The 72,089-nt window shown below is 43.9% G+C and overlaps 1 long non-coding RNA gene across 1 annotated transcript; it reads left to right on the plus strand.

The window, feature by feature from the left end:
• Positions 1–19,778: 19,778 nt before the first annotated feature.
• On the plus strand, positions 19,779–45,291 carry LOC311522890. The gene is made up of 3 exons (XR_014712205.1): positions 19,779–19,882; positions 43,869–44,034; positions 44,688–45,291. It is a non-coding gene; the product is annotated as an uncharacterized lncRNA (long non-coding RNA).
• Positions 45,292–72,089: the final 26,798 nt, after the last annotated feature.

Genomic DNA, 72,089 nt, shown 5'->3' on the forward strand with positions numbered 1-72,089 from the left:
AGTTAGTGGAGGGCTGAATTTAGCCCATGTAGAGCTGGACAAAAAGTCTCATTTTTTGTGAAAATTTCATCTTTTTGGGGCAGGGTGTGTGTGTGGTAAATCACCATTTAGAATTTTGAAATTGTCCGATCAGATCTATAACTGGTTGTAAAATAGGATTAATTTTTCATGGCAATTCATCCTTTTTTTTTTAATTAAAAAAAAATCAAAATTCAGACATTTGTTCCAGCAGTATGTGCAAAGAATGCAAAGAAGACATTTACAAAAAGAAGGTGAATTCTAGACTATGTTGGATACAACACAATCTGTGAAGTCACGAGTTCTCTGCACTGTGTGCATATACTTTTATTGTTCGCAATCAAAGTTTAAAGCCTTTTGGGGCAGAAACTGTCAATTACTATATGTACAGCGCCTAGCACAATGGGACCCAATCTGATTGACCTCTAGGCTCTGCTACAGTATAAAATGTTAATAAACCAGTGTCATGGGGAAGTAAATCCTGATTATCCTAAACAATTATATAGATCTCACAATGGGCACAAAACATGAAATATTTGATAAAGCTAAAGCTAATGTCTTTCTCAAAATATCTTAGTTCATTTAACAATTATAATTTGTTTACCCAAAGGCCATCCTATAAATATTGTCTTGTTGAAAATTATTAGAAGTATTACATAAACAAAAGTGCTTGACTGAGTAGCTAAACACAGATTATGTCGTTTCTTAAGGCTGTTTGGAGCCCTTTGAATTTAACTGATAGAAGTTTGTCCAATGGAAAATTTGCTGTTTTGCTGTGAGAATAACATTAGCCTTCTGATCACATTGTAGCATAGCACCTCTTAAAATGTTACTTACCATTAGCGACAACAAGAAGTTGTTTTGGAGGCTAATTGTCATTAGGATCACAGTGCACATACTAGCCAGCAGGCTTTATGGTTAGGAGGATGAGGTTTAAACCAGGAAAGGAAAGTAACCTCCTGGATTGGATAGCAAAACCTCAAGTGCTCTAATTCACTGAGATAAAGGAGATCTCTCCAGAGTCAGCCATGGTTGCAAAAGATAAATATTATATCTTGAAAAGCATGCTCTGTTTTCAAGCACCAATCTACCTTGCTTGAGCCAAACTCTTCTTTTCCACAGTGAGACTGTTTTGCAATATTCTGAAGGATTATGGGGCTATAAAATATGCTAAATAGAGATCCTAGTTTGCTTGATCTTGGATATAAAATGTAACTTTCTCTTAGCGTTCTCATTTATTTTTAAGAGTTCCTTTAGAAAAATTGAAATAACAATTTGAATGAAACAAAAATTAGGGGAGTTAGTTGTGTGCCCTGCCTCAGTTTCCCCTTTCAGAGTCTGTGACAGAATGTACCCCTGTAGTCATAGAATCATAGAATCATATCATAGAATATCAGGGTTGGAAGGGACCTCAGGAGGTCATCTAGTTCAACCCCCTGCTCAAAGCAGGACCAATCCCCAATTAAATCATCCCAGCCAGGGCTTTGTCAAGCCTGACCTTAAAAACTTCTAAGGAAGGAGATTCTACCACCTCCCTAGGTAACGCATTCCAGTGTTTCACCACCCTCCTAGTGAAAAAGTTTTTCCTAATATCCAACCTAAACCTCCCCCACTGCAACTTGAGACCATTACTCCTTGTCTTGTCCTCTTTTACCACTGAGAATAGTCTAGAACCATCCTCTCTGGAACCACCTTTCAGGTAGTTGAAAACAGCTATCAGATCCCCCCTCATTCTTCTCTTCTGCAGACTAAACAATCCCAGTTCCCCCAGCCTCTCCTCATAAGTCATGTGTTCCAGACCCCTAGTCATTTTTGTTGCCCTTCGCTGGACTCTCTCCAATTTATCCACATCCTTCCTGTAGTGTGGGGCCCAAAATTGGACACAGTACTCCAGATGAGGCCTCACCAATGTCGAATAGAGGGGGACGATCACATCCCTCGATCTGCTCGCTATGCCCCTACTTATACATCCCAAAATGCCATTGGCCTTCTTGGCAACAAGGGCACACTGCTGACTCATATCCAGCTTCTCGTCCACTGTCACCCCTAAGTCCTTTTCCGCAGAACTGCTGCCTAGCCATTCGGTCCCTAGTCTGTAGCTGTGCATTGGGTTCTTCCATCCTAAGTGCAGGACCCTGCACTTATCCTTATTGAACCTCATCAGATTTCTTTTGGCCCAATCCTCCAATTTGTCTAGGTCCCTCTGTATCCTATCCCTGCCCTCCAGCGTATCTACCACTTCTCCCAGTTTAATATCATCCGCAAATTTGCTGAGAGTGCAATCCACACCATCCTCCAGATCATTTATGAAGATATTGAACAAAACCGGCCCCAGGACTGACCCCTGGGGCACCCCACTTGATACCGGCTGCCAACTAGACATGGAGCCATTGATCACTACCCGTTGAGCCCGACAATCTAGCCAACTTTCTACCCACCTTATAGTGCATTCATCCAGTCCATGCTTCTTTAACTTGCTGACAAGAATACTGTGGGAGACCGTGTCAAAAGCTTTGCTAAAGTCAAGAAACAATACATCCACTGCTTTCCCTTCATCCACAGAACCAGTAATCTCATCACAGAAAGCGATTAAATTAGTCAGGCATGACCTTCCCTTGGTGAATCCATGCTGACTGTTCCTGATCACTTTCCTCTCATGTAAGTGCTTCAGGATTGATTCTTTGAGGACCTGCTCCATGATTTTTCCGGGGACTGAGGTGAGGCTGAGTGGCCTGTAGTTCCCAGGATCCTCCTTCTTCCCTTTTTTAAAGATTAGCACTACATTAGCCTTTTTCCAGTCATCCAGGACTTCCCCCGTTCGCCACGAGTTTTCAAAGATAATGGCCAATGGCTCTGCAATCACAGCCGCCAATTCCTTTAGCACTCTCGGATGCAACTCGTCCGGCCCCATGGACTTGTGCGCGTCCAGCTTTTCTAAATAGTCCCTAACCACCTCTTTCTCCACAGAGGGCTGGCCATCTATTCCCCATGTTGTGATGCCCAGCGCAGCAGTCTGGGAGCTGACCTTGTTTGTGAAGACCGAGGCAAAAAAAGCATTGAGTACATTAGCTTTCTCCACATCCTCTGTCACTAGGTTGCCTCCCTCATTCATTAAGGGGCCCACACTTTCCTTGGCTTTCTTCTTGTTGCCAACATACCTGAAGAAACCCTTCTTGTTACTCTTAACATCTCTCGCTAGCTGCAGCTCCAGGTGAGATTTGGCCCTCCTGATTTCATTCCTACATGCCCGAGCAATATTTTTATACTCTTCCCTGGTCATATGTCCAACCTTCCACTTCTTGTAAGCTTCTTTTTTATGTTTAAGATCCGCTAGGATTTCACCGTTAAGCCAAGCTGGTCGCCTGCCATATTTACTATTCTTTCGACACATCGGGATGGTTTGTCCCTGTAACCTCAACAGGGATTCCTTGAAATACAGCCAGCTCTCCTGGACTCCTTTCCCCTTCATGTTAGTCCCCCAGGGGATCCTACCCATCTGTTCCCTGAGGGAGTCGAAGTCTGCTTTCCTGAAGTCCAGGGTCCGTATCCTGCTGCTTACCTTTCTTCCCTGTGTCAGGATCCTGAACTCAACCAACTCATGGTCACTGCCTCCCAGATTCCCATCCACTTTTGCTTCCCCCACTAATTCTTCCCGGTTTGTGAGCAGCAGGTCAAGAAAAGCTCCCCCCCCCCAGTTGGCTCCTCTAGCACTTGCACCAGGAAATTGTCCCCTACGCTTTCCAAAAACTTCCTGGATTGTCTATGCACCGCTGTATTGCTCTCCCAGCAGATATCAGGAAAATTAAAGTCACCCATGAGAACCAGGGCGTGCAATCTAGTAGCTTCTGCGAGCTGGCAGAAGAAAGCCTCATCCACCTCATCCCCCTGGTCCGGTGGTCTATAGCAGACTCCCACCACTACATCACTCTTGTTGCTCACACTTCTAAACTTAATCCAGAGACACTCAGGTTTTTCTGCAGTTTCGTACCGGAGCTCTGAGCAGTCATACTGCTCCCTTACATACAGTGCTACTCCCTCACCTTTTCTGCCCTGCCTGTCCTTTCTGAACAGTTTATAATCATCCATGTCAGTACTCCAGTCATGTGAGTTATCCCACCAAGTCTCTGTTATTCCAATCACGTCATAATTCCTTGACATCACCAGGACCTCCAGTTCTCCCTGCTTGTTTCCAAGGCTTTGTGCATTCGTATATAAGCACTTGAGATAACCTGCTGATTGCCCCTCATTCTCAGTATGAGGCAGGAGCCCTCCCCTCACAGAGATTCCTGCCTGTGCTTCCTCCCAGTATCCCGCTTTCCCACTTACCTCAGGGCTTTGGTCTCCTTCCCCCGGTGAACCTAGTTTAAAGCCCTCCTCACTAGGTTAGCCAGCCTGCTCGCAAAGATGCTCTTCCCTCTCTTCGTAAGGTGGAGCCCGTCTCTGCCCAGCACTCCTCCTTCATGGAACACCATCCCATGGTCAAAGAATCCAAAGCCTTCTCTCCGACACCACCTGCATAGCCATTCATTGACTTCCACGATTCGACGGTCCCTACCCAGGCCTTTTCCTTCCACAGGGAGGATGGACGAGAACACCACTTGTGCCTCAAACTCCTTTATCCTTCTTCCCAGAGCCACGTAGTCCACAGTGATCCGCTCAAGGTCATTCTTGGCAGTATCACTGGTGCCCACGTGGAGAAGCAGGATGGGGTAGTGATTCGAGGGCTTGATGAGTCTTGGCAGTCTCTCCGTCACATCGCGAATCTTAGCCCATGGCAAGCAGCAGACTTCTCGGTTTTCCCTGTCAGGGCGGCAGATAGATGACTCAGTCCCCCGGAGGAGAGAGTCCCCAACCACCACCACCTGCCTCCTTCTCTTGGGAGTGGTGGTCATGGAACCCCCCATCTCAGGACAGTGCATCTCATGCCTTCCAACCAGCGGAGTCTCCTTCTGCTTTCTCCTCCCAGACATATCATCTGGTCCACTCTCCGCAATGGTACCTGTGGAGAGAACATGAAAGCGGTTAGTTACCTGTGTCCGCATTGCTGGAACCCGGACATTCCCCCTCCTTCTTCTGGAGGTCACATGTTGCCAAGCTTCTTCACTGGCCTCTTGGCTCCGCTGTGCAACCTGCTCTAAATCTTTAGAGCTTTGTGCCCGTAGAAGCATATCCTGACTTTTGTCCAGAAAATCCTCCATTTCTCGTATGCAACGCAGGGTCGTTATCTGTTGCTCCAGACCTTCAATCTTCTCTTCCAATATGGAGACCAGCTTGCACTTTGTACAGACAAAGTTGCTTCTGTCCTGTGGAAGAAAGACAAACATGGCACATCCAGTGCAGGTCACAACAGCTGAACCCCCCGCTTCCATACCACCTTCTTACTATGAGCTTCCTCAGAGAAGTTGGCAAGATGTAAGCCTCACTGGGCTCACTCCAGGCGAATTCCCAGGCAAACTCTTGCTGTGTGCTGCTCAGCTGGTTCCCCGCTGCTCAGCTGGTTCGCCGTTGCTCAGCTGGTTCGCGAAGCTCTGGCTATTTTTAAACAGCCAGGCTTCCCTGAAACAAACAAACAGACAGCCCCAGTGCCTGCCCCCTCTACACTGTTGTAATAATCTTTGTACAAAGTATGTCCTGTGAGGTGTCGCCTGACAACTCACAATTTGCTGGTCATTATTGTCCTCGTCAAATATGCATGGCAACATTGCATGTGAAGTTATAAGATTCCACTACATGGTGTTATTAAGGCATGTTCCAAATTGAGCATGGCAAACAGGTCTGTCTTAAACAAAGGAATATGTGCTTGGCTTAATTCGCATTTAAGCAGAGAACAGAGTCATCAAGCAGGAAGGGAAACAAAAGAAGTTCACACAGGTGAGAGAAAATAGCAGGAAACATCCTTCCCCATAAACTTTTTGTCTCTTGGTAGGGGACTGAAACTATAAGGAGGGACAAACACCCCAAGGAACCCCCCCCCCCTTTCCCTGCCCATTGCTCAGGAAGTGACAAAGGAAGCATTCATTGGATTCTGGGAGAAGGGGTCCTGACCTAAGACGTTTGGTCAGTAAGACTGCTGAAAGCATGTGGTGAGAACTTTGCTCTGAATTTAACATAGTTTAAGTTAGGTGCCAGTTGTGTTTTCTCTTTGTTTTCTTGTAACCATTTCTGACCTTTATGCCTCATTACTTGTACTCATTTAAAATCAATCTCTTTGTACTTAATAAACTTGTTTTATTGTTTCATCTAATCCAGTGTGTTTAAGTTGAAGTGTCTGGGAAACTCCATTTGGACTGGCAAGTTGTGTGCATATTATCTCTATTAAAGAAATAATGGACTTTTTATATACTTTGTATTTTCCAGGAGAAGGCTGGGTAGTACAGGACATACATTTCTGGGGGGAAATCTAAGACTGGCAGTGCATTGGGATCACCCTGCAGTATAACCAAGGCTGGTGAGAGCCAGAATGTAACTCAAGTGTGGCTGGCAGGCTCCAGTTACATACAAACACTCAGGGTGTGACTAGGATGCTGGAAGGCTGCTTGTGAGCAGCCTGAGTGGGAACTCCTTCAGCAAGGCATTGTAAGGCACGCACAGTTACAGGGCAGGGGTGACACAGCTGCTCATTAGTCTGGATTGATTCTGTGACATACCAGAGTACCCCAGTAAATCCACTTCAGGCTCTCTTGACACAATACTACTCTGCTTGGGGCTGTTTATTACAAAAACCTTGTGAAAATAGTACAAAACATAAGTCCCCCAACATATAGTACATTTCTCACCCCAGTGAAACCAGTCATTAGGCTCAACACTTCTCACACCTCGGTATCCCAAATACCATACCCTGATGCCTTTGACCATCTCCAGGCTCCCTGTCAGTCCTCTTTGGTCCTTCTGGCCCTGAACAGCCACCCCAATGCTTCCAACTGGAGTGCAACCCTACTCTTCCCAGCGGGAACCCTTAGTGGCTCTCTACTCTTGGACCCAGCTCTCCAGTTTAAAGCCACCAGGCAACTGCCTCTGCTACTGCTGCTCCTTCTGCCTTGAGTCCTCGCCAACTCTCTGGCTCTGGCTCCTGACTTGGGGACATTAGCCAGCAAACCTTTCTTGGGGCTGTCTCCCATGTCCCAAACATATGGTCTCTGACAGATCTTCCTTCTACTGATTGACTTCTGCTGCCTCTGACTCACTAGATATCTCCTCCCCTCAGATTCTCTCCTGTCTTTGACAGCTCTCAGGTGCTGCTCCACCCTCTTAATTGGCCAAATGGGAGCCTCAGTTCTGGCACCGGGGAGCTGGACCTACTTTAGTTACTGGGGCTAGGCAGCCTAAGACGGAGCCATTACCAGCTGGCAGAGTTTAGAACAGTCCCCAGGATCAGAGAGTTGTAACCAGCTACCAGTACAGACTGGGAACAGTAGAGTATCTGGACATTCTGCACGCCCACACCCACCACGGTTTTCCTTGTCTGTGTTCCCAATATTACCTAAGAGTATTCAAACGGAAAGAATTTTCGCAATGCATTTTCACCCTTTGTTGTTTATCTATAGTAGCTCCTGCATTTCATTCTCCCTGAACAACCAAAATAGCTACTTGTGTTCACTCTCTGTTTCAAATATGCCAGCACTGTGCGGAACTCTTTCAGTTGCAAACACTCCAGGGGAACATTTTTAAATTCAAACACAGAGCTGTTCTCATTTTAACTTAAAATCATTTCCATTCAAATTAAACTTGGTAAAACATTGTCTTTGTCATGCAGTTTAGGTCTGAAATTTAATGTCCCTTAAAGGTGTAATCATTTCAACTGAATAGATGCATTTCAGGGGTGTCACTAAAGAGTGGTTTGTAGTAGCTTTAAAAATTTCTTGACAGCTTTGTTGGACTGAAATTGCCTAAATCATTCCTGTTCCCTGTTTGTGTTCCTCGGGCAGCTTGTTAACATCTATTTACTTTGCATTCATTTTATGTTTTGTGATTTTATTCTTTTACTGCTTCTGTTGAGATGTTCTTTCTCATCATCACGTTGTTCCAAAATTTCTACAAGGTCTACAGTTCTTTTCCCCCACCCCTTCCTATCTTCAAAAATAGATATTCTATTGTTGTGCTATATCCTTTTGAGGGTCATTGTGGTTTACCATGTGTATGTGGTTGCTGCAGTCCTTCCCCAGGTCCTCACTTCTTGAGCAACAGTCTCTCCAGAGTCTGACATTCTTTTCTATTGGAGTTCACCTTTCTTGGCTTAGGAATGTAAGCAGGGTCTGAATGAGCTCTCCCCTAACATCTAGTGATGAGTTGGGGGGAAAAGACTTCAGGAACAGACTGTGTTTGCGTACATGCCTTCTCTGCCTAGGTGTGCAGCATGATGGAGCTGCTTTGCCAAAATGATCACTTTTGGCTGCTGTTGGGTGTACAAATCGCTTTAATATTGAGTGTAGGGGTAATGAGGTGGTGTTATCCTTATCGTAAGAGTAAAGGGCAGCAAAACTGTACTTAACCTGCCCTGCTTGAGGGGGTCACCTTAAAGTGACCCTCCCTTGCTAAACAAGGAGTAGGGATGCCAAATCCCAGCGTAGGGGAGAGAGCGTGGGCTCTGCCTAAGGAATCTAGTTAGACCTCCCCTCCAGTGTTTAAAGACAGAGCCGATCAGATTCAGTTGAGAATCCTTGTTTTTTTCAGTGAACACGAGAGCTGAAATTGCTGATAACCAGGTGCTGTGCTTTAGACCTGCCGTGTTGCAGTGACAGAGACCGTACAGCCTGCACGAGCAGTGAAGTTCCCCACTATCTGCTGAAATCACTGAGAGCTGTGTCGAGTGGTGGAACCTCAGAACGTGCCGTCACAGCAGATGGTGGCGGCGGCGGCCCAATGGTGGCAGGGTGAACAGTGGCGTATATGAACCAGGCGCCGTGGTGGTGCAGCAGCTGTGGTGTTACCCGATGCTTCCCTCTCCCCAGGGTGGGAGGGGAACTCATGTGAATCCACCTCAGATCGCCGGACGTTTGCTGACCAAGGACAGCAGCTGTGAGTGGGGGGCAGTGGAGGGAGAGGGGAGTGTCGCATTAAAGGGACATTTGTTTGTTTGGACTTCCTCACCTCACCGCAAGGTGAGAAACTGAGACAAAGGCCTTTGCCTAATGCCCACTGGGGTGTGTGTGTTTGCTCATTGTCATGTGCTTTTGAATCTTGGTTGTTTCCCCAGATTAATGCTGGGTTCTTTCCATCTTTTTATTAAAGGTTTTCTTTGCTATACACAGTGCTTGAGGGCAGAGAAGTATTGCCTCTGAGAGGTGCCCAGGGATGGTGTTTAATTTTTCCAGATCACTGGGTGGGGGCTTGAGCTGGTTTTATTTTGCATTGTAAAGAGGAGCGCCTAGATATTGACCCCAGCCCTTGTTACTGCTAACTTCACCTGGCAGCAGGGTTACAGTAGTACAATCACACCACCTCCAGCTGGCTCCTAAAAGACATAGGGGAGCTCACCCGCTCCCTCTATATTGAACAGTCATCCGTAGGCTCTAGATAATAAAGCCTATGGCTACTCCAACCTCATCACAGCCCGTCATTACTTTCCCTCTCAATTTTGGCCCTTTTCAGGGTATTCCAGGAAATCCTCCTGTTGTCAGATTCCCAGACTCCCAGGTCCCCTTTATCCCTCACAGGCCTCCTCTCCACCTCTTTTTTGTTTTTGTTTTTCCAGATTTCCTCCTAAACCCCTATTCTACACCTCTGACGCTCCTTTTATACACTTCCTCCTAGAGCCTTTTTGTCTTGAAGAGATTTAGCATTCCTTCTCTTTCCCCATCTTCCTTCTCAATACAGAGATCCACAGGCTAGTCCTTCCCAGGAGCTCTCCCTTGGCTTAGCCCTTTCCAGGTTTTGCAGGCAGGGAGAACCATCACAGATCTTATTCACTTCCAAGTCTATCTCACACTGAACAACAGGACCAGCCTTTAGACAGTTCCAATATACTCTGGGAATGCCTCTGGTCATAGCAGTCCTACGCTGTTGCTATACAGAACGCTGCTAGCAGGCAGGGGAGAATAGCCGGGAAACAAGTCCCATCTCAGCAGCCAGGAGACTGGGGAAGGGTAAAGGGGACCCCACTCACCCTTCCAGCTAAGAAGTTATGGACGGGGAAGGGGAAGAGAAATGGAAATACTCTTCTGTTCCAGCAGCCTGAGAGGGATGGAAGAGGTATCTTCAAGTTTATCAGACACCTGCAAGACAGAGAGTGATATAGAAGATGGAGCTTTTGAGCAAGGGTTCAGGGACGAAGGCTGTGATTTTTGTATTTATTCATATTTAAAAGAAAAGCCAGACTGCAGGGAAGAAGCAAGTGTGTGCATTCTGGGTTATGAACAGGGTGAGTTTGCCACCTGCTTACAGAGAGAAATCTCTGTACACAAATATATATGCATAGATAAGCAAAATATCATAACATTGTTTCCATTCTGTCCTTCAAGAAAGCTGTCCTATTCTAATGTATTTCAATGGAGTTCTGTTTTCTCCTGCTAGGCATTTATAACTTACTCACCTCTGAGGTGTTTTCCCTATTTTTCTTCTTGAATGTCCTTGTTTATGGCTTATAAATACTGTACTGGCAGGTCTGAGGAAACAGTTTTAGTGCTAATTACCCCGTTTTGATATTTATAGAGACTAGTGCTTCATGAATGTTGGATGTGTTTCAGACAGTATTGTCTCTGTGCAGAAATTCATTACAGTGCTGTTTTTTCTATAAATATTTTAAAATTTGGTATCTAGCAATAGATTGTTTTTCTCTAAAAACAAAGTTGGATAAAATAACACATGAATGTCAGTGTCTGGACAGTTTGGTCAAACATACTGTCATAAATATAAAGGGAAGGGTAAACCCCTTTGAAATCCCTCCTGGCCAGGGGAAAGCTCCTCTCACCTGTAAAGGGTTAAGAAGCTAAAGGTAACCTCGCTGGCACCTGACCAAAATGACCAATGAGGAGACAAGATACTTTCAAAAGCTGGGAGGAGGGAGAGAAACAAAGGGTCTGTGTCTGTCTGTAGTCGTCTTGGCCAGGGACAGAACAGGAATGGAGTCTTAGAACTTTTAGTAAGTAATCTAGCTAGGTATGTGTTAGATTATGATTTCTTTAAATGGCTGAGAAAAGAATTGTGCTGAATAGAATAACTATTTCTGTCTGTGTATCTTTTTTGTAACTTAAGGTTTTGCCTAGAGGGGTTCTCTATGTTTTTGAATCTAATTACCCTGTAAGATATCTACCATCCTGATTTTACAGGGGGGATTTCTTTATTTCTATTTACTTCTATTTTTTATTAAAAGTCTTCTTGTAAAACACTGAATGCTTTTTCATTATTTTCAGATCCAAGGGTTTGGGTCTGTGGTCACCTATGCAAATTGGTGAGGCTTTTTATCCAACATTTCCCAGGAAAGGGGGAGTGCAAGTGTTGGGAGGATTGTTCATTGTTCTTAAGATCCAAGGGTCTGGGTCTGTAGTCACCTAGGCAAATTGGTGAGGCTTTTTACCAAACCTTGTCCAGGAAGTGGGGTGCAAGGTTTTGGGAAGTATTTTGGGGGGAAGGACGCGTCCAAACAGCTCTTCCCCAGTAACCAGTATTAGTTTGGTGGTGGTAGCAGCCAGTCCAAGGATAACGGGGGTAATATTTTGTACCTTGGGGAAGTTTTGACCTAAGCTGGTAAAGATAAGCTTAGGAGGTTTTTCATGCAGGTCCCCACATCTGTACCCTAGAGTTCAGAGTGGGGGAGGAACCTTGACACATACGCTGTGCCACATCATGGGTGTTAGATTTAGAAAGGTTTGTTAGATCACTCCGATTAGGGCATTGGCCTAGAGCAGGGGTCGGCAACCTATGGTACACGTGCCAAAAACAGCACGCGAGCCAATTTTTAATGGCACGCTGCTGCCTGCTGTGTCCCAGCCGCCGGCCCCGCTCAGCCCGCTGCCGAACCCAGGCCGGGACCCTGGCAGGAAGCAGCGTGCCATTAAAAATCCTGCCAACCCCAGCCCGCTTTTCCCCGCCCCGCAGGGGCAGGGTGAAGAAGCTTGGTCCTGCTGGCTGCTGCTGCAGGGCAGGCAAGTTCCCCCCTCCCCTGCCTCTTCCCCCAGCGCACTGGGTTCCTGCCCCTCCTCCTTTCCCTCCCTGCCACCAATCAGCTGATGGCCCTTATGGGGTCGGGGGGGGGGAGTAGAAGCGGAGCCGCAGCACGCTTGCTGCTCCGGGCAGGAGGCGGAGAGTGCGGGGGACGGGGCTGTGGGGATGTGGGGTGGAATCAGGACATATCCCCTCCAGCCCCCTGCCATGAGCTGCTCTGGGCAGAGGGCTGGGAGCACCCCCACGACCCCAGCCCAAACCCTCAGCCCCCTGCCCTGACCCCTACACCCTCCCACATACACCCCAGCCCCCTGCCCTGACCCCCCCCACGACCCCAGCCCTGACTCCTGCACCCTCCTCACACACCCCCAGTCCCCCCACACCCCATGCCCTGACTTTCACCCCCCACATTCCCACCCCCACCCTGAGCACCAAATGGGAGCTCCTGCACCCACCCACCCACATTCCTATCTGAACCCCTTGCACCAAATGGGAGCTGCCCAGGTAAGCACTCCACACCCAAACCTCCTGCCCCAACCCTGAGCCCCGTCCCTCATTCTAGTTCCTGGCCAGACCCTGCACCCCAACCCCCAGCCTGCTCCTTCACTCCCAGCTCTGTACTCAGCTCACTCCCACCCTCATTTCAGTGCAGAGAGAGGAAGAGAATGGCTAGAACCAGGGAGAAGGTAGGTACGTACCCACTCTGTGTGGGCAGGGCTGGGATCCCAGACCGGCAGTGGGCTAAGCGGGGCCGGCAACCGGGACCCTGGCTGGCAGGAGCCGGCGCATGGAACCCCAGACCGGCAGCAGGCTGAGCCGCTCAGCGCGCTGCCGGTCTGGGGTCCCCACCGCCGGCCCTGCTCAGCCCGCTGCAGGTCTGGAGTTCTGGCTGCCGGCCCCTTGCCAGCCGGGGTTCCGGCTGCAGGCCCCGCTCAGCCCGCTGCCAGGCCTAGATGAACGAAACCCCAGGCTGGCAGTGGGCTGAGCGGGCTGGCAGCGTAAGATCAGCATTTTAATTTAATTTTAAATGAAGCTTCTTAAACATTTTTAAAACCTTGTTTACTTTACATATGACAATAGTTTAGTTATATAATATATAGACTTATAGAGAAAGACCTTCTAAAAACATTAAAATGCATTACTGGCATGCAAAACCTTAAATTAAAGTGAATAAATAAAGACTCGGCACACCACTTCTGAAAGGTTCCCGATCCCTGGCCTATTGCTTGGGAGTCCCAGATTCAAATCCCTGCTCTGTCACAGATTTTCTATCTGACCTTGGGCAGGTCATTTAGCCTTTCTGTGCCTTAGACCCCAACACTGCAAAATGAGGATAACAGCACTTCCAGAGGAAACACCTCACCAGGTTTAGTGAGGATAAATACATTAGTTATTATGACACATTCAGATGCTTACAATAATGGAGGCCATATAAGTACCTACCGATGCAGGACTGCCTGTCTTTACTTTAATACACATCAACAACTTGCTCTGTCTCTCTTAAGCCACTCCGCATGAGCCAGATTTGGGTGAGGATTAATATAAATACTGAAGAACTTTAAACTAAACTTTTGCCTGGCCTCTCAGATGGTGAAGGGCAACCAGGAGCATCCCCCAGCTCTTATCTGTGAACTCTGGGCTTAAATTCTGCTCCCTTTTTCTTGCAAGACTGGCACATTTAGCACAACCAGACCGAAGTCATTAAGCAGCATGAACTAGAAAATGGAAATCCTATTGTGACATTCTATACTTTGGGGGAGCATCCTGTAACCCCCATATTCCTCATTTTTATATAATTGTGATCTTGCATATAAAGCATGCCTTGTAAGGTATCAGGGGAAAGGTTATGATCTGCTGAAAGACACAGTTCTATCTAAATATGTGTATCACCAATGCATATGAAATTATAAGAATTGTGTTAAACGGTTTTCACGAAAATATGCTGTGGGTTTGGGAGGCGCCCAGATACTAGCTATACAGAGCCAATGACAAGGGAGGTAACCAACACAGCACCTGGAGGGGTTTGCTGCTGGTCACTAGCCAGGCATTGTGAAAGACAGCCCAGGTTGGAGAGAGTTCAGGGGGCACAGTGGTCCCAGAGTCCCAGGCTGCGCCACAGGGATCCCATCACAGTGGCACAGCAAGCAGAGTGATATGCACAGCTTGTTGTACTGAGCAAGGTTTGCACTTCATACACTGGTGTAAAGATTTTAAGGGAGACTTTAAGTGTGGTGGCTAAGGACAGTCAGGAGGAGGCTACCGGTTTGTTATTTTCTGTTTGCTTATTTTGGGAGAGGGAACTAGGGACAGAAAAGCAGGAAAATGAGTGAAAGCAGTGAAGCTATTGCAAAGTTGGAGCTTTTGTGGCTGCAGGTTACAGAAAAGGAGAGAGAGCACCAGAGAATATGGGAACAGAAAGAACAGGAGATAAAGGAGAAGTAGGAGGAAAGAGAAAGAGAGCGAAAACACCAACTGGACCTGCTAGAGAGGCAGAACCAGAACCCACCGACCCCAGCGATTCCTATCACTCCAAAAATCCACAACTGGGACCATCTATGTCCTGCATACAGTGAGGCAGATGATATTGCTGAATATCTGACCACTTTTGAAAGGCTGCGTGCAATGCATGAAATCCCTGATGCCAAGAGAGTTCCTACCCTGATTGCAAAATTAACTGGTAAAGCTCTAAGTGTATTCAATTAAACGCCCAATGAGGATGCGTTAGACTATTGTAAATTCAAAACCATTGTTTTGCAAAGGTTTCAGATTACCCCTGAAACATACAGAGTTAAATTTAGGAATCTTAAGAAGGATATTGATATGAGTAATGGGGAATATGTGAACAGAATGAAAAATTTGAGGGGGAAATGGGTGAAGGGCAAAGGTGTTACAAGCTTTAACGGAATGTTTGATCTTGTTGCTCAAGAGCATTTCCTAGGCATTCGTAAGGCAGAGCTAAAGCAGTGTTTATATGGGACAAAAATGTAAAGTCTGTGGACGAGACAGCGTCTGTAGCTGATGCCTTTGAACAAAGTCCTAGGCTGTGCCCCGGGGATCCCGTCACACCTATCACATGGACTGCCTTACTCTGTTAAAGGTTGAACCACCGGAGATGTCTGTACTCTCCACAGATCCACACTTAAACAGGAACAGTATACATCAACATTCTTTACCCCTCAATTGGGAGGGATCCCACAAGGGGAGGGGTGCAACATACTCCTCTTTAATATCCATACCACTCTCGGGCTGAGCCTTCAGGCACTTCAATCACTGAAATCCTATTGACATTGCACAATCAGCCCTATTTACTATTTTTTCTAAATTAGTAATTCCCTCCCCATTCTGATATCTGAAATAAACAACTACATTTCTGAGTTGTTTTTCTTTCCTTGCTTATTGATTTAATTTGTCTCTATATTTAAAAGAAAAGGAGTACTTGTGGTACCTTAGAGACTAACCAATTCATTTGAGCAAAGCTTCCGTGAGCTACAGCTCACTTCAAGTGAGCTGTAGCTCATGAAAGCTTTGTTCAAATAAATTGGTTAGTCTCTAAGGTGCCACAAGTACTCCTTTTCTTTTTGCAAATACAGACTAACACGGCTGTTACTCTGAAACTTATATTTAAAAGACCATCATTAAATTCAACATGTTGGAACTAGAATCTATTTCAAAGATTTTTGTGGGGAGGTAGGGTATTTTTTTTTTTTTTTTTACACAAATAAACATCCATTGACCAGGCTTTGCCTAAATATCTATGGTCCAGAGCTTCAAGAATGGGGTAATAAGATTGAGCTATGAATGGGTACATAGATTTGTGTGCTGTTATTTACTATTATCTCAGCTACAGCAGGTGCTGGCTAGGTGTGGTACTCACACAAAGCAAGAGAAACAGTCTCTGCCTTGAAGGGTTTTCACTCTACAGCCACAATCTTGCAAACACCTAAGTCCATGCATATTTTATTCCCATGAGGCTAGTCACATGAATAAAGTTACTCAGGTGCTTAGGTGGAAGTATGTATGATCAGGTCCTAGTAGTACAATGCTTTCCAAACAGCTAATTCCTGTTCAGACTCAGTCCCGCTTTCAAAATATCCATGACCTCAGGTGGAGCACCATAACAAGGGACTTTTGTCTGCCTGACACTGTTTGCTGTTCCCAAGGCAAGATGAAGCTTTTTTTTTTTTTTTTTTTTTTTTTAAGGTTTTCTCCTTTATTTAAAGAGGTTTTATTGATTCTTGTGTTGTAAAGCTCTATGGAGAATGTTAGTCTATAAATTATCATGATGGGGGCCAGATTGTGACTGACTTGGACTACATAGAATCATAGAATATCAGGGTTGGAAGGGACCCCTGAAGGTCATCTAGTCCAACCCCCTGCTCGAAGCAGGACCAATTCCCAGTTAAATCATCCCAGCCAGGGCTTTGTCAAGCCTGACCTTAAAAACCTTTAAGGAAGGAGATTCTACCACCTCCCTAGGTAACGCATTCCAGTGTTTCACCACCCTCTTAGTGAAAAAGTTTTTCCTAATATCCAATCTAAACCTCCCCCACTGCAACTTGAGACCATTACTCCTCGTTCTGTCATCTGCTACCATTGAGAACAGTCTAGAGCCATCCTCTTTGGAACCCCCTTTCAGGTAGTTGAAAGCAGCTATCAAATCCCCCCTCATTCTTCTCTTCTGCAGGCTAAACAATCCCAGCTCCCTCAGCCTCTCCTCATAAATCATGTGTTCTAGACCCCTAATCATTTTTGTTGCCCTTCGCTGGACTCTCTCCAATTTATCCACATCCTTCTTGTAGTGTGGGGCCCAAAACTGGACACAGTACTCCAGATGAGGCCTCACCAATGTCGAATAGAGGGGAACGATCACGTCCCTCGATCTGCTCGCTATGCCCCTACTTATACATCCCAAAATGCCATTGGCCTTCTTGGCAACAAGGGCACACTGCTGACTCATATCCAGCTTCTCGTCCACTGTCACCCCTGAGTCCTTTTCCGCAGAACTGCTGCCTAGCCATTCGGTCCCTAGTCTGTAGCTGTGCATTGGGTTCTTCCGTCCTAAGTGCAGGACCCTGCACTTATCCTTATTGAACCTCATCAGATTTCTTTTGGCCCAATCCTCCAATTTGTCTAGGTCCTTCTGTATCCTATCCCTCCCCTCCAGCGTATCTACCACTCCTCCCAGTTTAGTATCATCCGCAAATTTGCTGAGAGTGCAATCCACACCATCCTCCAGATCATTTATGAAGATATTGAACAAAACCGGCCCCAGGACCGACCCTTGGGGCACTCCACTTGATACCGGCTGCCAACTAGACATGGAGCCATTGATCACTACCCATTGAGCCCGACAATCTAGCCAGCTTTCTACCCACCTTATAGTGCATTCATCCAGCCCATACTTCCTTAACTTGCTGACAAGAATACTGTGGGAGACCGTGTCAAAAGCTTTGCTAAAGTCAAGAAACAATACATCCACTGCTTTCCCTTCATCCACAGAACCAGTACATCCACTACATGCCTATGTAGGGGAGCAGGAAACCTCTGTACACCCTGTCTGTGCAAGCTGCTCAGACACTGAGCCCAGGAATGTGGGCTACTACCCCTGTCTTGGAGCAAGAGATTAGGGAAGGGTAGGAAATGGGTAGAGCCTTGACACTCTTCCCACCCTCCGCCCCCTCCAGCACCAGCCAATATAGGTGAGCTAGCAGGGGGAGTGTTCTAATATGCTAGGATATCAGCAACTTACGACTTCTGCTCATCAGCTTGGGGCAAGGGAAATAAGGCAGGTAATTGTGCCTGAGAGGGGTGTGTTTAAGGCACAATGAGCCTGGGGGTCCTGCAGCATAGGCGCCACCCATTGTTCTAAGCTGTGCCTAAAGACACAACCTAGTCCTTAAAAATGAAACTGGTCCATGACAATACCTTGAATACACTTGAATTACTTGAAATGGCACTTCCAGTTATTACTGCTACTTATTTGTTTAGTGCTAAGAGTGTTCTCAACAGAATCACTCTTTGTGGGCATTGCAGAAGTGGGGTTTTATGTGAGATTTGAATAAAGAGATTTTGGTAGCTTGGCAAGTAGGGGATGGTGGATAATTCCACCCCCGGGGTAGCATGAACAGGTCATAGAGATGGTAAAGGAAACAAATGGGGCATCAAGACTGGCATTGCAGATAGTAGAGGGAGGCTGGGGAGAATGTGATGAAAGACAAGGGTCAAAGCAAGGTTGTTAGAGCTTTAAAGGCCAAGATGGGCAGTTTAAGCTTTTTAAGACTCCATCGCTACACTGGGTTCGAGTCTGCTGCCCTTACTCACACAGAATAGTACAGCACTCTGCAAGTAGGCACTGCTCATTTCAGTGGGACTGTTTGTGGAGTAAAGTACTACTCAATGTAAGTAAGGGGACAGTATCTGGCCCTTGCAATGTAGGCTTTTCATTAACGATTTCTCCATTTGATCTTTTATAGTAGAGTCCTTGTTCCATTTCTTACATAAATGTGTTCTTGTGGTATCATTTCTGCTTTTGAATATCGAAAACATTAATTTTGTAAAAAGAGTAATGTGATCTGCCCAGTGCCTAGTCTCAGATCCAATACCATCACTTTGTGTGCTTCTTTCAGAGATTGTTTGAGGTGGTGGTGTAGCCATGTTGGTCCCAGGATACTCACAGAGCGGTGTAGCTTGAAAGGTTGTCTCTTTCACCAGCAGAAATTGGTCTAATAAAAGCTGTTACCTCGCCCACCTTGTCTCTTTCACCAGCAGAAATTGGTCTAATAAAAGCTGTTACCTCGCCCACCTTGTCTCTTTCACAGAGAGACATTTTCATATCTGAGCATCTTTCTTAGTTGCAAAGCACAAAAAGGTCTTGGCAGTGTGAAAACTAATCTTAAACTTAATCTCACTGTTTAAGATCAAATGGTGGAGAAATGCATTTCTTAAAGATGACCCTACTTGGCATTTTCCAGAGCGTGATTGAGAATAGTAAGGTAATTTCTGTGTAATGTCAGTAGAATTGCCCTGTACGTATTGTACCAGCAGCCGGCCAACGAAATCCTCCCCGACTTTAGCATTTAAGACACAGGAAGGTATACACACAAGTCACGCTTGACACGTATTCAAAAGTACAGCTGCTCCACTAGCTTGCCCGTCAAGCGCGGCGAATTGCATTTCTCATCACTGACTACTCAATCGAGCTTTCCTGTGCGGCTGAAGGCACCGCCAACTATTTTCTGACATGATGTCAAATCTACTAAACGTTTTTGGCAGATAGATTGTGTTAAATAATTGTATTTTTAGGCAGCCAGTCAATGGAGATAATTTATCAATATAGTTATTTCCAGATATATTCCACCACACCCAAACGTGCTGAAAGCTGTGTCTAATATGTGTAAAAAAAAACACAGGAGGACTTGTGGCACCTTAGAGACGAACCAATTTATTTGGGCATAAGCGCGCTACAAAGCTTATGCTCAAATAAATTGGTTAGTCTCTAAGGTGCCACAAGTACTCCTGTCTTTTTGAGGATACAGACTAACACGGCTGCTACTCTGAAATCTAATGTGTGTGTGTGTGTGTGTGTGTGTGTGTGTGTGTTAGTTATATAATATATGTTTGTACACATTTTCTCCCACTAGGATGGTTTGCATCTTAAGAACATAAGAATGGCCATACTAGGTCAGACCAAAGGTCCATCCAGCCCAGTATCCTGTCTTTCTACAGTTGCCAATGCTAGGTGCTTCAGAGGGAATGAACAGAACAGGTAATCATCAAGTAGTCCGTTCCGTGTCACCCATTCCCCACTTCTGGCAAACAGGCTAGGGACACCATCCCTGCCCATCCTGGCTAATAGCCATTAATGGACCTATCCTCCATGAACTTATCTAGTTCTTTTCTGATTCAACATTCAGAAACAAATAACTTAAAACAGGAATGATGAGGAGGGATTTATTTAGCAGATCATCCTCACAAACCTTTAAAATCCACAAACGGAGCTGTTCTGTAAATGCCTCTATAACTGTAAACAACTTTTTTGATATTACAGTAGAACATTGCCAGTAGCTACTCTGCTCATCTGCACACACAAAGCAGTGGTGCCTGCCCGTTTCTCAGTAAAGATTGCGTTAGCATTATTTATTTAGACAATGTCATTATTTATTTATATAATGACAGTAGCATATTAATGATGACTCCAAACGAGTAGAGCACTGTAATGATGTTCCATGTTACTAGTACTTTGTTACTCGGACGAAATTTACTCCAGAACAATTAATATAGCAAGGAAGTATAAACAAAACAAAACAAACTACCGGAGCTGAATGCCAAAGATCTGGGCTGTATCCCAGCTTCTTCAAAACTTGGAGTATACAAATCTAGGTGATTGTTTCTGATCCACCTCTCTTTTATTTCAAAGGTAAATAATTATAGAGAAAAATAAAATAATTGGCATAAATAATGCACATAACATTTGCGCTTTACATCTAGCGTATAGGTTTGGGCCCAGGACTGGGAACTATAGCTGTGAAATGAATAAACAAATTCTCTGGTGAATTTATCCTGGCCTTATATTATGAATTAGTGATTAAATAGATAAATTTTAGTGGTTGTCTAGTCATTAGTGCAAATTAGTGAGGTCCTACTGTAAAACAAAGCTGATCAATTGCAAGTTTAATGGAGTTGGTTAGAATTGGTAATGTGGGTCTATGTACAAAAGGGTAGAGTGCCCTCTGTTGGCCATCTCTGCAATTGCATATGATAAGCAGGACTAAAATATCAGCATATGCAAATTACATATAGTGGTCATTCAAATAGTAAAGAGAGGCTTTAATTAATTTTTGGGACTAAATAGGGAGAAATGTCTGAATGCAGGAGCAGGAGCTAGGGACTCCTGAGTTAAAATCCCCGTTCCTCTTCTTCCCTATCCTTGGAAGATGCTTAACCTCTGTGCCTCAACATTCCATCTATAAAGTAGGACTAATCATACCAATTATACCTCCCAGGGACGTTGTGTAATTAATTAGTTAATAGGGTGTATATAAAGTTCTTTCCAGATTCAAAGTGCTTTAGCTCCGTGTTATTCTGAGCTGTCTTGTGTCCTGCATTACAGTTGTGTTTTGCCGTGTAATTGACACGTTGGTGAAATACTGCTGCTCCGGTAAGATATTTATCATTATTTCAATGAGATTGGAGTTCGCTGGAAGCTGCAGAGCCAAGGCATTCTGCCTGCACATCTATCTGCTTGCTTTATTAATGCTCACAAGAGACATTTATGTTCATAATGTGACCTGAAGGTTATCTAACTTATCAGTTCAGACACTACATTATGGTAATATACTAATGGAAGAGTATATTCTGATAATATAAATAATGGTTTCACTATATGCTAGATAAATGATCCCTGGGAGAGTATTTAATGTATGAATAAAAATGGGTTAGTTAAGCAAAAGGAGCAATCTATCAGCCTTTTATCAGTCAGATACTGTGATACTGTGGAGCCCAAGATGCAGCCCAGGAGACAGGATGAACAGAAAGTTCTTATCACACTAATAAATGGAGGGATGCTACAGAGGAACTTAATGCTATTATAGACCTGACATTTTAAAATAAATAAATAAAACCACACACCTTTCTCTGAAGAATATGAGCCAGCTCCTCAGCTGGTGAAAATCAGCATTAGCGCAATTGCCTTTAATGGATCTATGCTGATTTATACCAGTTGAGTAGCTGTCCTATATTTTTCTGATTTGCTTCAGCTGCAAATTTCCCAGGGGGCAAACAGACAATGATGGGCTTCAGGGCAGGAAAATTGAGATGTGAATTGCATTCTGCTTCTATTCAGTTATCTGTTTTGGGAGAGAGGATGAGCCTATACTTGAGTGGCTACCACTTGGAACTGGGCATTTGAATGTGAGTTCTGTTCCCAGCTCTGACACTGACTTGTTCTGTGACTTTGAAGAAGTCATTTAACCTGTCAAGGTTCCTCCCCCACTCTGAACTCTAGGGTACAGATGTGGGGACCTGCATGAAAAACCTCCTAAGCTTATCTTTACCAGCTTAGGTCAAAACTTCCCCAAGGTACAAAATATTCCACCCTTTGTCCTTGGATTGGCCGCTACCACCACCAAACTAATACTGGTTACTGGGGAAGAGTGTTTGGACACGTCTTTCCCCCCAAAATACTTCCCAAAACCTTGCACTCCACTTCCTGGACAAGGTTTGGTAAAAAGCCTCACCAATTTGCCTAGGTGACTACAGACCCAGACCCTTGGATCTTAAGAACAATGAAAAAGCATTCAGTTTTCTTACAAGACGACTTTTAATAAAAATAGAAGTAAATAGAAATAAAGAAATCCCCCCTGTAAAATCAGGATGGTAGAGACCTTACAGGGTAATTAGATTCAAAACATAGAGAACCTCTCTAGGCAAAACCTTAAGTTACAAAAAAGATACACAGACAGAAATAGTTATTCTATCCAGCACAATTCTTTTCTCAGCCATTTAAAGAAATCATAATCAACACATACCTAGCTAGATTACTTACTAAAAGTTCTAAGACTCCATTCCTGGTCTATCCCCGGCAGAAACCAGCATAAGACAGACACACAGACCCCTTGTTTCTCTCCCTCCTACCAGCTTTTGAAAGTATCTTGTCTCCTCATTGGTCATTTTGGTCAGGTGCCAGCGAGGTTACCTTTAGCTTCTTAACCCTTTACAGGTGAGAGGAGCTTTCCCCTGGCCAGGAGGGATTTCAAAGGGGTTTACCCTTCCCTTTATATTTATGACATAACCCTTCTGTTTTAGTTAATCCATCTATCATGTAGGATTAATAATAACTCTCTGGGGTGTTTTGTATCTCAGTGTACAATTAACATTTTGTAAAGCACTGAGAAATGCTCAGAGGAAAGACACTATTTATATGCCTGTTCATATTACCATTTATTGTTGCTGAGAAAATGTATCCAGTTATTATTACTGGGGAACCTAGTCGCATCATAGAGGTGATGATTGAATTTTAGTGGGAATTGCCCCACATCAGATCATACGGAATGGGCAAAATTCATTGCAGTGCTCAGAATCAGCATTAGGCCTCGGCACCATCTGAGTCCCACTTGAGCCCTACTTAAGTTTGTACATGGGCCTTGTGATGAATTTTTAAATTTCACCCAGTTGGAGTAATAGGACAGGCTCTGAAGAAGTTGCAAATCTCACAATTGCTATTGTATGGATTGCTGAAACATACGTGTTGGGGCAGAGGTTGGGAGAAAGAGGTCCAGCAAGCTATATGAGTAAGGGAGGAAGGTAAAAGGCCACAGTGGTAAAAGGCAAACCCATTCCTGAGATATCTGGAAAGACAGAGGGAGTGTGATCAACAGGACATCAAAATCAATTGTAATGTTTAACTTTTAATGTTAGCTTGACTCTGAAGCCCTTAACATCCTTTCTGGATTATGCTTATCAGATCTTTTTTAAACTCAGTTCACGTTCCCATTAATTAAAATCAGAGCACATTTAATATTGAAATGCAAAATACTCATATCGGTTATTTTCATTCTTCTACTTGAGTTGTCAAGTCAAAACAGCCGTACTTGAAACGGGGCTGAAATGTGTTTTAGCAGTATATTTACAACAGTTGTTGATCAGATGAATGTTTCCTGAGACGCATGAAAAGAAGCTATTCATAATAGCCGTAGTGCCCATGACAGATTGCCATCTACCCAGCCAGCTCTCCTAGGTGTCATTTAGTACATAGTTGTTTTCTCTTATTAACAAAGGGAAACGGTATAAAATTGTTGTAAGATTTTTTTGTTATTAACAAAAAACAGTGCTTTATTACAGTGACGTGCACTTTATGCTTAAGATTTGACTAACGTTACGGATTCATGCTTTCAAGCCATGTTGGATTCACACAACTCAAGGCTATATATTATTAGTATGATTATATACTTTACTTATACAGCATCCAAAGTATGCCAGGCATTTTTACATACAAATAAAAGACATTGGTGGGGAGGCGGGGGGCTGATTCTCCATTGCCATGCACCGTGGCTAGTCATTTATGCCAGTGCAAAGCGAAGTGTAAACCTATGTAGGCCAGATCTCAGCTGGTGTAAATTGGTATGGCTTCATTAAAGTCAGAGAATCTGGTCTATACAAATATAGTAGCATTCTACACCCACTTTGCACTCATTGCTGTCAATGAGCCCAGTAGGTCAGGCACTGGGGAATCAGGCACAAGGTCTCTGTCCCAAAGAGTTGACTTTCTAAATAGATATAACATGATAAATGTAGGCAAAAAGAAAGGGGTTAGTAGAGGGGAAATAACTGAAAGTAAAAGGCATTAAGATACTAAGCTGATGAGGACCATATAAGTACCTAGATAGAATGTGCATTATTTACATAGATAAAATGGCAGTTGAAACAGACAGATTTCACCTGGTTTTGCTTGGACACCATGGAAAATCATGCATTTGGTAGGATTTCAAACCACACCCAGGTTTGCACAGAAGATTTCTGATCCTTTCCAGAAAACCTGAATTTGGAATGAAACTCACAATTTAGGTGAATATTAGAGGGCTATGGGATGCATTGCAAACACTAGTAAAAATATCAGGATTGAACACTATTTTATCACTCAGTCAGCACCTGTAGAACAGTGTGCAAGTGTATTTAAATGGAATAGATTTTGTGTGTGATTTACAGTTGAATCACTTGCTAATTAAGAGAGCTAATATTTGTGTAGATAATTTGCTATTCTAGAAGTAAAACTTTATTAACTGAAAGAAAATGTAACCAATTATTTTTGAACATTGGAGTCCAAAAAATACCAAGGTTGAGTTACAGTGTTACTAAATGATCGAGGATGTTTCCTTTTGAGTAATTATGTTCAATGAGACACCTGTCAGTGTGGTTTGCTCTCATCACTCATCATTATCCTCAGTCATTGCTTTACTGTGTATTTAAAATAGGTTCCAGTGAACACTTCAAGATTCTAAAGCTAACATTTGGGGGGAGTGGAGAGAGCGGGAATAAAAATATGAATGGCATCTGTTTATTTACTTATTGCCATAAATTATTTAATTTCAGGCTGTAATGTCTGATATAGTTCAATAGTGCTGTGTTAAGAATGAATTTTAAATGGATCAAACTTCTAGAAGGATGATAATGTAATAGACAGGTGTGTGTCTATCTGAACCACTGCTCTCTACTGGCTAGGATGAGAACTGCTAATCCATTTCTAATAGGTCCCATACCATGAATAGAGATTCTGAGTTCTGATCATAAATGGCAGGAGTGTGGGATCTATTCCTGCTGCCACTGTGAAGTTCAAAGTGGTTGTGGATGCAGGAAACTGGCAGCAAGGAAGTCCTGGGTAGTTGTTGGAATAGGAGCTACTGGCAAAAGACAGTGATGATAAAACTGTGTTCAGAAGAACCCTGTCACATTGGTGCAGTGCTGATAATAAATATAAATAATACCTATATTTTTGCCTCATAACTCATAACATCAATAACAAATATGTTCATTTTTAATCTTTGTACTTGACCTGTTTCTTCCAATATCCTTTTTTATTTTTATTTATTTACTTGTAATTAACAACTTTAGTCCTCACTGATATCAGCAGAGTTAGGAACAAAAGCATCACATGTCCATAAATTTTATAATAATGCTTTCCACTTCTCTAGCATCTTCCATCTGAGGCTCTCAGTGCGTTATAAACATTGATGAATTCTAGGCTTGCAGCATCCCTGTGACTCACAGTAGATGATACAAGAGCCCTGCAGCAGCCGTGGGGTCCCACAGCACCCACTGCCATAATAGCGGGAGCGGGTAAAATATACTTTGTTGCGTGCAGGATTAGGTGGGCAAAATAACCAGACTGAGGTAATTTGGGGGAAAACACTAAATCGCTTGTCAGTTTGTCATAAATAGAATTTCAGCAATGTAAAGCAAGTTTTTCTTTTTTTAAAATGAAGGTTTTAATACTTAAATTTAAGCGAGGGATAGAAATAGATTTGATGTCTATTGTAACAGAAGTTAAACTATGTTTTACATGGTTTAAGCAAGATTTGTTTTATTCTTTTAGTGGTAAAAATTGTCTGAATTTTGTATATAATACATTAACCAACTTTTTTTGAGGGATTTGCAGGATCTAAGGTTTTTGCAGGTGGGAGCAAGATAAAAATGCAAGAAACAATGCGGGAGCAGGTGGGAATGGATTGCAGGGCAGGACTAGAGTGAGATTGAAAAAATAGTTCCATGCAGGGCTCTAGATCATAGAATCATAGACTATCAGGGTTGGAAGGGACCTCAGGAGGTCATCTAGTCTAACCCCCTGCTCAAAGCAGGACACATCCCCAACTAAATCATCCCAGCCAGGGCTTTGTCAAGCATATCTACCATTCCTCCCAGTTTAATGTCATCTGCAAACTTGCTGAGGGTGCAGTCCACGCCATCCTCCAGATCATCAATGAAGATATTGAACAAAACCAGTCCCAGGACTGACCCTTGGGGCACTCCGCTTGATACTGGCTGCCAACTAGACATGGAGCCATTAATCACTACCCATTGAGCCCGACAATCTAGCCAGCTTTCTATCCACCTTATCATCCATTCATCCAGCCCATACATCATCCACATCATAGATGATACTATTATCCCATTTTATAGGTGAGCAAACTGAGGGATCACAATTGTGACTTTCACGACCATTCTTTGGGCTCAAGCAGGGTCGCTGGAACCTTTGTAAAGTTGGGGGCCACCGATGCTGGGACCAGCGAGCCATGTGTCCCACTTTTTAATATGGGTGTCGTTTGGTGGCTTGGGGTGTGGTGTTGCCCCCCAAAACTGCAAGTCTCAGGCAGGTGTGGAGCATAGCCAGCAGGGGCTGCGCTTCATGGCTGATAACACTGTGAAGCGCAGGCCTGCCGGTGTCACTGCACCCCTGCTCGAGGCTTGCAGTTTGGAGGGGCAACACTCCCCCCTGCCCTCCGATCTACACCCATGTTAAAAGAAGAGGGCCTGGCCCTCTGCCCCTGACCCTCGGTTCTGGCACCATTGCGATCAAGTACATTGCAGATGGAAATTCTTTTGTGTATTGTATTATATGTTTGGTCAAACATTAGATTGGCAGCTATGGTATCACTGTCTCCCTTATTAGTGTCTTTCTTTTGCATTATAGTACAGGTAGAATTTTAAACAATGGTGACACTTCAGTGCCATTTGTTTTGCAATGTAAAGTGAACCAGTTATTAGTGTGAGCTTTTCCTTGTGAACACATGCTATTTATTCAGCTGTTAGAACTAGGGTGACAAGATGAAACATGAACTCCCAGGGTGATGCTAAAAGAAAAGGAGTACTTGTGGCACCTTAGAGACTAACCAATTTGTTTGAGCATGAGCTTTCGTGAGCTACAGCTCACTTCATCGGATGCATAAAGTGGAAAATGCAGTGAGGATGTTTTATATACACAGACCATGAAAAAATGGGTGTTTATCACTTCAAAAGGTTTTCTCTCCCCCCACCCCACTCTCCTGCTGGTAATAGCTTATCTAAAGTGATCACTCTCCTTACAATGTGTATGATAATCAAGGTGGGACATTTCCAGCACAAATCCAGGGTTTAACAAGAACGTCTGAGGAATGGGGGTGGGGGTGAGGGGATGGGGGTAGGAAAAAACAAGGGGAAATAGGTTACCTTGCATAATGACTTAACCATTCCCAGTCTCTATTCAAGCCTAAGTTAATTGTATCCAATTTGCAAATGAATTCCAATTCAGCAGTCTCTCGCTGGAGTCTGGTTTTGAAGTTTTTCTGTTGTAATATCGCAACTTTCATGTCTGTAATCGTGTGACCAGAGAGATTGAAGTGTTCTCCGACTGGTTTATGAATGTTATAATTCTTGACATCTGATTTGTGTCCATTTATTCTTTTACGTAGAGACAGTCCAGTTTGACCAATGTACATGGCAGAGGGGTATTGCTTGCACACGATGGCATATATCACATTGGTGGATGTGCAGGTGAACGAGCCTCTGATAGTGTGGCTGATGTTATTAGGCCCTGTGATGGTGTCCCCTGAATAGATATTTGGGCACAGTTGGCAACGGACGTTTGTTGCAAGGATAGGTTCCTGGGTTAGTGGTTCTGTTGTGTGGTATGTAGTGGCCCAAAGAGTTAATGCAGCCCTGGGATGCATAAAGAGGGGAATCTCGAGCAGGAGTAGAGAGGTTATTTTACCTCTGTATTTGGCACTCGTGCAACTGCTGCTGGAATACAGTGTCCAGTTCTGGGTGCTCACAATACAAAAAGGTTGTTGATAAATTGGAGAGGGTTCAGAGAAGAGCCATGAGAATGATTCAAGGATTAGAAAACCTGAGCTCCTTGAGTCTATCACTAAAAGGCAATCTATTTAGCTTAACAAAGGGAAAGTTCAGGGGTGACTTGATTATAGTCTGTAAGTACCTACAAGGGAAACAAATATTTAGTAATGGTCTCTTCAATCTGGCAGTTATAAGGTATAACACAATTCTGTGGAACAATTTACCAAGGGTCAGGGTGGATTCTCTATCACTAATAATTTTTACATCAAGATTGCATGTTTTTCTAAAAGATATGCAAGTTCTACGGTCTGTGTCATACAAGAGGTCAGCCTAGAACAGTGGCTCTCAACCTTTCCAGACTACTGTACTCCTTTCAGGAGTCTGATTTGTTTTATGTACCCTTAAGTTACACCTCACTTAAAAACTACTTGTTTACAAAATCAGACATAAAAATACAAAAGTGTCACAGCACATTATTACTGAAAATTGCTTACTGTCTCATTTTTGGAATATAAATACTGTTCTTACATTTCAGTGTATAATATACAGAGCAGTATAAACAAGTCATTGTTTCTCTATGAAATATTATTTTGTAGTGACTGCACTAGTGCTTTTTATGTAGCCTGTTGTAAAACTAGACATATATCTAGATGAGTTGATGTACTCCTGGAAGACTTCTGCATACCCCCAAGGGTATGGGTACCCCTGGTTGAGAACCACTGGCCTAGATGCTCACAATGGTCATGTCTGGCCTTAGAATCTATGAATCTGCTAAATCTCAGAGTAAACTGCAGGTGATGTCCTGACAGCTATAGGTGAAAAGTCCGCTTTGTGTCATCCACATTCCCTTTGGCCATTTAGTCACTCAGGTTTAGAGTGTGGGTTTTTATTTTCAATCCCGAAACTGATGAGTGCTTGATGGGGAAACATAGATTTCCTTCTGTTTATCTGGTTTGCAGATTTACATTGTGTCAGGAGAGAGAAGCTGTTCCGAGTGAGAACTACAAGGGCTTTTGACTACTGAGATGGTGTCTGTTTGTCTGTTGACACACTGGATGATTTTAGATTATTGATGTGGATATTTCAGCCTTGTGAATTATACATAGAATAACTGATGACCCTGGAGTGAACACAAAGGATGTAATTTACTCAAGGGGCTCTGGGCTGACACACTAAAGAGAGAGCCCTGAGAGTGAATTCAGCTGTGCGTTCATGACAGGGCCGTCAATTGTTATTTATTATATATAGTCTCACAAAAAAACTTTTAATGTTTTAAAGGCCTTGTCTCACACATTACTGAAGGCCCAGCTAAACACTCTCATGACATCCGGGATCTTGTCAAGATCTTGAACACACTGTTCAAAGACAGATTTGAGATCCCAAGAAGGGGAGATGGATTGACTAGAGCGGTAGTTTTATGATACTGACTAAAAAACACTGAGTATCAGAATTAGCTTTATTGAAAATTTTAGGGAGGAAGGATGGTCTTGTGGTTAAGGCACTGGGCTGGGAAACAACAGACTAACATTCAGTTCCTGGCTGTGCCACAAATTTCATGTGTAACATTGGTCAAGTCACTTAATCTCTCTGTTCCGTTTGTGAAATAGGAATAATAATTCCTTTTTTCTACCCGTTGGTGGAAAACAGGGGCTGACAGTTGGGCTCTGATATCAGTTAGGGCCTCTGCATGCCACTGGAATACAAATTAATAGTAAGGAGGAGGAGGAAATATTACTAAACAGTGTGCAAACTGTTCCTGTTCATGTGGGCCTCATGTGACTTGAAATTCATTCTGAGTTTGAATGAACATTAAATTTGAAGCAAATCACTTCCACCATGGTCCAGCCTGTTTGAGGACAGAAATTTACAAAGTTTCACATTGTCTCCATCTCAAACTATGAACCTGTCCAGGTTCTCAAAAAGGGTTCTGAAACACAGCAGCATTTTGCACAAACAGGGCCAGAGCTTTAGGGCTTGTGTACATGGGGAGTTCTTCTGGAATAGCTATTTCCAATTGACTCCCTTTGTAGATGCTTTATTCCAGAACAAGAGTGCCCCTTATTCCAAATTAGTTTAATTCACTTCCAGAGTGGATTAAAGAATAAGGTTCTCACATTCCGGAATAAGAGCATCTACACAGGGAATTAATCAGGCATAGTTATTCCACTTAAATTCACACTCAACCCTACCTTAATCTGAATGAACTTTTGTGTGTGGACAAGCCCTTAGGTTTGCAGCAAGTTTTACCTCGTTTTGTTTTGTGGGGGGGTTAAATAAGTGTTCCAGGTCTCTAGCAAAGGGGTAAATTGTGTATTTGCATATGGCCTGAAGGGAAGGAGGTTGTGTGCAGGGAAACAAATGTGGTTTATTTCCCTGCCCCTGCTCCTGAAAGCCACAGAAGCTGGTGAAGGTTTTGACAACTGGGGAATAAATAGATGCCTGTTCAAGTGTAAATGTCTGTGTGTGTAATAATTCATTTTATGAGACTCCTGCTCTGCCGAGGGACCTTACAGTGACGCAGAACAGAGAAACAGTGGCAGGGAAGGCTTTTCCCTTCAGAAGCTGACAGGGGCTGTTGCTTAAGCCTCTCAGCCATAACGGGTTTGAACACAGGAAAAAAATGTTCGCTCAGTAGATCTTGTAGTGAAACCTGTGATATGGGGCGTGCGTTGTCATCCTACTGACGTACACAGCCAGTGCTGACCCACATTCTGCAAGAGGGGAAGGATACTGTGGGAGACCCACACCTCCAGTTGCAGAGCTTGTTTAAGACCAGCCTTTGATTGGATTGTTTAGTTCCATGGGCCACATTTTCATTTAAACTCAATCCAGCTGTTGGTTTTGCACATACATGTTTGCACGAATGATGCCTGTTGTGGTGGTGGGGCACACGAAATGGGGAGGGAATTGGAGTTTCTGGGTGAAAATGTAGGACTTCAGGCAACATTTAAATGGATTACATCAAGGATGAATTTGGCACAATTTTTTTTTTTTATCAGATCCCATCATCATTCCTCCCTCATTCAGATCCCTGCTTTTTGTTATCCACCTTCATTGGGTCAGTCTAAAATGCAGGCCCTTCTTTGGCTCTATTTGACATGCTGTGACATTTAAAATAAAGTGCTTAGTGGTAAAATATATAAGTGCTGACATTTAAATGGTTGATGTTAGATTCCGGAGCTAACCTGGTGTTGAGGTGAACGGAGACAGCTCAGGGCCATTGCTTGCACCTGTCTGCAGACTTGGGGAGGACACTGTTGTATCCGCGTATGCTTGATTCATCTTCATGAACATAAGGGATAGAAACTCTTGCTTGCCCCCCAAATAGAAGTTTAGGTTTTCAAGCCAAATTCTGTGGCAAAGGGCAAATCCCATCACTGCAGAATCTGGGAAAACATTGGGCCCTGATAGTTATTCACAGTTTAATTACTTTCACATGTCCCGTACCATACTTAAGCTTGTGAGCAGGAGCTGATGGCAATCCTCAAGCATGATCTATGTATGTATCTATTTATTCACTATTTACACCACACCCATTACTGTAATCTGAGGCCTTAGAGGGCTAGCATCTTGATAACATTTATGGCATGGAAACTAGAGAACAGTCACAAGGATTAGTTGTGAGGCATCAGAGGGTTCATCCTAGATGGCCTTTGCTTGCCCCCAGTTGAGAACAACGGAGGTGGATACCATGGCATTTAATAGCACAGCAGAAATATCACAACACCGAACACAAATGGATTTAAAAAATCTACAAAGGAAGGAAGAGAGCCTGTTATTGGTGGAGCTGTGTGAAACATCCCATGAAAGAAGATAAGAGGCTATAATGGCCCCCACAATTAATGGGGGAGAATATTAAAAAGCTCAGCTTATAATAAAAATGCAGATACATTAACAGGCTGTTACAGCGTGTAAGATGTAAGCAGCCAAGCACTATGTCAGCATGGCCACCAAAGGGCAAGAGAGGGATATTAGTGATAGAGGAAATTCATGTTGTCAAGAGCCATTGCGTCGCTAATCGTAACGAAAGCTGAATTTTATTTCTTGATCAAGAGTGTGGGATACAGTTTCCTGGAGGGAAAGTGAAATGCTCAAAGTCTGTGCCTGGTAGCCTCTGCTTCTGGGAGCTAGCTGAGCCCTGGGAGATCCTGTTCTTCCTCCTGCTAGCCAACACAACCACAGTAGGGAGGGGTGCTTAGGGTCTTGGTTAACTCCCCACTACATTCAGGTCCAGGTGTGAGAGGGAGTGGAGCCTGGATGGCACTCAGCCTCGTTCTGCTTCTCTTCTACTGCCAGCATTGCTGTCGGGTGGAATCTCTTTCCCCCAGCCCTAAACTTCCTTCCTTAGCCAGGAGGCTTGAAGGGGAAAGTGGGTTTCAGACCTGGTGTCCTAGAGACCTCTGAATGTCCCCCTCCCCCGCATCATACTCTGGTCTGGATCCAAGGGGGCAGTGAGACTGTGGCTGGGCCTCACCTTCCTCCCTGCCGCTGCCCTTGCTCCAAGGGAGGTGGATGAGGCTAGTGGGTGATGGCTTCAAAAAATATGCCTTTGTCAACTATTCAGAGAGAGCTGCCCAAAGCACAATACACACAGAAGTAATAACATCAGTGTTGTCACACAGGTTTAAGGGATGTTAGTTGCTTTGCATTGCAGCTTGTTTTCATTCCTTTATAGCAGTGCTCCATTAAAATATTCATACTCACTCGCATTTAGGGCTTGGTCCTGCAAGTGCTGAGTGACCTCAGCTCCCTTGGAAGTCAGTGGGGACTGAGACCTCTTAGCAGCTCCATGAGGCACTCAGCGCCAGGCAGGACTGGGCCCGCAGAGTACTTTAGCACTGTTCTATTCTTATGTTAGGATAAAACAGACAATGAACAGAGAGACAGGTTAGGGCTCAATTAACAAATAGGCTTTAAAAAAATTATCTCATTTTTATGCCTTAGGCTTTGCCATAGGGCTAGGCCCTGTTCTCAGAGCTAGAGAAGCTGCCCATTTACAGTATCTTTATTATTGTTTGTTTTGTAGCACCCAGGAGCCCCAGTCATAGACCGGGATCCCATTGTACTAGCCGTACAAACACAGAACAAAAAGTTGGTCCCTGCCCCCAAGCTCTTACAATTGAAGTCTTAAGGCAAGAGACAACAGCTGGATATAGTCAGCTGGATACAGACAGGTGTAGAAAGAAACAATGGAACAATAGTAGTCAGCATATATCGTCATCCCCTTTAAAATGTTTTGGGAGTTTCAGGTTTCAGAGTAACAGCCATGTTAGCCTGTATTCGCAAAAAGAAAAGGAGGACTTGTGGCACCTTAGAGACTAACCAATTTATTTGAGCATAAGCTTTCGTGAGATACAGCTCACTTCATCGGATGCATACTGTGGAAAATACAGAAGATGTTTTTATACACACAAACCGTGATAAACACCCATTTTTTCATGGTCTGTGTGTATAAAAACATCTTGTGTATTTTCCACAGTACGCATCCGATGAAGTGAGCTGTAGCTCACGAAAGCTTATGCTCAAATAAATTGGTTAGTCTCTGAGGTGCCACAAGTACTCCTTTTCTTTTTGGGAGTTTCAGAACATCTCAATAAATGCTGCAGCTAACAATGCAAACCCTCCTAAAAAAGGGAGCTCATTATTAGTCTGACACGTGGTTAAATAGAACACTTGAGACACGCACACACATTTTCCCTGACACTTGCAGTGTTTCCTCCAGAAGGCATGGATACAGAGGTTCAATTTGATTGGGACAGGATGTGGGAGCTCTTAACGTACCAGCAAAGGAAGAGGGGGAGCTGTGGGAAGAGCTGCTGTCCTGAGCCACAGCAAGGGAGGCAACTCTGCTCTGTGGTTAGTAGAAATGGTGGGGGGGCAGCACTCGCCTCTGTTCTCCCTACCTTAAAGTGTTGATTGGATATATTGATTAATGATACATGTGGGCTGATTTCTGCCTCTTGCACACTGGAGGGGCCGTGCGGCAACCAGATTCCCCAGGATAAATTTTGTTTTACATAGCCAGATATTCTTAAAGGACGGCACATTCTGGGACACTAGGCACCATTCCTGGAGTGAGAGTGGAAACCCACTGACTGCACTAGAAGGGGCTGGGGCCATGGCCCTGCTTTCACCCCACCCTTTATGGGTACCTAATGTCCACAGAAGGAGCAGGGCCTGTGCAGCCCTTACATGAAGTGGTTGGCATCTGAGCTGAGGTGCAGGGAAAGGAGAGTCTTTACACTGCATCGCCCTTCCTATATTCTCATGTAGGGATCAATTATAATCTGGCCCATTGTAACTCTCCCCATCTGGTGCTGAGATGCTGGGGCTTTGCACAAGCAGATTGTAATGAATCAATCAAATACAATGCAAAATATCCATCCCTCAGCTTTGTCTCTCTCTTTATCTCTCTATCTGCATCGCTAGTTTGCCCATCGCTGTAGTATGTTTCTGGCTGTTACAGGTTAAAGATGGGCAGCATCTTGTTGCCATCCAGAGCAAAAATGCAAATGATAAGTGTAAAACTTCTCAGTGCAGAGTGGTTCATTGTGACTCTGCCCTCAGTTTGTGTGAAGAGTTTTTCTTTTTTATTAGGACTTTGACAAAATAGGGGACCTACTTTCCATTGGTACATGCTGTTCTCACTTTTCAGAGTACAGGAAGAGAGTGACTGATTCCACATTCCCACTGAAGGTGGGGGCAGGTGACGATACTCATCCACGGATATATTTTAAAAGAAATACCTGGCACTACTGCTCTTTAGTGTCTTTCAAAGGCATAAAGTATTTGTGCGAGCCTTAGGGATAAATCATCTTTGTCAGGGATGATTTAGTGGTATTAAGAGTTGGGGTGAACTTCACCTAGGCAGAGAGAGCTCTTCACCCCGCCCTTCAATATGGTGGTGGAATTTTAACAAAGAGATCTCAAGGGATCCCCCCGCCTCTTTGCTTGGAGATTTTAGATTCATTTCAACTCAGCATTCACAGGAAAACTCAGAGAAGTTTTAATTTTGACAAATCGGCATTTTCCAATGAAAAAACTTTTTGTCAAAAAATTCCTGACCAGCTCTACTCCTAGGTTGTGGCTTCTGTACTGTTCTTCCCTGAAAGTTGCAGCACAGAATCTAGATGAGTGAATTTAGCTCTCGTATGAGCTACATTCCTCTTCTCCCACCTCAGTGGTTTCAGTGAGGTGTTCACTTCAAAGTCTGTAGTAGAGAGAATTGTTTAAAGGCTGATATTAAATCAGTGTAAAAGACAAAACAGTCCCCCAGGCTCTTAAAATATTAGACAAAAATGTCAAAATTGATTTGGTTACTGTTCATCAACTGCACAGCTTGTGGGGTATTTTTGGTAAAATACCTGATAAATAAAATTTTCGAAAGCACCTACGAAATTTAGAAGAATGTGTCTGTCGACCTAGCTACTGCTGCTCAGGGCGGTGGAGTTCCTACAGTGACAGAACTCCCTTCTCTCTCTCTAGTCTGCATCTACACTATGGGGTTACAGCAGCATAGCCATGGTGCCATAGCTATGCCATTGTAGCACCTCTAGTATAGACATGGCCTTAGATGCTTTTGAATAGGTACCTAATGGCGATAAGCAAAGGCAACTCCATTTAAACAATCTGACAGTAACTTATTATTACTAGTATTTTCAGTAATTAGATAGATTTAGCACTAATTGACAAGCACTTAGAAGAAACGGCTTTTAAGATCACGGTGTCTTTCTTGACAGCTCTTTCTGTCTGGGGACTCAGAACTACAGTCCTTGTCTAGGTTATGTAAATTAAATTTGATACTGGATAAAGTCACTTTATTATTCTTATGTTTTAGAGAAGCTTATGTTCTGAAAGGTGTCATGAGATCACCAACTTGCATCTGGAAGTCTACTAGAGATGCTTAGAAGGGGCCATGGTTTAATATCTCTTCCAAAGAATGGCATCTCTAGCAATGTAGCACTGCCCTTCCTGCAGGAAATATAGCTCTTAAGATGAGACCTCAATTCACAGCAATTAAAGATGGATGGATGAAGGTCAGTTTGTTCATCCTCTGCCAACACATAATTGTTCCCTACAGTACAGCATATACTTGAATGCTTTGCTGGTGTAGGGGTGAAATTCTGGCCCCCTAGAAATTGATGGGTTTTGATGGAGCTTCTGCCACTGTTCTTGAGAGACTATTCCACAGTCTAATGGCTTTATTATTAGACTTAATATCAGGAACTTCAATAATTTTTCCTGTGCTCAATTTCATCTCATGATTCTTCTCTATGCCAGTTAAATGATATTGTGAGCTTTTGTGACACAGACTTTGTCTTCCAATTTGCTTGTGCAGTGCCTAGTGCATTGCAGCCCTCATACTGAATGGGGCCTTTGGATGCCACTACAAAACAAATAAGTAACAATTTTCATACCCTGGACAATTCTTCTTAATTGTGTATGACCTTCAAATACTCCTATGAGATCCATCTTAGTAAAATATCTGTAACGTGGCATCCATAGATGGAAGGTATTTTTTTCCATGCAAAATAGTTGCAACCCCACAAACCAGTATGCCTGTTCCCAATACAAATGTTCTTCTAGTCAGTTACATTTCATATTCTGTTTGAACTTTCTTAGCAATTAATATTCTATCCTGCCATTTAAGCTCAGAATTGTGTTCCCAATATCAGGCAGGCTTTGTTTTCTGTGATCAGCAAAGTATCCTGTTTCTATATTGAGTTCTGCTGTCATTTCTGGAGGTATCTCACATTAATCAGGGAGGCTACTTTGTCAGTTACTGGAGCTAATGTTATCACCAAACTTTAAGTGTGAAGGTGAAATAATAATGACTCTTGCCTCGCTAAATCGCATTAAGACAGCTGTATGGCTTTCCTGATAGTTTATTATATTAATCTTTAAGAACACTGACTGATTTGTTTTTATCATCAAGAAAGACTTTGTCTTATGAATATGACTCAGGAGCATAGGTCAGTCTTTTTCAAATCACATCTTCATAAGAAGCACATTGATTCATTGTATTCTTCTACTGCAATCTATATGTCGCTGAAATTTATTTGCCCTGATGCCACTGCCACGCTACCATTAAATTGTTAAAGGGTATTCAGGAAATGTTACTGCAGTAACCTTTTGAGAAAGACCTATTGAAATGTTCATTAGCTTTTGGAAAGCGTAACCCTTTCTGTGTTTAAGACTTGCCACTGATCACTATGTGGGAATGGAATATTTATATTGATGACGGGTATGTTTTTTCTTTAGGCAAATGCAAACAGATACTTCCAGCCTGAATTACTTTTATTTTAGATTAAGACAACAAAACAAGAGAGAACAAAAGTGAAGTCTGCATCAGAGAGCACGCTGTGTGAGTGAATATATATATATATATATATACACATATGCGTATACGTGCGTCTCTTCTGACAGTCTGGATGGAACTTCAGGAACAAAATGACTCAATCTCTGTTTGCCTGCAGTTTAGGAATTTAAAGTTGCAGTACACAGAATAAAAAAAATAAGTGCTTAGTTAAATACTGCACAGTGATCGACTGATTATACATTTTAGGTATTTTTAGTGGGTGGGAAGGAATTATAATGTTTGTATGTATTTTTCACTGTAGAACTAAATTATTGAGGAGTACAATCACCTCTGATGGGGTAACCTTTAAAAGATCCAGAGATCCATTCAGACATTTAGATGCTATTCAAGGTTTCCTCTATATAGTCAGATCTTTGCAGTCTGCATATTGGGCAGGAAATCTCAAGACAACAGGTTGTAAGATTTCCATTTTCTAATCCAGCTGGACATACTGTGAGAACACATGATATTAAACTGTTGACCCTAGTGATCGAGAGCATTTTTTTAAGACTGGAAATGGAAAGAAGGATCTCTCAATATGCATAGTTTCTACATTTTTATTATTTTATTGAGGCATAGAAATTTGAAACAGCCACAATATACCTACCATACAGGTTTGCAACAATGAATGGCAATATCCAAAAATACATGAAGAGGATATCTACCTGGCAAAGAAAAACCTGCCACACTGAGTCTCAGAGCTGGGTCAACTGACTTAGTCTTTCAGGGCTTGGGCTGCAAGGCTAAAAATAGCAGTGTACATTTTGGGCTTGGGCTGGAGCCTGGGCTCTGAGACCCTCCCCCAACCCCGCCACTGGGTTTCCAAGCCCAGACTCCAGTGTGAGCAGGAATGTCTACACAACTATTTGTAGCCCCACAGCCTGAGCCCCATGAGCCTGTCAGTTGACCCAGGCTCTGAGTTTCACGGCTGTGGGTTTTTCTTTTTAGTGTAGAAATACCCTAAATAGAAATAGTGAAACTTTTCTATAAGTGAAAATGGTAAATTAATTATTCATTACACTCTTGTTCTGTTGCTGAGAACTTTATTGTTAGCTAATAACTTCAGAGCTTATTAACTCTTAAGTTGTCACTTTGGATGGGCTATCACCAGCAGGAGAGTGAATTTGTGTGCGGGGGTGGAGGGTGAGAAAACCTGGATTTGTGCTGGAAATGGCCCACCTGATGATCACTTTAGATAAGCTATTACCAGCAGGACAGTGGGGTGGGAGGAGGTATTGTTTCATATTCTCTGTGTATATATAAAGTCTGCTGCGGTTTCCACGGTATGCATCCGATGAAGTGAGCTGTAGCTCACGAAAGCTCATGCTCAAATAAATTGGTTAGTCTCTAAGGTGCCACAAGTACTCCTTTTCTTTTTGCGAATACAGACTAACACGGCTGTTACTCTGAATCTTGTGAGTTTAAATCTCTTCTGACATGAATCGTTTATGTCCTGCAGTGTGAGTTGTAATAGTTGGAGAGCTAATACAGTTAAACCAGGTTTTAATTAGGTCTATGGAAGCTTAGAATGGTCCTTGCTCTCACAGCATTTTCATTACCATTTGGTGGGTAAGAAAAAAATTCATGTTTAAATAAATAAGTAACTTCACTTGACTGTATTCCTGTACTGAGATATAGAAGAAAAAACGGGATTCCCTAGTTGAAATTTTTTTCAGTCAAGTGAAAGGGTATTTTCCTCTTTCTAATAATACTTTTTATTTCTGTAGCTCTTTCATCTGAAGTTGTCGGCATGCTGTACCCTAGAGTAATTTAGCCTCATTATTCCTTTCTGAGGCTGGGAAGCGTCATTTTACACAGGATGAAATGAAGTCACAGAGAGAGAAAATGGCTTGCCCAAAGTCACACAGGAAGTGTGAGGAAGAGCCAGAGATAGAATCAAAGGACTTCTCTACAGGGTGATTTTAGTGCATGGCAAGCCAGGGTGCAAATCTACAGTGCATTAGTTTGCCATGCACTAACTGGCCGTGTGGACCCTACTACTAAAAGTTCCATCCTAAAAAGCATTGTGAGAACATTAAGGTTGCAAAATCAAGTGCTCAACGATTAGGAAATACCGGTATTGTGGCCCATGCAACCATAATTCAGCCCTTGTACGTATGCATTATGATACAATCTTTAATTACTGTTTGTTTTTTCCACAGGACTCCTGCCTCTTTCAATGCACTGGATGGATGGTGCTCACTGCATGTTTATTTGTTCAATATTTCTTTTTATCCTCATCATTCAATGTGTGGCCCCAGACCGAATTTACTGTACACCATCCAAACCCTACACAGAGTACAGAAATATTAATTTTCTCATGGGCTTCTCTGTGGTTCTATCACTGCAGTATCTTAGTGCTTTGCAAATGTTAATGCATTTATCTTCACAATATCCCTTTGAGGTGCGGTGGCATTATTATCCCCATTTTACAGATGGGGACTGAGGCACAGAGATTAAGATCAAAATTGTCTAAAGTGTTGGCTAAAGTGTCGGGTGATTTTGGTGCCCAATCTGTGAAACCTGGGACTTGATTTTTCTGAGTACTCTGTATTTTAGAGCAGTTTATACGTTCAAAGCATAGGCACCTACTCCTTGGGTGCTCCAAGGCTGGAGGACTCATGCGGGAAAATAGTGGATGCTGAGCACCCACCAGCAGCCAGCTCCCGCCGCCAATGCCTCCCGCCTGCCGATCAGCACCTCACCCGCCCTCCCAGTGCCTCCTGCCCACTGCCATCAGCTGTACTGCGGTGTGCAGGAGGGGCTGGGGGTGAGGGGGAGAGGGAGGAGCAGGGATGGGGCGCGCTTGTGGGAAGGGGGCATGAAGAGGTGGGGCAGGGCAGGGGCGGGGGCTTGTAGGAAGGGGTGGAGTAGGGGCAGGGCAGGGACAAAGCAGGGGTGGGAAGAGGGGGGCAGGGGTGGGGACTTGGGGAAAGAAGTGGAGTGGGGGGCAGGGGCTGGGGCAGAGCCAGGGGGTTGAGCACCCCCGGCAGATTAGAAAGTCAGCACAGCTGGTTCGAAGCACAGGTCCCATTGACCACAGCTGCAACTGTCAGTGCTCAGCACTTCTGAAAATCAGACCCCAGGTCTCTCAAACTGGGAACCCTGAGAATTAAGAGCACACGGTGGCCACCTATGGAAAATTTGGTTTACATAACTTGCCCAGCATCCCTTGGGAACACTGTGGCAGAGGCAGTGATAGAGTCCTATTCACCAGTGTGGCATTCAGTCACATTAACCACAATACCACCCTTTCTTTTCCTGCAATCCTTGCCCCTGTTGTTGCCCAGGCAGCCTGAAGGAGAAGGAGGAAACAGCCTCTGTGGAACTCAGAGAGTTGAGCTTCTCAGTGAAATGTTTGTAAGAATTTTTTTGACATGGGGAAAACAATCTATTCCCCCCCCCGCATCTCATTCTCAGAAACAACTGAACCATTTTAGCGGAAACTTCCTAAATTAATTCAGCCTGAGGCAGACATCTGATGTGGAAAATTTTACCTCAACTGGTTTAAGTTTGGCAAAGTTATAAGCAACTGAAAACAGGATCTTGTAATCGAAAGTGTTGGGCAAACGTAACTATAGGTGTCGCTACCTGCCGAGTGTGTGCGTGTGTGTGTATATATATCGGGGTGGCCAACCTGTGGCTCCAGAGCCACATGCGGCTCTTCAGAAGTGAATATGGAGCTCCTTGTCTAGGCACCGACTCCGGGGCTGGAGCTACCGGTGCCAACTTTCCAATGGGCCAGGGGGTGCTCACTGCTCAGCCCCTGGCTCTGCCACAAGCCCTGCCCCCACTCCACCCCTTCCCACCCCCTCCCCTGAGCCTGCTGTGCCCTCGCTCCTTCCCCTGCTCACCATGAAACAGCTGATTGGGAGGATGGGGGAGGCGCTGATTGGTGAGTCAGCTGGTGGGCAGGAGGTGCTAGGAGTGGGGCCGGGGGGGTGATGCGGGGCTGCTGACGTATTACTGTGGCTGTTTGGCAATGTACATTGGTAAATTCTGGCTCCTTCTCAGGCTCAGGTTGGCCACCCCTGATATATATATATATATATTGCACATAGGACACTACATTACATGACATTATTAAGATGTTAAAGTCAAGTACTCCAAAGTTAGGAAATGCTAGAATAAAGGTTGTCTGTTCAATCTTAATTGGCCCCCCTTGTGCATATGTATTATGATAGTTTTAATTTAATGATCACATACTATTTTTTCCAGAGGACCCCTGCCTCATTTAGTGTACAGAATGGACGGTGCTCACCTGACAAGCAGTTATTCAATATTTTGTTTTCTCCTCATTGCTCAGTGTGGGACCCCATGCTTTACTGACTGCTCACTATTCAAACCCTGGTTTGAAGATAGAATTATTAATTTTCTCATGGGCTTTTCTGTGGTGCTGTCACAAGGTGGCTCTTCATTTAAGAAGGAAGAAGCTAGTTAGGGTGGCCACTGACACATTCCCAGAATGCTGAATAGTTTGGTACTTCCAGGAATGGCATGTGCCTCTTCCCCCGCCCCCTGCTGGGGTGTGACTTTGTATGCACGGTGAGTGCAAGGTCACACCGGTGGGAGGAAGTGCAGTGCGCTCTTCCAAATTGTGTCCTCTGTCAGACATCTACATCTGACATCTAGTTTTGTCTCAGTACCAGACAGGGGACAAACAATCCAAAAGAAGACTGTGTCTTGTTTAAAATCAAATGAATGCTCCGCCTAAGAATACAGCAGCCGCAACTCAGCTACTTCCCAGTTAGGGTTATAAGAAAGCGCCCAAGCCATATAAATGTGGAGAGACTGAGACAGTAGACACCCTGTCAGGAAAAGGGGCAGGTGAGAGCTGCCTGCATCAGTCAGGAAAGAGGCAACTGCCTGGCAACATCTTGAAAGAGTCAGGAGATTGGCAAGTGAAAGTTGCCAGAATCTAGGAGGTCCCTGTAGGAAGTTACATATTTTCCTGGGGGAAGGCTGAAGGCAGGAGAGTGATTTGCCAGCTAACGTGCCCAGGCCAGAAGGTTGGGGAGGGCTGAAGGCACAGGAGTAATGGAGGGACTTACCCGCTGACATCTCCATGTTGGAGAGCTGGAGCCAGGTGATCACTGGAAGGGCCTACTTGTTGGCCTGTCTCTGAGATCAGACCGTAATGGAACAGGTGAAGTGAGGCATGATTCTCTGGTGAGGATGAACTCCCAGCACAGAGGCTTGCAGGGGAGCTGTGTTCCTGATGGGAAGAGCACGGTTGCACTCCTGCAGGAAAGGCTGGAGTGGCTGCCCTGGTAAAAGGACAGGAGTGGAGTGAAGAAGAGCCTAGGTGTGGCGGAAGCTGTGGTATTTGCTATGTCAATGGTCAGGAGGATGTGGGATTGTAAGGACTATATACACTGGGTGTGAGAAATGGACTATGTTTGGGGCTTTTGTTATTGATTATTTGAACTATATTTTAGTAACAAACTGGCCCCAAGGAGGATCTTAGGGAGTCAAGAAAGCATGCATGGAGTTACTGGTCACCCTAAAGGAGGGAAATTGAAGCAAACATGTTGCAGCTTGCTGGACAGCGTTCCAGGTGGGGCTTCCCTCTGACAGGTGCTTATCACAATAATATTTGTGTATTTCACAAACATTAATTAGTTAATCTTTACAACAGGGATGAGATGAGGGAGTATTATTAGTCCCCCATCTGTAAAACGGGGATGAGGCACAGAAAGGTTAAGGACAAAAGTTTCCACTAGTTTTGAGTGCCCAATTTGAGACACATAGGACCTGATTTTTTTAGAGTACATAGCACTTTCTATGTTCAAAGCACAGCTCCCATTGACTTCAATTGCAGCTGTTAGTGCTCAGCAGTTCTTCAAATCAGAGCCCAGGGTCTCAAGTCAGGCACCCAGAGAATAAGGAACACGTAATTAGTGACCACCTGTGAAAAGTTTGGTTTAAGTGACTAGCCCAGGATCACATAGGAACTTTGTGGTAGAGGCAAGGAAAGAATCCAGTTCTCCAGGGCAGCGTTCACCTGCCTTAACCATGAAACCTTCCTTTCTCTTCCTGTCATCCCCTGCCTCATTCATGACACACCTTCCAGCTTCTGCACAGATGAAGCAGGAGTCCTACTGACAACAGTCTCCTTCACTATACAAGAGAGATTCATTCACAGAGCATGCCCAGCCAGTGCACTGAAGGAGTCCTATGGGTGGATGGAGAATGCTCAGTTGCTCTGTGGGGATGACACAGGAGCAGTCTGATCGCAGGTAGGACCTGTGATGGGTTGGAGCATACTCAGTGGCTCTGTGGGACTGGTGCATGCACAATCTGGTCAGCACTGAGAGCTGTGAAAGGCTCAAGCATGCTCAGTGAGGACAGCATCTTCAGAGATTTTAGCTGCTAAAATCAAAGAAGTTTCTATAAGCATGTGTGAACTGTGATTGTTTTTTTCCCCAAAGGCTTATGAATTGGCCAAATGTGGGCAGATTTTCCTGGGGAAGAAAAAAGGCACACCCTGATAGAAAGGTCACCTTCTGCCAAATGTCAGGTCCCTGCTCCAGAGCATGAAAGTGCTAAATCTTTTAGAGGAAAAGGTCACAAGGAATTTTTTTAATATGGGAGAAACAATGTATTTTTCCCCTAGCCTTGTTCTCAGAAAAATAACAGTTCGGGCTGAAATTTTACAAAAACAAATAATAATAAGCCTGAGGCAGATGCATATATATAACATTTCAACATGAGTGGTTAAAGTCTGGCAAAGTTATAAGCAACTGGAAACAGGCAACCTTGATAATAGGCTTCCTGCCCCAGGTATAATATTTTGCTTTTGTTAGCATGATAAGAAAAGATGTTAATCACACTGCCTACTTTTACTCTTCTTTTAATCTCCTTTGCCAATCTTTTCTGTTTCCCTTTGTAGGAAACGAGGCATGAAAATCAGCACCATGTAACCAGCCAGTTGTCTATAGACCATAAGCAAGTGATCAGCAGACCACCACAGTAGTTCACAGGCCCCTGTTTGGAAAACCTCTGGTTTAGAGCATAAATGACTCCAACATTTGTTTGTCAGTGGAATTTTGCAGAGTTGTGAATATGCTAGATATGATGTAATCGTAAAGATAAAGTGTCCCCTGTTAAGGAAAAGTTAGCACATGTGACTCCATTTTGGTTTGGGGCCCACCATTGTCCAAAAACAAGCACATCATGCACCAGGAGGCGTGTTCCTTAGATACTGCATTCCTGTGAAAATCCTCCTCCTTGTCTCCAGCCTGCCTTGACTCCCAGTATCTGTTTTTTTGGTCAGTCCCTAACTCCCTATCTCCTGGCCTTTGATGTGAGGCCTTCCATCCTGATAATAAAAGTTACTGATGCATGGCTTTAGGACCATGCTATGTAATTAACATACTGGTTTAGCACGAGGAATGCACCAAGCAGGGATAGGTGGTAGATAAGAAAAGGGTTTGTTTATTGGCTAAGGTTTCCGATGCACGAGGGCAACATGCTTTGCTAAGGGCAACATGCTTTGCTAAAAAGTATATAACCTTTGTATAATCTGTATTCGGGGTCCCCTCCTGGCTAGCAGGGGGGCACCACGCTCAAGCGTAATAAACTTAGTGTTTTTTGGGAACTCTGCAGTTGTGGACTTTGTTTATGTGCCTCAGCCTAGATTCGAACTGTGCGTGACCTATCAGATATAATTCACAGCATTTGTGTGCGTGTCCTACCAGGTGTAATTCATAGCATTTGTGTGCGTGTCCTATCAGGTATAATTCGTAACCCCCCCTCTCATGCCCAGCTAGCTTAAAAGAGGGCACCTGGAGCTGAGAAGAGAGAGAGACCTAGTGAGTCAAGCCTGCCTGGGAGCACGGACTGGAAGAGCAAAGAAATGAGCATGTGAGAGCTGCCTGAGAGAGACAGAGTCTGCAGAGAGCCACAAGCTCTGCAGGCCCTCCGTGGGAAAAGAGAGGAATTGGCTGGGAGACCAGCAGAGGGCTTAGTCCACTGACCTTCCCGAGCTAGCAGGCTGAACAGGGCTGAGAGCTAGCGGCGGGAAGCACAAAGGGACTTAGGTGTTGCAATGCTGAGCATCACAGTGCCTAACCTTTAGGTGCCTTAAAAAAACAAACAAACAAAAAAAAAAAAACAGATCCACAAAGCCTGAGTTAGGTGCCTAGGCTCCCAGTACATTGAATGGGAAGAGACAGTCTCTTTGGAATGTGATCCACAAAAGCCACAAGGCGAGATAGAATGCTGCCTAAACCAGCCCATGGGAGATGCTGACAAGAGCGTTGTCAGCCCACTCCTCTCTCAGAGATAGGCACCGAAATCCAGGCTGCAGGGAGGCACCTATTTTTGCTTTGCGATTCAGAGATGTGAACCCACCACCTGGAATCCGGCAGCTTAGGTGGCTAAGTCACTTCTCAAAGAAATGAGTTAAGTGTCTGCTTTGCTCCACACCAAATGCCTGGGGGAGGGGATGGTGGTCACCATATAACTTTCAGCTCAGTGGTTAGAGCACTCTCCTGGAATGGGACAGCCAAGGTTCAATTCCCTCCTCTCTGCCAGAGGAGAAAAGATTTGAATGTTCCATTTCAAGCATTTCCTCCATAAGTGTCTACCTTAGGGGTGGGCAAACTATGGCCTGCGGGCCAAATCGGCCCCTCAGGGCTTTGGATCTGGCCCGCAGGATTGCCCCCCATGGTGCTGCAGGCCCCACGCCACTCTCAGAAGTGGCCTGCAGCACGTCCCTGGGGCCCCTGGGCAGGGGGGGCAGAGGCCTCCATGCGTTGCCCTTGCCTCAAGGCACTGTCCCCTGCAGCTCCCATTGGCCGGGAACAAGGAACCGTGGCCAATGGGAGCTTCGGGGGAGGTACCTGGAGCTGTGGCAAGCGGTGGGGGGGCCATGCAGGGGTGTGGTTCTGGCCGCTTCCCAGAGCGGCACCGTGTGGGGCCAGGGCAGGCATGCAGGGAGCCTGCCCTGGCCCTGATGCACACCGCTGCCACCCCAGAGCCCACCCCCCAGCTCCCTGCCCTAAGCCTCCTGCCTGCACCTCACACCCCTCCTACACCCCAACTCCCTGCCCTGAGCCCCCTGTCGCACCCTGCACCCCTCCTGCACCCCAATCCCCTACCCTGAGCTGCCTCCCGCAGTCTGCACCCTTCCTGGACTCCTGCCCTGAGCCCCCTCCTGCACCCCAACCCCCTTCCCTGAGCCCCCTCATGCACTCCTCACCCCTCCTCTGCCCCAATCCCTTGCCTTGAGCCTGTTCCTGCACACCGCACCCCCTCCCACACGCCACACTCCCTTACGCACTCCAACCCCCGCCCCGGCCCTGCATACAATCTCCCCACCCAGATGTTGCCCTCAGCCCAAAAAGTTTGCCCACCCCTGGTCTACCTGTTTCTTCAGCATGCACCATTAGTTCACAAATCACGCCCAAAATCCTTTGTTCTGGATATATCAGTTCTTTAAAGATGGAGCAGTGACACAGCTGGGATACTGTGCACCCCTAAAGTTTCCTGCCACACCTGACTGAGAAGTGTGGATACCCTTTTTGGAAGAGGGGACCAGATTGGCAGAATTTCTGAAGCCTCATAAAAGCAATTAGGGGCTAACCTACAGAAAAAATTACTAAAGTGGTTCCCTTGCAGATCTGGTGATGACCACTTCAACATGATATTGGCAATACAGGCAGTTTCCTGCTGCCCTCGATGGGTATTGTGGCAGAAGAATGATATAAGAAAGACAAAATAAATTACAGAAACAGAAAATATGGTCAGCAAGTAATGCAAGCTAGTAAGATGGAGGAAAAGACCTGAGTCAGAAACACAAGTTGAGGTAGGAAATTGTAACTAAATATATATATATATAATTGTATACTTGTGTAATTGATGTGGGGTATTAGATTAGATTTGAGTTGGAGGTTTAAGTGGTAAAATATAAGTAGGCTGACACCAGAGGGGTAAGGGACTAATACATATGTATCACTGATGAGTGTGTATTAGGTATTTAAGAAAGATAAGGCTGTCATGCAAGGCCTATAGGCTCTAGGTCTGTAAGATATAGCTTGGCCATAGAAGGCCTCAGGCCAGAAACAGGTCAGCATGACTAGTTGACTGAGAGATAACTCTGTATCCGTAAAGTGTAAAATTACGGTAAAAGATATGTTAAGGTGCTGATGTTCTGGCAACTATGCAGCAATAGACTGGAAAATATGTCACAATGTATCAGTTAGTATCACATGATGACCAGTAATAACATCTTGAGGAATTCTGCAAGGACCGCATGTTACCATAGTAACTCATTGACATAAATGCTAATGAATGAAAGAGGAACTAGGGAGTTAGCCTATGAAAAACAAGGCACCCTGAAATTAGTGGAGGGTGGAAGTACAGATAAAGAAAAGGAGCTGAAACCATTATGCATAAACATATGGTACAGGGGGCATTAGGGTAACACACTTTAAAGGCTGTATCCTGGACTGTGTGCCTTGAGGGAAAGAGATGCCAGGATGACAACTACTGGTAATGATGATGATGATAATAATGATAATAATGATTGACTTCTCAGGGTCTGTACCAGGAAATGTAAGAGATGCCAGTATTAGGACTAGACATGCTGTTTTACCCCTTACTTTCCTGCTGTATTGCCGTGTTTTTGATATTGTTTATTGGCTTAGTAAGATTCTTAATACAAGGACAATTGAGAACTTGTGAGTACTTCAGTTCTGGTTCTTATTACTCATGTGGTCCTAGAGTCTCCAAACCTCATGATTTTCTTAATGGTGATTCTCCCTTTGCTAATCCTGATACTGTAGTCATTTAGGAGTCCAAACTCTTAACCCAGAGCACAGTGCTCTAGTATAAAACCAATCAACAAATTAATCCAGAAATTAATAAAAATGGTGATTTTTTTATTTCGTATTGTTAACAGGAAGATATATTTTAAAAAGCAACAACATTGTTCATGGTTTGTTGGTAGAGAAGGCTCTAACTTTTCCAAAACCAAATTCGGACTCTGGCATGTTGAGGAAGAGGCAAAAGGATTAAGAACTAAGGTGTAACTCCACTGACAATGTAATTATACCAGGAATTAATTTTTTTTATTGTCTCTCATAACATAAATTTCCTTGGCTGAGTTCTGTAAGTAGTGTAAAGAATGGCAGCTCCCTGAATGTAAGGTATCTTGTAGAAAGCTTGCCCTGCTAGCATGGATTGGACTGAATAGAGACATGGGAATTATGGTTTATTATAACAATGTATAACCCACTAAATCCCCGCGCGCTCCCCCCCCCCCCGTGCTTTTCCCTCCCCCTTCTTTTCTCCCCTATGACTGGATGGATGTTAACAGGCCACTTCACCTTGAATGGTCCCTTGAAATATGTTAACTACTTATGCTAACCAATCTGCTCCACCTTGTACTTAGCTGTGACACTCAGGGCATGGCTCCACTTGCAGATGTAGAGCGCGGGGAGTGAAACCAGCCTTCGGAGGCCACAGCAGGGAAAGCGCTGCCGTGTGCTCACGCTGTCAGTTGCAAGCGCAGTGGGGCGGCCACGTTAGCAGCTCTTGCAACGCCACAGAGAGCCGTGCATTGTGGTAGCTACCCCAGTGTGTGCAAGTGGCTGCAGCCTGCTTTTCAAAAGCGGGGGTGGGGGAATGGAGTGTGACAGGGAGTGTGTTGTGTGTATGTGGGGGGACAGACAGACTGTGTTTTGCGGGGCAGAGGGTGTGTCAGCATGGTGTCTTGTAAGTTCAGACAGCAGCAGAGGGAAGGGGGAAACCCTGACATCAGGACCCACCCCCACTTCTCTCTCTCTCTCTCTCACACACACACACACACACACACACACACACACACACACACAGTGCCTGTCTCAGCAGCAGCAGCATTCCACAGTAACGGTTGCTTTGTCCAGGAGCAGATAAGCAGGCTGGGTGTCAGAAACGGAGCTTTGAAAGGGGATATCCACATGCCTGCAGCCGAGTTCAAAACAATGAGACGAGTGGCCACTTGACTTCAAGGGATTATGGGACATTTCCGAAGGCCAATCACAGTGCAATAACGCAACACATCATCCACACTGACACCCGGGCATTTCAGCCGGGGCGCAGCAAGCTCTATGCTTCTCATGGAGGTGGATTATCAGGAGCACTCCAGCTGCAGGGTCCAGGCACTCTACATGCCTTGCTAGTGTGGACATCTCAGGAGTTAAGGTGCCCAGGGCTGATTTAATGCGCTCTAACTTGCAAGTGTAGCCAAGGCCTCAAGAGTATATTTCCCAGACCTGAAGAAAAGCTCTGTGAAAGCTCAAAAGTTTGCGTCTCTCCGCAACAGAAGTTGATCCTATAAAAGATATATACCTGGTCTCTCTGCTAGCATGGTTATATAACCCCACTTATTTTAAGTAGACTTGTGCTCTCTAGGTCCCACTTAACCAGAGAAAATACAGTCATTGGAACATAGTGGAGATTTGTGACAGTAAATGTTACCTGCTGTTCTCTGCAGTAGTTTAGCCGTAAGTCTTGTGTCTCTCAGGCATGCAAGTCTTGAGCAGTGGGTTACAGTATTGTCTTTTAGTAGTGATTACTCATGATGGGTCTTCTGTACTTCTGGTACCAGAGAAGGAAACTGCAGTGTAAGCACCTCTCAGCCTTGATTTTTCTGCAGAAAAATGGTCCTCTGGGAGGAAACTCAAATAAACTAAACTGCCCTCCAGATGACTGAACACAACAGGGCCAAACCCAATTATTCAAGAAGATGCTGATATTAGTCTTTTCTCAGTGAGAAATACCAAGCAGAGACAATTCTTTGGAACTAACTAAACTCTAGATAATTAAAGGTTGCCCCCTCTGCCTTCTCCTTTGAGAAGTCTTTGAGAGGTATTGCCATTATAAAATTATTGACAAGCATGGAACAAAATCACAAAGAAAGGCGAATAGTACATATGCCACACTACAAAAGGATAATTTGCATACATTGCAATGACCAGCAGCAATGGTTTTCTACTAGTCTGCACCACATTCTCCCACTTTGCACAGAGCAAACTGAACAATTTATCTCCATATAATTGTGCTAAGGCCACAGGCATCTGAAATTCCTGATAAAATTTTGCCATCCTTTGTTGTGATGATGAATCACTATGTGTGTTTCTTCTGTGCTTGTTAATCTCGCTCTGCAGTCTGTACCCTGTATGTGTGCAAAGAGAGAAATTGAACATTGACCCTAAAGGACAATGAACTGAGAATGGTTTTTTAAACATATTTTTTTTTAAGTCATCCTATTTCACTTTTCAAAGCTATCTGCTTGAATACGTCCTGCAGATGGGAAGTGTCACAATTTCTCCCACAATGGCTGATTTAGAAATGGATTAATTTATAGAGTATTTGATCTTTAAAATGAAGAGCAGGAATTAATCCCATGAACAAGAGTGCCTTACAGAAACAACAGGAGAGTGTTCTAATATATCTATCGACATGCTGAGGCCTGTTTGGGAAAACAGGGGAGCCAATCTTGGAACACAGAAGACAATAAAGAGTTCAGCTAATGTAGGGGCTGGCTGGAAAATTTTAATAGAGCTACTTAGCCGAAGAGAATCATGAATAAGTAAGCTAATGATAGAACAATACAATCTACTCTGAGCAGTTGCAACATTTCATTTTAGTCAGTGGATTGCTTACGGCTCACAGCAATTGGCGCACCCAAGCAAAAAAACGAATGCAGTCAATCAAGCACCTGCTGCACTTTGTGTCTCTCTCAGTGGACACCAGAACCTTTGTCAGACACAGTACCAGGAACAACGGGAGGAAGTTCAAAGACCAGATTCAGTCTGTTGGTAAAATGCCACTAATTTGCTTGATGCTAGTTATATAAACATGTACATTTATATCTCCTCCATGCTGTAGTCACTATTAGTATCTTCATATCTTATTCCGATGCTCTATTGGAAAATGAAAACAAGGCTAAAGGGAAAATGTTCAAGAGCTAATTAGTAACGTAGGTGCAATGGCTCAGAGGAGTTGTAGTTCTGTTGCCTTGCATTCCCATTCTCCTCTGTGGTACCAATGACTTTCTATGAGATGTAGGCTACTAAGTGTCTGAGTCACTTTTAAAAATGGGGCTTGAGCTCCTAAATCACTAAGCCATTTCTGGAAATTTTACCCAAGGGTCTGTCTTTACTAACAGCCCAGGAAAAGATTTTGGAATAATTGTTCATAGGAATAATTGTTTAGCCTAGAGGAATAACCCATAGTTTTTGCTTCTTGGTCTTTTGCCTTGACTTGCTCACTGTTCCAAAGTCCCCTTGGAATTATTTTCTGCTTCAAGGCCACCCATTCTGTTCCCAAAGCTTTCCCTCTTTCTTCTGACTTCTTTCCCTCCTTCCAGCGCACTCTCTCTCCACTAAAACTCCAATCTTCCATGTCTTCCACATTCCTTTCTTTTATAATCCCCATTGTATAACTCTTCCCAGTACTTCTGCCTGACAAACATTCACTAGCACTGCATTCCCACAACTAGGGTCCGGATTAAGCTGGCACATGATGGCTCAACATACCCGCAATTTGATGGGTGCTTCACCAGATTCTATAGAAGTCAGTCCTTCATTTAAAAAAAAAAGTTTAATTCTTTATGCAGAAAAACTTCTTAATGAAAACCAATACAGGGCTGTCTTGCTAAGTTGCAGATTCAAACAAAAATAATACTTGTTAAGAGTAGACTGTCCCATTTCGGTCAATGGCATGTTGACTCTGAAGCCTGATGACAACACAAATCTCATCATTAACTATTTCACTACTGATCATTCCAAATCAGAAATTCAGTCTCTGGCTCTTAGTTGTAATTGATCTAAGAAGCCACATATTATAGCTGCTGTTCCCTAATTTGTGGGTGAAGCTTTTACAAGTACTCAGATACCATCATGACAGTTGTGATGCTGGCAGACCAGGTGCCAGCTCTTGCCAAGGCTTTAGGCCTCCGCTGAGCACTGACAAATTAGTTGCTGGAATGAAGTCTTTCATAGTATGGTTAAGATGGGTATTGGACTTATAACAATGTGTTTAGTGTTTAGACTTTATGAACGGTTTCAGAGTAGCAGCCATGTTAGTCTGTATCTGCAAAAAGAAAAGGAGTACTTGTGGCACCTTAGAGACTAACAAATTTATTTGAGCATAAGCTTTCGTGAGCTACAGCTCACTTCATCGGATGCATGAAGTGAGCTGTAGCTCATGAAAGCTTATGCTGAAATAAATTTGTTAGTCTCTAAGGTGCCACAAGTACTCCTTTTCCTTTTGCAGACTTTATGAAGTGTTTGTAAGTTGCTGCATCCATTAATCTCACTTATGATTTCTTTATCACCTCCTATAAGGTTAAGATTTTGCTTTGCAACTGTAAAAAATGTTTTACTCTGAAAGTGTGAACTCAGTCAGGAGGGCTCATTGCCTACCCATCACGAAAAGGACCTGGGGATTACAGTGGATGAGAAGCTGGATGTGAGTCAGCAATGTGCCAAGAAGGCCAGCGGCATATTGGGCTATATTAGTAGGAGCATTGCCAGCAGATCGAAGAAAGTGATTATTCCCCTCTATTCAACACTGGTGAGGCCACACCTGGAGTACTGCATCCAGTTTTGGTCCCCCCACTACAGAAGGGATGTGGACAAATTGGAGAGAGTCCAGCAGAGGGCAACGAAAATGATTAGGGGGCTGGGGCACATGACTTACGCAGAGAGGCTGAGGGAACTGGGGTTATTTAGTCTGCAGAAGAGAAAAGTGACAGGGGATTTGAGAGCAGTCTTCGACTACTTGAAAGGGGGTTCCAAAGAGGATGGAGCTAGGCTGTTCTCAGTGGTGGCAGATGACAGAACAAGGAGCAATAGTCTCAAGTTGCAATGTGGGAGGTCCAGGTTGGATATTAGGAAAGACTATTTCACTAGGAGGGTGGTGAAGCACTGGAATGGGTTACCTAGGGAGGTGGTGGAATCTCCATCCTTAGAGGTTTTTAAGGTCAGGCTTGACAAAGCCCTGGCTGGGATGATTTAGTTGGTGTTGGTCCTACTTTGAGCAGGGGATTGGACTAGATGAGCTCCTGAGGTCTCTTCCAACCCTAATCTTCTATGATTCTAAGAAGGCCTTGTCAAGGTTCCTCCCCCACTCTGAACTCTAGGGTACAGATGTGGGGACCTGCATGAAAAACCTCCTAAGCTTATCTTTACCAGCTTAGGTCAAAACTTCCCCAAGGTACAAAATATTACCCCCGTTATCCTTGGACTGGCCGCTACCACCACCAAACTAATACTGGTTACTGGGGAAGAGCTGTTTGGACGCGTCCTTCCCCCCAAAATACTTCCCAAAACCTTGCACCCCACTTCCTGGACAAGGTTTGGTAAAAAGCCTCACCAATTTGCCTAGGTGACTACAGACCCAGACCCTTGGATCTTAAGAACAATGAACAATCCTCCCAACACTTGCACTCCCCCTTTCCTGGGAAATGTTGGATAAAAAGCCTCACCAATTTGCATAGGTGACCACAGACCCAAACCCTTGGATCTGAGAACAATGAAAAAGCATTCAGTGTTTTACAAGAAGACTTTTAATGAAAAATAGAAGTAAATAGAAATAAAGATATCCCCCCTGTAAAATCAGGATGGTAGATATCTTACAGGGTAATTAGATTCAAAAACATAGAGAACCCCTCTAGGCAAAACCTTAAGTTACAAAAAAGATACACAGACAGAAATAGTTATTCTATTCAGCACAATTCTTTTCTCAGCCATTTAAAGAAATCATAATCTAACACATACCTAGCTAGATTACTTACTAAAAGTTCTAAGACTCCATTCCTGGTCTATCCCCGGCCAAGACGACTACAGACAGACACAGACCCTTTGTTTCTCTCCCTCCTCCCAGCTTTTGAAAGTATCTTGTCTCCTCATTGGTCATTTTGGTCAGGTGCCAGCGAGGTTACCTTTAGCTTCTTAACCCTTTACAGGTGAGAGGAGCTTTCCCCTGGCCAGGAGTGATTTCAAAGGGGTTTACCCTTCCCTTTATATTTATGACACACCCCCCAAATCTCAGCTAGGGTGAAACACTGGCTGGGATTTCTTCCTGGAGCTCTAGGAAAACAGAGTTAATAAGACACATGCATCTCTAAATATACTACCAAGTACATAAAGACTAACAATATTTTCCACATCTCAAGGATGATTTTAACCAGTTGATTCTGGGAAACTTTCACGGGAGAGTGCATCAGCCACTTTGTTAGAAGCTCCTGAGATGTGTTGGATGTCGAAATCAAAATCTTGGAGAGCTAAACTCCACCGAAGAAGTTTTTTGTTAGTTTCCTTGACGGTGTGAAGCCACTTCAGTGCAGCATGGTCGGTTTGCAGGTGGAAACGCCGTCCCCAAACATATGGGCGTAGCTTTTCCAGAGCGTAGAGAATGGCGTAACATTCTTTTTCAGTGACTGACCAGTTGCTTTCCCTCTCAGACAGTTTTTTGCTGAGAAACACTACAGGGTGCAATTCTTGATCAGGTCCTTTCTGCATTAAAACTGCTCCCACACCACGCTCGGACGCATCTGTGGTTACTAGGAATGGTTTGTCAAAGTCTGGGGCCCTTAGTACAGGGTCAGACATGAGTGTCGCTTTAAGCTTGTTAAAGGCCTTCTGACACTTTCCGGTCCACTGAACAGCATTTGGCTGTTTCTTTTTGGTTAGGTCTGTCAGTGGGGCAGCGATTTGGCTGTAGTGCGGTACAAATCGTCTGTAATAACCGGCCAAGCCTAAGAAGGATTGAACCTGTTTCTTTGACTTTGGGACAGGCCACTTTTGGATAGCATCCACTTTGGCCTGTAGGGGGCTGATAGTTCCTTGACCCACCTGGTGTCCAAGGTAAGTCACTCTGTTTAGGCCTATTTGACACTTCTTAGCCTTAACAGTTAGTCCTGCCTCCCTTATGCGCTCAAGGACTTTTTGTAGATGTTCCAGGTGGTCTGCCCAGGAATCCGAAAATATGGCCACGTCGTCAAGGTAGGCGACTGCATATTCTCCTAATCCCACTAGGAGACCATCTACAAGTCTTTGGAAAGTGGCGGGTGCATTTCGCAGCCCGAAAGGGAGTACATTAAATTCATACAGCCCGAGATGTGTGATGAAGGCTGACCTTTCCTTGGCAGATTCATCTAGCGGTACCTGCCAGTACCCCTTGGTTAAGTCCAAGGTAGAGATGAACTGGGCCCGTCCCAGTTTCTCTAATAGTTCATCTGTGCGTGGCATGGGATAGTTGTCTGGGCGAGTTACAGCATTTAGCTTACGGTAGTCCACGCAAAAACGTATTTCCCCATCTGGTTTGGGAACTAGAACCACTGGAGATGCCCATGCACTTTCAGAGGGGCGGATTACACCCATCTGTAACATATCCTGGATCTCCCGTTCTATAGCAGTTTTAGCTTGAGGAGACACCCGGTAAGGTTGGACCCTAATTGGGTGAGCATTACCTGTGTCAATGGAGTGGTATGCCCGTTCAGTCAGTCCTGGGGTGGCTGAGAACGTTGACGCGTAGCTAGTGCACAGCTCCTGGATCTGCTGTCGCTGCATACGCCCAAGGGTCATGGAGAGGTTCACCTCTTCCACACCACCAGCACATTTCCCTTCGTAGTAAACACCTTCAGGCCACTCAGCGTCGTCTCCTCCCTGGGCTGTAAACTGACAAACCTTTAATTCTCTGGAATAAAAGGGCTTTAGAGAATTAATATGGTACACCTTAGGCTTTCGGTTGGAGGTGGGGAATGCTATGAGATAATTAACAGCTCCCAGGCGCTCCTGGACCGTGAATGGCCCTTCCCACGATGCTTCCATTTTATGGGCCTGGAGTGCCCTTAAGACCATGACCTGGTCTCCTACTTTGAAGGAACGCTCTCTGGCATGTTTATCATACCAGGCTTTTTGCTCTTTTTGAGCATCCTGTAAGTTTTCTCTAGCAAGGGCTAAAGAGGTTCGGAGGGTGTTTTGTAGGTTGGTTACAAAGTCCAGAATGTTAGTTCCTGGAGAAGGTGTAAATCCCTCCCATTGCTGCTTCACTAACTGCAATGGCCCCTTAACCTCACGGCCATATACAAGTTCAAATGGGGAAAACCCTAAACTGGGATGTGGTACAGCTCTGTAGGCAAAGAGCAACTGCTGCAACACTAGGTCCCAATCATTGGAGTGCTCATTTACGAATTTATGTATCATGGCCCCCAAAGTTTCATTAAACTTCTCCACCATGCCATTTGTTTGATGGTGGTAAGGAGTGGCAACCAAGTGATTTACCCCATGAGCTTCCCAAAGGTTTTTCATAGTTCCTGCCAGGAAATTAGTCCCTGCATCTGTGAGGATGTCGGAGGGCCAACCTACCCTGGCAAAAATGTCTGCTAGTGCCTGACACACACTTTTAGCCCTGGTGTTGCTTAGAGCTACTGCTTCCGGCCATCGGGTGGCAAAATCCATGAAAGTCAGTATGTACTGCTTTCCTCTGGGTGTCTTTTTCGGAAAAGGACCCAGAATATCCACAGCTACTCGCTGAAATGGAACTTCAATGATGGGGAGTGGCTGAAGAGGGGCTTTGACCTGGTCTTGGGGTTTTCCCACTCTTTGGCACACCTCACAAGACTGGACATAGGTAGAAACATCCTTGCCCATTCCCTCCCAGTGGAATGATCCCCCCAAACGGTCTTTGGTCCTGTTCACCCCAGCATGGCCACTAGGGTGATCATGGGCTAAGCTCAAGAGCTTGGCCCGGTATTTAGTTGGAACTACCAACTGTCTCTGAGGATGCCAGTCTTCCTGGTGTCCCCCAGAAAGAGTTTCCTTGTATAAAAGTCCTCTTTCTACAACAAACCTGGATCGATTAGAAGAGCTGAGAGGCAGTGGGTTGCTCCGTGCCGCCGTCCAAGCTCTCTGGAGGCTTTCATCTGCTTCCTGTTCGGTATGGAACTGTTCCCTTGATGCTGGGGACATTAGTTCCTCATTGGATTGTGGACCTAGGCTTGGTCCCTCTGGAAGCGATATAGGGGATGGAGCTGTTTCTGTTGACTGTGAACCGCTCTCCGCTGGTGCACTATGTTGGGATTCAGGCTCCGGCTGAGCCTCTTGTGTAGGGTTATCGGCTGCTGCCAGTTCAGGTTCGGTGGGGCCCTCTGGTGTTGAGGTTGCAAGTACTGGATTCAGTGCTGGCACGGGGTCTGGTGTTGGTTGTTTGGCTGGTTCCGGTTCTGGGACTGGTTCCGTCTGGGTCTCTGGGACTGGATCCACTACTGCTGTTGCAGACATTGGCCTGGGGTCCAGGTCCATCACCTCTGACTGGGTCCTGATAGAAGTTTCCGGAACAGAGCTAGGCCTCACGGCTTGTTTAGCCTGGCTGCGGGTGACCATTCCCACCCTCTTGGCCTGCTTCACATGATTGGCCAAGTCTTCCCCCAACAGCATGGGGATGGGATAATCATCATAGACTGCAAAAGTCCACATTCCTGACCAGCCCTTGTACTGGACAGGCAACTTGGCTGTAGGCAAATTGAAAGAGTTGGACTTGAAGGGTTGAATCGTCACTTGGATCTCTGGGTTGATTAAATTGGGGTCCACTAAGGAAGCATGGATAGCTGACACTTGTGCTCCGGTGTCCCTCCACGCGGTGACCTTCTTCCCGCCCACACTCACAGTTTCCCTCCGCTCCAAGGGTATCTGGGAGGTATCTGGGCCTGTGGACCTCTGGTGTGATTCCGGTGCAATGAACTGTAATCTGTTGGGGTTCTTGGGGCAGTTGGCCTTTACATGCCCCAGCTCGTTACACTTAAAACATCGTCCAGCTGACGGGTCACTGGGGCGAGGAGGGTTGCTGGAGAACGGGGTGGTGGGACGATAAGGGATCTGGAGGGTTCTTTGGGAGGTAGGTGGGGCTTTGGGCGGCCCCCGGTAATAGGGTGTGGTCTGGGGTGGTCCCTTCTGGTCTCCGCTCCAACTGCGACCAGTTTTCTTCTTCTCTGCCACCTCCACCCATCTGGCTCCAATCTCTCCTGCCTCAATTACAGTTTTGGGTTTCCCATCTAGGATGTATCTTTCTATTTCCTCAGGAACACCCTCTAAGAATTGTTCCATTTGCATTAGGAAGGGCAAATTTACTGGAGATTCAACACTTGCTCCTGATATCCAGGCATCCCAATGTTTTACAATGTGGTAGGCATGTCGGGTAAATGACATGTCTGGTTTCCACCTTAGGGCTCTGAACCTCCGACGAGACTGCTCGGGTATTATCCCCATTCTGACTCTCGCCTTGGATTTAAACAGTTCATACTTGTTCATGTGTTCTTTAGGCATTTCAGCTGCCACCTCAGCTAAGGGTCCACTGAGCTGCGGCCTCAGCTCTACCATGTATTGGTCAGTAGAGATGTTGTACCCAAGGCAGGCCCTTTCGAAGTTTTCTAAGAAGGCCTCAGTATCATCACCTGCCTTGTAGGTGGGGAACTTTCTGGGATGGGAAGTGGTACCTGGAGAAGGATTGCTAGGGTTTGTTGGTATATTCTGCTGGGCCTTTATCCTCTCCATCTCCTCCACATGCTTCCTCTCTTTTTCCTTCTCCTCCTCCACATGCTTCCTCTCTTTTTCCCTCTCCTCCTCCACATGCTTCCTTGCCTCCATTTCCCTCTTGTGGGCAGCCTCTTGGCGTTGTTCTGCCTCCCTTTCTTGTTCCTTCTTCAGCTGCATGAGTTCTATCTGTCTTTCATGTTCCCTTTGTTTTTCCTCAGCCTGAAATTTGGCTAATTCCAGCTGTAGTCGAGCTGAGGATTTGGCCATTCTAACCTCTCTGTTTTTAACTAACTTTACACCCGAGGTTTAGAAATAAACAAACAAAACTTGGCTGTAAAATTTTGCTGTGCTGGAATAGAATACCTATTCTCTGATAGTGATTGTCAGCCTACAGAAAAAGACAATTCCCTTGTCTCTGCTCTGGGCCCAAATTAAAGCAAAAAACCTCCAACTACTTGCTTACCCAGCCCAAAGAAAAAAAAAATTCTTTTCAAACCTGTGCTCCTTGTAAAACAAAAAAAAAAAATCAAAATCCTAAAAAAAACCCTGCCACTTTTGTCTCCAGGCAAATGGGTAGAGCACACCCCCCCTATTTACTTTTAGGAAGAAAAGAAAAAAAAACCTCTGGGTTGGAAGACTGTGAATTTCCCTGCAGGAGTTAAGTACCCTGCCTCCAGGCAAAGAAAACCTGCAATTCACAAGATAATCCCCTTTTGTCTCTGCTTGGCCACAAAGCAGAGAGAAACCAAGCTGCTTTCAGTTTCAAAGCTGCTTTCTGGACTTCCTAAAAATTCCTTTTTAAAATCTGTATTTCTAGTTCAAAAAATCTCAACTGGATCTCAAAATGATTTCAGGTTAATCCCACCACTGTGCCACCATGTCACGGTTCCTCCCCCACTCTGAACTCTAGGGTACAGATGTGGGGACCTGCATGAAAAACCTCCTAAGCTTATCTTTACCAGCTTAGGTCAAAACTTCCCCAAGGTACAAAATATTACCCCCGTTATCCTTGGACTGGCCGCTACCACCACCAAACTAATACTGGTTACTGGGGAAGAGCTGTTTGGACGCGTCCTTCCCCCCAAAATACTTCCCAAAACCTTGCACCCCACTTCCTGGACAAGGTTTGGTAAAAAGCCTCACCAATTTGCCTAGGTGACTACAGACCCAGACCCTTGGATCTTAAGAACAATGAACAATCCTCCCAACACTTGCACTCCCCCTTTCCTGGGAAATGTTGGATAAAAAGCCTCACCAATTTGCATAGGTGACCACAGACCCAAACCCTTGGATCTGAGAACAATGAAAAAGCATTCAGTGTTTTACAAGAAGACTTTTAATGAAAAATAGAAGTAAATAGAAATAAAGAAATCCCCCCTGTAAAATCAGGATGGTAGATATCTTACAGGGTAATTAGATTCAAAAACATAGAGAACCCCTCTAGGCAAAACCTTAAGTTACAAAAAAGATACACAGACAGAAATAGTTATTCTATTCAGCACAATTCTTTTCTCAGCCATTTAAAGAAATCATAATCTAACACATACCTAGCTAGATTACTTACTAAAAGTTCTAAGACTCCATTCCTGGTCTATCCCCGGCCAAGACGACTACAGACAGACACAGACCCTTTGTTTCTCTCCCTCCTCCCAGCTTTTGACAGTATCTTGTCTCCTCATTGGTCATTTTGGTCAGGTGCCAGTGAGGTTACCTTTAGCTTCTTAACCCTTTACAGGTGAGAGGAGCTTTCCCCTGGCCAGGAGGGTTTTCAAAGGGGTTTACCCTTCCCTTTATATTTATGACAGGCCTATAAAAACTAAATGGGCCATTGTGGGGCACCACACTATAACGACTTTGTTAATTGCCCCTTCAGACCCAGGAAGAAGTTATGTGCAAAAAGGCTCATCACCTCAGCTTTAATTCTGGAAGAAGGAAATAAAAATAGCTGACAAGAAATTTTTTCATATCTTGTGCTGTTTGGACTCTCACAGGGCTGGAGCTACGTAACAGAAGCAGAGACCCCTTGGCTTAGCCCTAAAACACATTCAGAGCTGAAAGATTACTGTAATTCTGTCATCTTTTAAAACCATAGACTGACTAATTTGTATATATATGCTTGCCTGCTTTAATCTTGTAATATCTCATTTCTTTTATCAGTTAATAAATCCTTAGGTAATTTACTATAGGTAAGATCTAAGGTACAAATTAACCTGGGGTAAGTGATTGGTCCTTTGGGACTGGGAGTAACATGAATATTGTAATATATTGGTGTAAAGTGACCATCTGTCACTGAGTCCAGCTTGCCTGGGTGGCAAGAGAGACTGGAGTGCCCAAGGGGACTGACTGTAACTCCATGGTAAGACTGTTATAGCACTTGATGAGTTCACACTTGCTACTGGGGTGGTAAAATCTAATTATAGAACAACCGGTTTGGGGTGTCTGCCCTGCTTCTTGACAGTTTGCCTTGAGGTTGGCATTTGTGGCCGTGAGCCACTCCAGACAGCATGGCAATTGGCATAAGGTTTCTGGTGTGAATGCTCACTAAACATGAATTTAAAAATTGCTTTTTGGGAGTATTTGAATATGTATTCTCAAAAATCTCTTACAGCAACATCCTAGAAAATGTCCTAGGTAACTGAATCATATTATTGTTCATAAGTGGACACAAAAGGGGTGTGAACACTGTCAAAATAAGTTAGTTTTCAAAATTTAAAAAAGGATATTTGCCAAATTGTTTTGGCATTATTCACCCAGGATTCAATATAGATTGATGATAACTGTTCCATACCGATAGTCATTCTAAATGTTGGATCTCATTATAAATGCAACAATTTTGTAATAATGAAAGGTTGAAGTGATTAATTTATAAGAAAAAGTAAAAAACCTCCAGTAAGCTTGTATATATAGCTCAGTTTAAGAAATGACTAAATGGGGTGTGTCAGGAGACAACATGATACAAGTATTTGCAGAGTTTCAACACCTCTGGATAGAGAGGAATTATTTCGGATTGTCTACTGGTGTTATACCTAGTAGCAATGGGTTGGTACTTTTAAAATGAAAACATAGACTGAATCTGAGGAAAAAATTCCTGACAGTGAATCCTTTAGGTGGTCTCCTAAGGAAAAAGGAAGCTCTATTACTTTAAAACAAGACTTGCAAAGAAAAGGAGAATGCACTGTTGCAAACTATGGTATACTGGCAGAGGGTGGGCAGTGATCCAATGGAGTCACTGGAATCTGATTCTGATAGCTTTGCCTTTCTGCTCCTTGAATGGCATGACTTTGTCCCCCAGTATTCATTGTGAGACTAATGGCTTTAAGGCATACTCACATTTGTAGATGTTGCAGGGAGTAAGGGACTAAGACCCCTTGTATAACCACATATTGTGCTATCTCACAGATCACCAGACCAGGTTCTTCCTCTAAATGCACTGAAGGGGGACAGGCAGCATTCATGTGTGCAACATTTAATTGCTTAGATTTATCAAACACTTTTTTTCCTACGAGTTTAATTTAACAGTGTTCTTTGACTAAATTGAATACATTTGCTCTGTGAAGCAATTTGCCACTCACATATGAATTATATATATATACAGTTGCTTTACCCTTATATATATTTTCATTTTCAAATGAGAGTAAATTCTTATATCCCTGAAACATTCTGCTGCTGGATTTAGGAATGTTTATGAGAACATATTGAGGTACAATGTGTTTCAGCTCTTGTTTGTCCTTTGTTACATATTACCATCTAAAGAAACAAAAGTATAAGTTTTAAAAAGCAATAATTACTGAATGTGAAATACTGCTTGGAATTGCTCCTGAGTGATCATTTTGGTAGGTGAATGGAAAAAAGCCGGTAATGGAAAAGCAGCTTTGTATGTAAAGAATGGAACTAAGTATGCACCAAAACCAAATAGATAAGAGAGCAGAGTACACTTTGCACAAGTAAAGGCAGTGTGGCCCCTTTGGTAGGAGCTATAAGTTCACACCCAACATTGTAGCAGCTTCCCTCTTTAATTCTGAATTGCAGCCAGTGGAAGCCATGGGTAACGTTCTGCTGGCATTCTCTCTCGACTTACAGCAGGTCAACACCACTGAAATCAATGGAATTGCTCCAGATTTTCACCAATGTGAATGAGGCGCTTCAGTTCCGTCTTGCTATACAGCTACATAGGAATTGCCATAGTGCAACAAACCTAAGGTCCATCTATTCGTTTATTCTGTCCCCAATAGTGGCCAGTGACCAGGTATTTCAGAGGAAGATTAAAAAAACCACTGTGATAAATAATTATGGGATAACCAACCCCCAAAGATAGTTTTCTCCTAACACCCAATAAAGACCTGACATGCAAGCTCCATCCTGATCCAAGCATAATATTCTGGTACATGTAATTTCCACAGGCAGCACATGTCTGTTAAAGATGAGCAGGGTGAAGGGCCCCTTTTGACCTACACACACTGTGCTTTGACCATGCCTGGAATAATACATTGATTGATATGATTCTATCACTGAGGGCTTTTTTATAAAGATAATTGTGTAAGCAAAGGTCTCACTGCAACTTTTTTAGAATTGGCCAGAGCTTTAACTCCTCTTCCTTAGAAACTGATGGTCATTTCACAATGAAATTTTCTGCTGCTGTCCATGTAAAAGAGCTAGTTGGGAAAGCATCATGGTATGATATGTGATTGGCCAGGAGATGGAATTATTCAGTCTTGAATGAAAGAATTATTTTATCTTTATGATTTTATCCATCACCTATTCCAACTCTAGGCATGTCACAGAAACTAAAATACATAACAATAGTGAAAAATGTGTGAATTCTTCACTCCCACATTGCTATTATCCAATTATTCAGTTACCTACTGCCAACAGTTAATAAGAAATCCTCCCAACAGTAGTGAAGATGAGTACTGAGAAACATAGTGAGCTTTTCACCTTTAATGGTTGCTCACTTGTTTGAGTATAGACTAGGAGTGAAATCCTGGTCCCATTGAAATGGGAGTTTTGACATTGATTTCAGTGGGGCCAGGATTTCACCCCATGTCTTTAATGATGTTCTCTGTATAGTGGCCCATTTGAAATAATCATAGAGCATCAAATTACTTCCTATATTTTTTTTTACACATTAGCACATTTCCTACTGGTGGTAGCTGCATTGGGTGGTAGCAAAGTTGGTAGTATTATGCAGGGCAGAGACATTTTTACTGCTGTGTCATGCAGGCCTGCTTAGAAAATGCCAGAGCCCTGTCTTCCTTTTCTACATTAGCGCTATTAGCCGTGGAGCTGCACTAGTGTTAGATGAACAGTGGGGAAAGTGCTGGCAATGCCTAATGAGAAGTAGAATAGACTCCCTATCTACAACACAGACCTTAGCGCTGAGAATGACATTGATTGGATCTTTTGTTGGCGGTCTCTGGAGAGCATCCTAGGACTACATAGTGTTGGAGACAGAGGCTGTCTGCCGTGGAATTGGGAGATGTGATTGCACCACATGTAGACATACCCTTGCAATCTTTAATCTAGCTAGATCAAAGATAGCGCAAGTAACAGTAGCAGGGAAGCCAGGGCAGCACATTCAGCAGCATGGGCTAGCCCCACCCACCCAGGATCCTGGGTAGGTACTCAAGAGGCTGCTGTGGTGTTGTTGCTATTATTGCTAGAGCTAGCTAGATTGAAGCTCGCTGCAGGGTAGCCGTAGCCTTAGCGTTACTTTCTCACCCCAACCGGACGAGGTGTACCGTGTGATGGGTGAGTTTGTGCATGCTGTCACTGTTCTGTGGGCAAAGTGGGCCTCCATTTAAAGGGGACTCACTTAAAAAGGACCTTTGTTGATGCGCCCTGGTGGCAGAATTAATGGGCTGACGTGAGGTACATTTCCCCTTGGAGACTAAGGCAAAGATTGTGCAGCTCGTGAAGCAAACGGCAAAACTCACTGATTTCATTGATGTCTGATCAGATCCTTGTAGCCTTTACCAAAAGGTCACAGAAGCTGGAACAGAGAAACACTGTCCAGCTCTACTCCCTTGTGTGTCCTTCTATGTGCACTGGACATTTTTCAGCATTTTGCCAAGTGTAGTTTTAACTTTACAAATCAATAGGATTTATGTCACAGTCTTGTGTATCTCAGTCAGAAAGTGTTCATGATATTTAGTGTAAATTCCCTCTCTTAATTCCATTCCATTAATCCTAATTATTCCCCAGGTATTGCACCACCCTGTATAATTTCTCTCCATGATCCATGTTTACACTTTTCAATTATGTGAAGCCTCTTATCATCCTCATGTCCCACAGTCTGTCAGCATATTGTATTCATATTCAGAGGAATATTCCTAAGCCACTAACTTTTGCTTTTATTTGATTCATTTGCCATATTCTGAAAGGCAAAACCAGCCTAATTTTCATTAGAAAAATTATCCAGTCGGAACATAAATAATTAGGATGCAGCAACAAAAAATCCATGTGGACTGCAACATGAGGGAAAGTAGTATTCACACATTTTTTGCTTTAATTCTTGAATGCTTCCGAGTTTAATCCTTGGCTGATCTGTAATAAATGCATTTAATGTAGTTGTGTTCCAGGATTCAAAACTTGCTGCATCATAATATGGTGCCCGATTGTGAAGAAAGAATTCAGTAGCACCCGTGATAATACATTGAACACTTGCAAATGTATTCTTTCTGTCTTAGATTCTCAGATTTTGTGGTGAGAAGGAACCATTATGATCATCTAGTCTGACATCCTGCATAACACAGGCCATAGAATTTCACCTAGTGACTTCTGCAACAAATCCAATAAGTTATTGCTGTTATTATTGAACTAGAGTATATTTTTTAGAAAGCCTGCCAAGCTTAATGTTGTACTGCAAGTGATGGAGACTCCACCACTTGTTTAGTAAGTAGTTCCAATGCCTAATTACCCTCCCTGTTAAAAAATGCACAGCTATTCAGTTCATGTAAAAGTTGAAGAAATATATATAGATTTACACCTGCTGAGTGGTTAAATTGGACAATACTACAGCTGATGAACCTTGGTACCTTCTTAACCAAGTTCTCTCTTGGTACAACTCCTTTGACATTAATAGTGTTATTCCAGCAAAGAATGTGACCCTCAGGCATTTGCCCTTGGAATAAGAAAAATTATACAAGTAATTTCTTAGAGACTAAAGTTAGGTTTTGATTTTTAATTTAAAAACTAATGAAACATTTTTGACATTTTTCTGCCCTATATAATTATTGTTTTAGAGTATTATACTCTGAACAGTTCACAGAGTATTAATGGTAATATTTCAAAGAAAAGCCAATGATCATTAGAGCAGAGAGAGAAGCTTGAACAAAAGGAATCATTTACCAGATCTTATGAATGGTACATCCAGATACAATGAGGAGCCCTCTTCCCCACCCCCCCACCAGATGATTAACTCATTTTGTAATAATGGACTGCAGTTCTTCTGTAGTCAATTTTTGCCACTAACGTGGAAGTTCAAACAAAATGTTTTTTGGAAAGATGAATGTAGAAATCAAAATGATCATGTAGTATCCCTGGATTATTTAAACATTCTCATATGATAAATATTTGAGATATTGGAAGAATATAGAAATTCCTTAGGTTGCAAAGGGAAATACAAATCATATAAATGGAAGGGAAGTTGCATTGTTTCTTCAGATAAATACTCCCTATAATTCTTATGTCTATGTAACACTTGGCAAAACACTATGCAAGAGGTATACACATGCATCAAATCTTGTGTAGTATTAGCTTAAAATGTATCCAGGAAAATACCATTTTATTGTATTATGAGGCTGCTCAAGCATTGCCAGTAGTCTATAACTGCCATTAAAGCTGTGTTTACAACTCTCAGTGCTGCAAAGGAGGACTGAACTGTAAATTAACTACAAGCTAGTTCTTGGGTTTAAAATTTCCTAATTAGGTTCAAGTAAACAACCTAATCAGAGATTTTAGTTAAAGAGTAAGGGCTAAATCATAGCTTCTGTAGCCAGAGGTTCACCTGGGTGATGGTGCAGCATCTGAGCAGTTGTGCCTGGAGGTATTATACCTGCAGGGAGCAAAAGGAGGCGTGATGTCTCCCGAGAAAGGGAGCATGCTCTGAAGTGGCACTTACTGTGCCTTTATAAAAGTGCATCCACACTGAGTGCCGGTCTTAGGGTGACCAGATGTCCTGATTTTATAGGGACACTCCTGATTTTTGGGTCTTTTTCTTATATAGGCTCCTATTGCCCCCCTACCCCCATCCCGATTTTTCACATTTGCTGTCTGGTCACCCTAGCTGGTCTTCAGGTGCATGGATGTACATGCAACACAACATCACAGAACTTTAGAAGGAAGATTGGATGGGGAACCTGCGTTTCAAATGAAAAATCTGATCACACTGTCCTTATTCAGGCGAAAATAAAAATTTTCACTGAATTCAATGAGAGATTTGCCTCAGGCAGGACTTCTGGACTTGGGTTGTAATTAATAGCACTCTTCTACCAAAACTAGCTTTTATAGAAGATGCTAATTCTGTCTTCTTATTCCCAGCAAATATACTAACAGAAGAAAGTACTATAGACTGGATGGCTTTTTTTTTTCCTGTTGAAGTAATAACTATACCCCTCCACTGCTTTAAACTTTCTTGGTATAAAATATTTTTTGATCTTGGGCATCTCCTTTCAGCTAGGCATGTTCAGCTCAGTCTCTCAGGCAGAGAAATTTTAGTCCATTCTGCTTGTTGTTACTAGAAGCTAGTGAATTTTTAAGCCTCCCCGACGCAATCTATCTCCAAAGGCTTGCCCTGCCATGAATATGCTTTCAGTAGTTCACTGTCAAATGGGGAGGATGTACCTAGTCAGGCCCTAGAGGAGTCTGTCCAGGTCCAATATTGTTCAATATATCCATTATTGACTTGGATAATGGAGTGAAGAGTATGCTTAGAACTTTGGAGGACAGGATTTGAATTCAAAGGGACCTTGACAAATTAGTCTGAAATCAACAAGATGAAATTGAGTAAAGACAAGTGCAAGTACTGTTACACTTAGCTTGTCTACACTAGCAGCAGGGTGTAGGGAGCCTGTAGCTACACACTACAGTGAAAAGTGGGTTGTGTGCAGACGTCAGTGTGTAGCTACATGTGACAGTGAAAGGCTCTGGTAATGGGAAGACAATAGTGAAAGATTACAGTGGTGGGGAGCTGCCAGAGCCTTTTCCTGCTGCCTCCCCACTGCCAGAGCCCTTCCCCACTGCTGGAACCTGCTGCTGTAGCCTTTCATTAAATGGGGTAAGGCTCTGGCAACAAGGAGGCATCGGGGACACTACCCTGCTAAAAATAGTTCTGCATCTACACCATCTTACTGCTCTCACCCCTGGACTACTTCCTGCCGGGCTTCTTCCCTTTCTTCTCCCTTACCTCGGGGAAGGGGACTGCTGGCTTTCCTCCCACCCCTCATACTGGTGCCAGCCTCCTGGCTTTGTTGAAGTCCTGCCCGTTCCTGCACAGGTGAACCTTCTTCTAATTAGCTTCCTCTAGCTTTACTGTCTCCACCTCCTTCCTCTAATTGGCTGATTGGCCTAATTCAGCCCTCTCAGGGCCAGTGTGGGAAGTATACCGCATCACATATGTTAAGTATACCACATCACATACGTTGTTATAAAGAGCACAGTGATTAATTGTTCTCCATGTGTACTGAAGGCTGCGCAAGAAGTAATCAGCTTAGTTTTCAGCCAGAGAGATTTAGGTCAGATATTAGGAAAAGCTTTCTAACTATAAGGATAGTTAAGTTCAGGAATAGGTTACTAATAGAGGTAATAGAATACCAACCATTTGAGATTTTTAAGAACAGTTTGGATAAACACCTGTCAGGGATGGTGTAGGTATACTTGGTCCTGCTTCAGTTGGATGGATTAGATGATTTCTTGAGGTCCCTTCCAACCCTACATTTCTACGATTCTGCATTTTCACAATTATTGTTGGAAGAATTGCCTTTAAAGGCAAAGTCATTCTTCACAGCATCAGACAGTCTGAGTTTTTGGAATAGATTCTTTTAGAATGAACCAAACTCAGTATTGGAATGGCCTGTGATTCAAAGTTAATTCAATTAATCAGATTATCCATCCTGCCCCTGAGCCTTCAGAAGCTCTTGTGTTGCCAAATCCTTGCAATTTTCCAGTTTTGTGCATCCCATTCTATACTTTTCACTTGTTGCCAAAGGGGAAATAGTCCCTCTCCCCCAAAATGTCATAGTTTAACATGATATTGAAAAGTTTGGGACTGAAGAAAAAAAAAAATTAGCATGAAGCCATAGCAGTGCTTTTTAATCAAAAAGGATGTCTGGTCTTCTCGATATTATTTTATCCCTGTGGAATTCCCAAGACGGAAGGGTGCAGTAAAGGAGGAGTGCAAAACTTGAACCAAATTCTCAATGAATATCAAGACTTGGCCTCAAACTGACAAAGTGGCCATCAGTTGCACACATGTAACTTTGTTTGTGTAAACACTGGGTTGCATACATTTCAAGACCAACACCTGTGTATGGAGGTGATGCGCTCATTTGCATAAATTCCACCATATGCAGATGTTGATGCTCAAAAAGTGAAAAAGTTGAAAGCACATAAATGAGGTTTAATCCCACTTTGAAAATCTGACCCTTGAAACTTTGAATGTGGTTTTCCCACGTTTGCAGTCATACTCTCTGTTCTTTTTACCTGAAGCACCTCTCATACTAAGTTCCCTCTAAGCCGTGCGGCTGCGCAGCTGCCTATTAAGTGCCATGCAGGTGCTCAGGGCTGCGGCAGAAAGAGATTCCTCTCCTCCAGCCCCAGACCCAACCCAGCCTGGCCCGGACCTGCCACGGGTGTGGGAGAGGCGCTCCTCCCCGGCTCCAACCCAGCCCCAGCACAGACCTGCTGCGGCTGGGGGAGATGTGCTTATCCTGAAGCCCCAGCCCTGGGGCTGCTGCAGTGGGGAGAGGCACCCCTCCCCCCAAGCCCAGGTGCTGCTGTGGGGATAGACAGCTGGGGGGAGTTCTCTCTCCCTGTTGCAGCCCTAAGGCAGCCTTCACCCCAAACCCCTCATCCCCAGCCCTACACCAGAGCCCAAACCCGTAGCTGGAGCCTTCACCCCAGCCCTGAGCCCCTCATCGCTGGACCCACCCCAGAGCCCATACCCCCAGCCGGAGCCCTCACCTCCACCTCCACCCGAACCCTCTGCCCCAGCCCTGAGCCCCCTCCCACACTCCGAACCTCGGCCTGCCACATGAATTTTGTTATGTGCACCAACATGGAGGTGCTGTGTGACACATCACCTCCATATTGGCGCACATAAAATTCATTCTGCACATCAGTGGGGAAAATTAGAGGGAACACTGCTCTCATACACACTGGAAATCCCAGCCAGAAAATATTTTATTGGATGTAGGAATTTAATTAGCTCCTGTGATTACAAGAGAAATGAGTGAGAGGCTTCCAGGAGCACATTCTCTTCTGTATTGAAGTGAATACAGTCTCTACAGAGAAAGGAATTTGGCCCACAGTTTTTTAAAGATGGAAACTGAAGGCCTGTTTTTTCACTTAGAACAAGAAAGGCAACAAACCATACTGAAACAATGTCTTTGTACGGACTGCATTTTCACTAGCTGCCCTACTTTACAATAACTTACCAATTACTTTACATTTTCTTAAAGCTAACCAATTAGAATTCCCATTCTTTTTGAAGCTTCAATTCAAAAGCCCTTCATAATTATTTTTAAGGCCATTGGAAATATCAGACGTAAATACAAACTGTATCATAGCGGTTATAACTTTCTGCAGGGTAGGCCAACAAGCTACAAAAAGAGAATTGCTTACTGCCTGATTCTTTACATCTTCTTCTGGTGGAACATCATACAATCTTCAAGTTTTTGATGATCAAAGCATACAGATTTGGGTATTGAGCTGGACTATGCAAAAATAACTACTCTACAGTTTCTTAGCTTGATAAAAAGGATTCTTTTATGTTTTCAAAGACACTTTTTTTGTCAGATAAGCGTTGTGACACTGCACCCCATATTCATCGTAGTAATATTATTATAATATAGTTATGGCATAATTATGATGCCTTTTGTATAAAATAAGTCATGTGAGGTGTCATTGGAAAAGTTATGATTTGCTGAATAGGATTATCCTATTTGCATTCATCTATCATTTGTGTATCTGAAGTTATGAATACTGACTAGGGATCTGTATTTCAAATGAGCTTACTCTGAAAAATACCCACAGCCAGACTTTCAGGTACAACAATGAAGAAGCTAGATGGGGCTGATGACCCATCAGCAAAGACAATGGACTGTGGAATAGCTTAACCATCCTGTGGGTGTTTTAGCCAGCCTGTAAGCAATGGGTACTATAACGCTGCAAGGTCATGTGACCAGACCACATGTCTCTGGACTCCATCTTAGGATGTCTGTAATTTTCCACAAACCGGTCTGGGAAGTTTTGAAACAAAGGGTTCCCACCATGTGCTAAAACAATATAAGGCGGGGAGTGACATCATCTGGGATTCTTCACTCCCCACACAAGAAGACACCTGGAAACACCTGAGGAACAAAGACTGAACTGGGGGAAGTGCTGGGCTCAGGCTAAAGGGATTTCTAGCCTGTGTATGAAAGACCTGAGGATTCCAAGCTGCAAAGCAAGTGCAGCTGGTCCCATAAGAATCTGCAGCCTGCCTGTATCATAGCCAGGGTGAGAATTTGCTAGTTCATATCCTATCTTCCTCATGTCTTAGACTTAGT

The sequence above is a fragment of the Lepidochelys olivacea genome, assembly GCF_965140295.1.
Source record: "Lepidochelys olivacea isolate rLepOli2 genome assembly, chromosome: 6".
Lineage (NCBI taxonomy): Eukaryota > Metazoa > Chordata > Testudines > Cheloniidae > Lepidochelys > Lepidochelys olivacea.